This window comes from Vigna umbellata, chromosome 1 (assembly GCF_029865625.1).
Source record: "Vigna umbellata cultivar VRB3 chromosome 1, Vumbellata_1.0, whole genome shotgun sequence".
In the NCBI taxonomy this organism is placed as follows: Eukaryota; Viridiplantae; Streptophyta; class Magnoliopsida; order Fabales; family Fabaceae; genus Vigna; species Vigna umbellata.
The window spans coordinates 85,425,637-85,497,725 of NC_142165.1; the positions used below are offsets into that span (position 1 = coordinate 85,425,637).

At 34.4% G+C, this 72,089-nt stretch overlaps 4 protein-coding genes and 1 pseudogene across 13 annotated transcripts; 2 read left to right on the top strand and 3 right to left on the bottom strand.

The window, feature by feature from the left end:
* The first annotated feature begins 7,461 nt into the window (after window positions 1–7,461).
* Window positions 7,462–14,702, top strand: LOC148206664 (uncharacterized). The gene is made up of 8 exons (XM_088104543.1): window positions 7,462–7,908; window positions 7,987–8,163; window positions 8,244–8,367; window positions 8,754–8,834; window positions 9,298–9,636; window positions 11,480–11,646; window positions 11,729–12,555; window positions 12,993–14,702. Exons 1-8 carry the CDS (start codon window positions 7,556–7,558, stop codon window positions 14,477–14,479), a joined length of 3,555 nt encoding a protein of 1,184 aa, XP_087960669.1. The 5' UTR covers window positions 7,462–7,555; the 3' UTR covers window positions 14,480–14,702.
* A 3,118-nt stretch (window positions 14,703–17,820) lies between these two features.
* Window positions 17,821–34,117, bottom strand: LOC124844671 (uncharacterized). Of its 10 annotated transcripts, XR_015783688.1 has the most exons (7): window positions 33,885–34,113; window positions 33,635–33,777; window positions 32,709–32,792; window positions 32,504–32,591; window positions 24,909–25,008; window positions 20,004–20,176; window positions 17,821–18,234 (listed from the first exon to the last, which is right to left on the bottom strand). XR_015783688.1 is itself a non-coding variant. In XM_088104545.1 (4 exons), exons 1-4 carry the CDS (start codon window positions 34,100–34,102, stop codon window positions 18,226–18,228), a joined length of 276 nt encoding a protein of 91 aa, XP_087960671.1. In that variant the 5' UTR covers window positions 34,103–34,117; the 3' UTR covers window positions 17,821–18,225. The 10 variants fall into 10 exon arrangements, 3 of the variants coding, with proteins under 3 accessions (XP_087960671.1, XP_087960670.1, XP_087960672.1); XR_015783683.1 differs by lacking the exons at window positions 17,821–18,234; window positions 33,635–33,777 and adding an exon at window positions 18,313–18,992 and having other exon boundaries at window positions 34,008–34,117; XR_015783689.1 differs by lacking the exons at window positions 17,821–18,234; window positions 20,004–20,176 and adding an exon at window positions 18,313–19,004 and having other exon boundaries at window positions 33,885–34,112.
* Window positions 34,118–37,738: 3,621 nt separating this feature from the next.
* On the top strand, window positions 37,739–41,178 carry LOC124844670 (monosaccharide-sensing protein 2-like). Its single transcript, XM_088114216.1, has 4 exons — window positions 37,739–38,349; window positions 38,454–39,256; window positions 39,512–39,699; window positions 39,856–41,178. Exons 1-4 carry the CDS (start codon window positions 37,773–37,775, stop codon window positions 40,280–40,282), a joined length of 1,995 nt encoding a protein of 664 aa, XP_087970342.1. The 5' UTR covers window positions 37,739–37,772; the 3' UTR covers window positions 40,283–41,178.
* A 2,226-nt stretch (window positions 41,179–43,404) lies between these two features.
* Window positions 43,405–44,279, bottom strand: LOC124844669 (RING-H2 finger protein ATL8 pseudogene; annotated as a pseudogene).
* Window positions 44,280–62,483: 18,204 nt separating this feature from the next.
* LOC148206665 (uncharacterized) lies at window positions 62,484–63,386 on the bottom strand. Its single transcript, XM_088108433.1, has one exon. The coding sequence runs from the start codon at window positions 63,384–63,386 to the stop codon at window positions 62,484–62,486; it is 903 nt and encodes a 300-aa protein (XP_087964559.1).
* Window positions 63,387–72,089: the final 8,703 nt, after the last annotated feature.

Consider the following 72,089-nt stretch of genomic DNA (forward strand, 5'->3'; position numbering starts at 1 on the left):
TGGGAAGTAGGGATTTTGAACACATTTGGGCTGTTGGGATATCTTAGGTAAGTCATTTATGACTTGTTAGAGTCATCAAACTGATCAAAACAGGTGTAAAATGGTTGCTGTCAACTGGTATGGGGCTGGACGACTTCTGGTTCGCGCCCGGCGCCCTCCGGGTGCGCCCAGGCACGAGAGTCTCGCAAAAAGTCGTGCCCAGCGCCCTACTGTGGCTCCGGGCGCGAGGTGTTCGCAAAAAGTGGCTTTGTCTTTGTTTTTTATAGTTTTTGGGGTTTCAGATGTCCGTTTTGGATGTTCCTTATGTCGTTTTGGAGATTTTGAACCTTTCCGGAACTGTTGGTGATGGTTTCAAAGCCATTTTCTTTGTCTAAGTATGAGTTACGGGGTTTTATGTTGTTTAGTGGTTCTCTTGGAACTGTTATTGTCTAGTAATGTGTATTGGATTGATTAATGTTGTTTGCTTAACAGATTGTCATGTATGTGGGATGGTTGGAATGCATAGTATGATGGAATTTATGTGGGAAGTATATGAATGTATGATTAATGTTGTTTGCTTAACAGATTGTCATGTATGTGGAATGTTTGGAATGCATAGTATGATGTAATTGAGTATGAATTGGACATCTTAGGGAGAGATGATTGAAAGTGGTTGTGTGGAGTAATGTGGTTGTTCTGTATAACTGTATGGAGCTTTGAACTGGTATGTCTATCCCTACACTCAAAGTATTGTTCATGCTCAAATAGAGAAGAACAATGTAAGTGGTGAGAGTAGAGGGAGGTCCTCGTCTATAGTCTTTGAATTTAGACATAGACAGGTTGGGGGATTTACCTTGCTAGTGTTGGGGAGGGCCAGTTGAACTATGCAAGTGCAAAGACAACCAATAGTTCGACGGTTTACAAATCCGGATGAGTCGTGTGAGTGTGTGAGTCGTGGTTGAATGGGTATGCTTTAATTATTCTTTTATACGTAACTAAACATGATGACATGGATTAATTGTACTATATGTATAACATGCTTTTTATATCTAGCTCATCCTTGCTTCTGTGTTGTGTGTTGCTTGGGTATGTTTCTTTGGCGATGATCATTCACTTCGATGGGAGCAGATGTTGTCGAGGAGATTCCCTTGGAGCAAGAGTTGGAGGACGCTTATGCTGCAGTATAGTCTTTTAGGATTTCTAATTTAAGTTAGTGTCATTTTGAAATACTCTAAACTGGTTAAGTTTTAAGTTTTGTCCTCTATGTGGATGACTGTAATGTCAACTACGAAACTATTATTCTACTATGATTGTTCTCTTTATTGGAATGATGACGTCCTTATTATATAAGTTGTTATATAATTAGGGATGTTACATTATTGATTCATTATATTATTGCCTAACTTTAACTTTATATTCAATTTAATGTATCTCAAACTGAAATATATTTGTAAAGGATTTTAAGAAGTGTACTGAATCTACAATGATAAAACGAAATTTTAAGTTAAAGGGTTGAACCCAATGGACTAATATAATAATCAAAGTTATAGAACATTTATCTATTAGGTTTAAACTTTAGATTGATTTTCATTTTTGTTCTAAATGTTTAATTAGGTACTTTTTACTGGTTTTAATTGAATTTTTATTTTTTAAAATTTAATGTAATTTTTTTAGTATTATACTAACAACATTAAATTATGTATCACATATTATTTAAAAAAAATTTAATTATTATTTTTTAAAAAATTAAAATGTTACACATAGGTCACGTGATAAGATAATCTAACGTGACAATGATAATGTTGTGTCACTGTTATATGTTATTTGAAAAACCTCAATTTACTTCCTGTATTTGTTATTTTTCTTAATTTAATCTTAGTTTAAAAGAAAACATTTTTCTCTAAATTAAAACTAAATTTAATTTTTTATATAAATATTATAATTTTTCTATTAAAATTAATATTTATTAAAAACAATTTATTTAATATTGTATTTATCTTTGTATGTTTAATTTAATAGTTAGGATGAAGAGAAAGAAAATTATAATTATTAAGATGGAGGAAATAAAAAAAATAGATGATTGAATCCCTAGGTAAGGTTAATATATAAGGTTGAATCATATTCATAACCAAATCAATTGGTATGTAACGTTAAGTTTACCTATAAATTATAATTGGTAAGTAATATTAACATGTAATGATTAATTTATCTAAGAATGAATTTGCATTCGTAAATAATAATTTATAGATAAATCATGATTTTTTTTTGTAGTTCCACTGTAACAAAATAAAAAAAAATTAAACTAATAATAATTAAAATTTGACATAAATCTTTTATCTTTTGAATTTTAATATATGTTGGATAATGATAAAAAAGATTCATATAATCACATTAAATTATTATATTATAATAAAAAAATTATTTCCATGATAAAATTACACTTACGGTGATTAGTTAAAAAATAAAATAATTATATAAAAAATATCAAAACTTTATTTTACATTATACAAATAAAAAACAAATAAAAGTATTAGAAAAAAAGTAAAAATAATTAAATATGTGTTTTAGAAACAATTTAATAGATCGTTGATGTAAGACCCATGAAAAATATTTACCTTAATAATAACAATTTTATTACTAGTAGTAATAAAATTCTTTGTGAATGGAAAATATAATAATTAGTTTATGTAAAAATAAAACGTGTAAAGCTAAATAAGAAATTTTGATAGCTATTGGTAGAAAATTGTGGTGATTTCAAGAAGATGGGTTCAAACTTTTTTCTACCTTTTTGTTAAAAAAAATTAAAATATTGATAGTGGATAAAACACTCCATGTTTTAAGGCATTATTGAGGAATCCAATATGCAAGTGGTGATTAAAATATTAATATAATAAAATAATATTAAAATAATAAATAATATTAAAAAATTGGTGAATAGTAAAATTTTTTGGACTATAAATAGCCATGAGAGGGGAGGCTATTATGCACAAAGAGAGGAAGAATCAAGTGAGAGCTTGAGAAATAGAGAATAAAGAGTTAGGAAGAAATTTTTAGTTGCAAGAAGAGTAGAGGTTCTGGAGGATTTTCGGGGAAACAAATTCTGAGCAAGAGATTAAGTCTGGAATAGAGGTAGGGGAGCTAACCTTTCTAAGCTTTTATATTATGATTTAGTATTGTTTTATTACTATTCATGTCTTGAAATTCTGTGTGAATACTGTTAATGAAAAACATAGGTGCTTGTTATATATCTATCTATATTGAATTTTTGTGTTAATATTATATGTTGTTGTTTTGAATCTGTAAATAAGAAATTTGTTAAAATTAGTTGAGGAACACTTTGGCTAAGGAAAGACTTGGTACTTAAGTTGTCCATTGTGACTCACCTCTCTTTCCTGGAAGTCTACTCGACAAGTTTTTAACTTAAATCTTGTTGAACAGATTATGTACTGTTAAATTATATTGCAATATATCTCGTTGGAATAAAAATGTCTGATAAATTCATGTTATTGTGGTAGATATGAAATTATGAATTATAATTGTGATGGTAGGATAGAGGAATCTTAAAAATCGGAGTTGATACATCCCTGATCATAGAGCAACCCTGGTCAAATCCAGTAAGTTGTGACTAGTCATATGTACTGGCGTTTATGGTGAATTTGATTCGTCAAACATTTGATTCTTCTCCGGTGACCATTTATGGTGATATTTTAGTATTGTTAATTTATTTTGTGATATATTCATTTTGTATGATTTCTACGATGATGGGATTATATTGGATTTGAATTTATGCGTCTGAACATGATATGAGTATTATGGGGATATTTTGTAAGGGTATAATATGAGTTGAGGAATATGAGTATGGTATGAGTCTCGTGGAGAGATTCAGTAATGATATGGTATTTGTGTATATGTTGATGTTGAGGGTCCTGATGTTGTAGGTTATCCTGATACTCTAATAATCATCCAGTCTCAAGTAGAGAAGGATGAATTATGTGGTGAGAGGGGCAGGAGGTCCTGGTCTATGTGTCGATTTTGGACATAGTGTTGAGGACTAACCTTGTGGATGATATGGAGTATTTTGGAAGTGTATTTGTAAGAGGAAGTAGAAGGCATCACAAGTGCATAACCTCCTGTGACTGCTCATCAACATATCATCGGAATAAGTGTTTATTGGGTATTGTGGAATGAGTGTCTATTGGGTATTGTGGAATGAGTGTCTATTGAGTATTGTGGAACGAGTGTCTATTAAGTATTGTGGGATGAGTGTCTATTAGAAATTGTGGTATTGTGGGATGAGTATCTATGATGCGATTGCTGTATGATGGTATAAATATCTATTATGCGATTGTTGTATGATGATATGAGTATGTATGATGCAATTGTTGTATGATGGTATGAGGGTGTCTGACATAATTATTATATGAGGTTTGTTGAGTGCATCAAAGTAATTATGCATGTTTTATAAATGATTGGTTGCATATTATCTCACCCTACTTGTTTGTGTTTGGGTATGTGCGATGATCGTATAATTCGTTATACGGGAGCAGATGAAGGAATGTCGTCTGATTCAGTGCCAATGAAGGGAGAGATAGAAGAATAAAGTAGAAGAATTCGAGTTATATTTATGAATTTGTAGTTGAAATCTGAGTTTAATACATATAAATATATATCAACTATGAATTTTCAAGTGTGAGATTATGAGATGTTACCTTAAATGTAATTCTAGAATACATAAATTATGAATTATCAAGTGTGAGATTACGAGATGTTACAATTGAATGAATGAAATCACAATGGTAAATAAAATGTATAATTAAAGGTATAATAAGATGAAAAATACGTTTTAAGAAAAAATTTTAAATATCAAACCATTGAAAGATAATAAAAATTGTTTTAGCAAAATAAAAAGAGTTCTTCAAACGAAATAAAAATTAAGAATAAGATAATAAAAAAGATAAGCTTTTTTATATAACATAGGAAATGATGGGTTTATGATATTAAAAACTTAACCTGTATGTTAAAAAAGAGTAAAAATATTAAAATGTGAGACATAAAAATATTTGATTAAATACATTATTTGAACATAATTATACTTGTGATAAAAAGAAAAATATGTTAGAGATGTAAATAAATTTCATGTCAACTCAAACAATTAAAAGAGAAAAAAATGTATAAGTGAAAAAAATATAAAAATTATAAAACTAAAGACTTATATACATACATATATATATATATATATATATATATATATATATGGTTTTGCTAACGCGCGTACGCCTGTTTTTCAGTTGGTACATTTTAGCAATGTACCGGATTTTAGTAGACAAAAATATCCTTATATATCATGGATTCTAAGTTTTAAGGTTAAGGGTATTTTAATAATTTTCAATCTCAAAATTAAAAAAAAAAAAAAAAAGAAACCCCCCAAACCCTTACTGACCTCTCTCATTCCTCTCAACCCTTTCTCTTACCTGTAGCCCCAATTGAAAAAATCAGAAACACCCTACTGTAGCTCCAATTTAAAAAATCAAAAACACTTGTCGTTAAAGAATCTTACAAAAAAATGATTTTATAATGAGTTTTGATCTTATAATTTTTGTCTTATCTAGTTTTATCCAATTTTCACAAGCATAAAGGAATTGGTAATTGACCTGGAAAAAAAATCAGAAATACTTGTTGTTAAACAATTTCTTACAAAAAATGATTTTATAATGAGTTTTTATTTTATAATTTTTGTCTTATCTAATTTTATCTAATTTTCACAAGCATAATGACATCAAAGGAATTGGTAATTGGCCTGGAAAAAATCAGAAACACTCGTTGTTAAACAATTTCTTACAAAAAATGACTTTATAATGAGTTTTCATTTTATAATTTTTGTTGTATCTAATTTTCACAAGCATAATGACATCCGAAAGAATTGATAATTGACTTGGAGGGTTTTTTTAGAGATGATGATTCAACATATGCAGATGATGAAATTAGAGATATTAGTGAAGATGGTGAAATTGAAGAGATCTTAAATGAACCTTTGCCTGAAGGTGAATATGTCAATGACTCAACTCTTTACAAAGGCAAATTGTTTAAAGGCAAATGTTTCTGATTTTTTCAATTGGGGCTACAGTAGGATGACAGAGAAAAGGTTGGAGTGAGAGAGATGAAAGAGAAAGGATTGAGAGGAATGAGAGAGGTGAGTAAGGGTTTGGGGGGTTTCTTTTTTTTTTTTTTAAGTTTTGAGAATGAAAATTATTAAAATACCCTTAACCTTAAAACTTAGAATCTATGATATATAATATGATATATAAGGGTATTTTTGTCTACTAAAATCCGGTACACATTGCTAAAATGTACCAACAAAAACAGGCATACGCGCGTTAGCAAACCCCATATATATATATATATATATATATATATATATATATATATATATATATTATAGACTATAAATATTTTAATAATATAAATAGAAACGTGGATGAGACGAATATGCACATCTCCATTCCCCTACTTAGTTAAGAATTTCGAGTATTATCAATATTTATACCTAATTAAAATTTTTGCATATTATTACTCGAACCAAACAATATTAAATTTTAAGAAAAAATGATACCCAATTTTGTATAATAATTTAGAAACTAAAATTATATTTAACATTGTTTTAAAATGAAAAGAGAGTATAATATTATTTCGGGTATATGGTCAAGAAACTTCTATAAACACCTTCACATATTTTCGTCTTATCTTCGCCTTCATTCCAACCGGGGTACGTGTCGAAGATGCTCTGATGTTTAAGTCGGTAAATAATCCGTAGTCTTAAATGCACAGTAACTTATATCTTATGTTTGAGCTCTATTTAAATTTTTGATGATTATTTGAGAATAAGGAAAAGTTAATCACGACCCAACCTCGGTCCATTACACTTAATCAATACTTACCTTTGACTTTGTTCTACGAATTGATTACCAAGATAGGTCGTCCGACCCTTTCACCTCCATCTCCTCACCTCCGTCTGGTCCTTCTTAGCGAAATTTTACTTTACTTCTAGTATCTCACGTCTTTAGACTGTCTAACTACTCCCTATCGTCCAGGTCGTCTGAACTATGCTACAAATATAATTTAATATAATATTAAAAATAGATAATTATAGTTTTTCTACATTAATTCCTTACACCTGAACTACTAGAAGAATTGTTTAGTGCAACATTAAAAATATTTCAAGAGGTGACAAAATATTTACACAATCACTCCTTACATATTATTGAATTCACTCTTTCTCTTAGGTGCATGTCTACTAGTTTATTAGTAAAATAAATGAAATCTAAGTTGCAAAATGATTTTGTTTAAAAATGATTTAGAAGGTATTAGAAAAATTTAATCCATTTCTAAAGAGAACTTCATGATGTAAAAAAAAAAATCTAAAATAATTTTATGCAACAAGTTATTTTAGCCATTTTGAGAATTCCGTGTCCCTTGTTGGTCATGGTTCACATTTCATAACAGCAACAAGAGCAGTGAAACTCGCAATTCGCAAGTAAACAGTAACAGACGCAGCAGCTCTTGAAGTGGATCCGATCCGATGGAAGAGTACCCGGAAGAGGTGCGCACTCCGCCGGTGACATTGGCGTCCTTGGTGGGGTGCCCGGAGCTCCACACCCTCATCTCCACCCACTTCTTGTCAGCGCAGCCTCCCATCAACACCCTAGCCCTCCCCGACATCTCCAAAATCATCCATCTCTTCAACAACAAAACGGACCCGGATCCAACTGCCACGTCACCCTCGCCCGTCGTTCCTGGCATCCTCAAACGCGATTGGCTCCTCAAACACCGGACCAAATCCCCCTCTCTCCTCGCCGCTCTCTTCCCCTCACACCACCTCAACGGTGACCCCGCTGAGTGGCTCCAACTCTGCTCCGATCTCGATTCCATCAAGTACTCTCTCTCTCTCACTCACACACTTTCTTTATTCGTTCATAAACAGTAGCTTTATCTTTTGTTGTTCCCTTTCAGGGCTGTGATTCGCGGGAGGAGCATCAAGTTCGCGGTGGTTGTCGTGGTGAGCAACAATGCAGATGAGATCAGCGAAGATAGAATGATTGCCTTGCGGAAGCGAGCGGAGGTAGATGCCAAATATGTCATCGTTTTGAACCCTAACGACACTGCCAATCTCAAAGTCTCTCTTCACAGGCACGTGCAATGCACTTGCTCTACATTTTTCTGGGAATTGTGTCGATTTTCTCTCTTGACGCTGTCGATTTTGGGTGTAGGCTGGCGAGTACGTTTTCTGAATTGGCCGTCACGTATTATAGAGAAGAAGGGAGAAGGATTAAGCAGCGGATAGAGAAGAAGAATGCTAACTCGGTTGAGTTGATTGTTCGCTACTGCTTCAAAGTAAGAATATTCTTTTTCCTCCTCTCGTTTTTTCCTTTTTCGTTTTTGAAGTAACCAAGGTTTTAAAAATGTCTGCCAACGCATTGAGGTCAAGGTTTTTGGGTTTGTGTGATTGCATCACAATACAACAGCAATTGTGCCGACATTTGTCTGCAATTTTCTACAATATAGAAGATTGGGATGAAATTGTGACTGTAACATCAATTTAAATATTGAATATAGCGGCTTTCATGAAAAAGAAAAGGTAGAAATGGAAGCTGGAATTACATTTGTTCTTTGACTTTCTTGTGCCATTTCATTTACTGCATAACTTCTGTGAATTTGTATATTATGTGTTTTTATAAAAAAAAATGTGCATTATTTATCTAGATGCCATGAATTGCTAGGTTGCTGTATATGCAGAATTCCGAGGTGACTGGCCAGAAGCATTGAAATTTTATGAGGAGGCCTACCATACGCTGCGAGAGGTGCGTGGAGTTGTTTTAATGTGTTTTCTTTATTTAATTTGTTTTCACCATTTATGGATCATGATATTGAAAATGCTATTATTGGCGCTGTATGACTTCCTTACGTCTATTGTTTGAACTAATGAAAGAAAGCGTATCACTGTCCCCAATATTTTGCCCTCATAAGTCAGAGCCTTGTTAGTAGCAATGTTTCACATCCTCCAAGCGCATTCATTGCAACTAACTTTATAGTTTTACATATGTTTAACAGATTCAATTATACTTATTTTGTCTTTAATTTGTCTTTGACACAAAATCTTATATTTGGATTCAAGTGCATGTGTTCTATATTTTACGTGTTTGTGTGCTTACAAGATAGATATATATATATATATATATATATATATATATATATATATATATATATATATATTCACAAAGCCAAGTTTTATAACATGTGTTTTCTGTTTGTATTATACTACAGATTGTTGGGGTGACAACAAGGTTGCCGGCAGTACAACGCTTAGTTGAGATAAAATCTATATCTGAACAATTACATTTCAAAATATCAACCTTGTTACTGCACAGTGGGAAGGTTGCAGAAGCGGTGGGGTGGTTTCGCCAGCATAAGAATGCATATAAAAGGCTTGTTGGTGCACCAGAAGGAACTTTTCTTCACTGGGAGTGGATGAGTAGGCAGTTTTTGGTATTTGGTGAATTGTTGGAGACAAGTTCAAAAATAACTCAAAGCTCTTCACCTAACCTTAGTACTTTATCCAAACCTATGTCTGAATGGGAATATTATCCTGCCTATTATTACCAAGTGAGCACATCTCTTTAACTATCTTGTTGTTGAGAAAGGGAAATGACTTTACCACTTCTGTTTGCTCTATACCCTCAGAAAGAGGCATTCTTCTATCATATTTCTAATCAATGTAAGACATATTAACACACCTCTCAGGCCGAAGATTGGCTTCTAAAACATGAAATTTATAGGACTGAACATTTGAAGGTACTCCAACAATAAGACTGGAGAAAATTTGGCATCATACTACTAGAAATAGACTAGGTCCAACTCATCTCCTAAAGCTAGGAATGTTCAAATCATATGTGAAGTTTTTTGGTGTTATTCTTTGTGTGAAATATCTTAACAACTATGTCGCTCTTGTAATTGAAATATCTTCATATTTTATCCATTTTCTCATTACAGCCTTTGTTTCTTCTTCCTACATCGCAAAATCATCTTAAGTAAGCTTGTAGATCTTATTAGTACCTGCTACATCCTACTTTCTCTTGATTCATCCCCTCACCACTACAACAGTATGACCTTTGTTGCATTTATTTGTCATTTACATCTACTCTAGAGCACCGATCCTTTTTCCTCAATGTTTTGTACCTTTTAATTATGATACCTGACTCTTTACTTGGCAGTGGTTGCCTCCTAGGAAAGAAACTGTCAAGCCATATGTTGAAACATTTATCTAATTACCTTGTTTAGGAATACTGGTTTGATTTTTTGTTCACATATGAGTGCAAGCTTTGATGCAATGGTAGGTTTCTAGCTTGTGACTTTGAGGTCAGGATTCAAATATTCTCTCTTAGGGTTCAAATGTAGGAAATAACTCCTCTGTTGTGGTAAGATTTGTATGCCTACCCTCCCCAAACCCCTCTCAATGTGACCCTAATGCCCTTGGTCAGTCTTTTTAATTGTGGTGTTATATTGTTTAAAGATTTACAATGAAAATGACTATCCAAACCATCAATTTCCATGAGTACTTCAATCTAAGTTAGTTTTGATCATTGATGCTTCTGTGAGAGTCATCTTGGCTTCAGCTTCTCTCATTCTGCTTATCTTGATTCCACTTTGATTCACATGAATTTGAACCTTTATCAATCTCTCGGATTCAACAGATATTCTAGGTGGTTTTGGTGAATCAAATATATCATAGTTTTATGACATGCTTTTTGACATGTTTCTCAGTGTGACTTAGGTCTCTATTAATACTTCCATTCCATTTATTTAATTCATTTATGCTTGCTTCAAGTTTTAATGTTGGTGAAACATTATGGCTATGTTTGGTGCAAAATATGGGAAGGACAAGGAAATGTTGTCATGAAATCAGAAAATATGGGGGAAGGGAAACGATGGATCATATCATAACTAATACTCCAAAGTGTTCAATAGTTATGTTTCTGTTCCCTCCAATTTGTGGGGGATGCTGGAGGAGAAATTGTGGTATAAGTTATATCCTTTTTGGTGCTTCTAATTTTCACTGTCAATATAGAACTTTAATATATGTTTATTAAAAAGGAGAAACTAATAACATGGAGTATAGTTAATATTTTTTTAACTTTACCATTTCCATGTTTTTTTTTTCCTTTCCCTCCCTGCCCCCACTTTTCTGTTCATAATTTATATTGTTATTGCATTTGGCTCTATTCACAATTATCAACTTTCAAATCAGTGGTTTGGTGCCCTTCATAACTTGTAACTGTGCTGTGAGTGTCGTTTGCTCACATATTTATGTGTTTGCAATGTGTTTATGTATGTTGTATCAGAATCTAATGATTTATCATAATCTATTTGTGCATGCAAAGTTGTTTTGTGAATTAGGTGTATCTTTTATAGACTTCCCTGAGTAATTGTATTCATCTATTTGAAACAGTTAGCAGCTCACTACTTGAGTGAGAAGAGATCAGCGCTGGAGCTTGCAATCTCAATGTCAGAAACTAGCAGTGAGAATGATAGTGTTGTTGAGTCTGTTGTTCCTTCAGTGTATGTGGGTCAATTTGCCCGATTACTTGAACAAGGAGATAATGTTGAAATGCTACCGTAAGTCTTAGTTGAGTGGTAAATAATTTCATATTTTGATATTTAACATCTTGTAAACTATTGTTTTCATTTGGATTTACAGTCTCAGTGATGAAGAATACATCTGCTATGCTGTCTCTGAAGGAAAAAGGTTCCGAGATTCACTTGAAATTATAGCACTTCTTAAAAAAGCATATGAATCCTACGGCAGTATTAAAATTCTGAGGATGAGCTCTTTTTGTGGGTTCCAGATGGCCAGAGAATATTTTTCTGAAGGTGACATCAGTAATGCAAAACAAATTTTTGATACTATAGCAAGCCTATACAGAAAAGAGGGATGGGTAACTTTATTATGGGATGTCTTGGGTTACCTGCGAGAATGCTCCAGGAAAAGTGGTGCTATTAAAGATTTTGTGGAGTATTCCCTTGAAATGGCTGCTTTGCCAGTATCATCTGATACTGGTGTCCGGCAAGACACTGGTCCAGCTGGTCCTGCAAATTTACTGCAAAGAGAAATTGTACACAATGAGGTTTTTGAGCTTGTCAGTGGAGCTTCAGGATTGGCAACAAATGAACACCAAAGTAATTTGAAGATCTCAACAGAGGAATCACTTCAGCTTGAGGTTGATCTTGTCAGTCCTCTTAGGTTGGTGATGCTGGCATCAGTTGCTTTCCATGAACAGTCAATCAAGCCTGGGGCATCAACCTTGATTACAGTATCACTTCTTTCACACTTACCCCTTACTGTTGAGATTGATGGATTAGAAATCCAATTCAACCAATCAAATTGCAATTTCTCTGTTACAAATGGCCAAAAGTCTCAGTCAGTAGAAGTTAGTGATGGTATTCAACATCATCGAACAGAGACAGCACCGTCTCTTTCACTTGAATCAAACAAATGGCTAAGGTTGACCTATGATATCCAAAGTGGTAAGTCGGTTGCTCTTGATGAAATTTATTTTCCTATTTAGTTGTTAAGTTCAGTGCGCCTATTGTTTCTATAAGCAAATAACCTAGGCTGGTACGTTTCAAATGTTCTATAGTATATGATGTCCCCTGCCTTGGTATCTTGCCATCCATAATTTATGTTGTTTATGATGCTATCTCTGGCTAACGCTGGGACATTTATAAATCTTGCAGAAGCTGTTATATGTCTTTCAAAATTGGTATGGATTTATCAGAGTGGTCTTTCAATAAGATCTGTCCGTCATATTATCCTTGGTTCTATAGTAGTAGAGTAGTATGTGTACTGTTTTGTGTGCCTCACTTATTTCTACCTTGTCACATACATATCTTTTACCATTAGAAGTATTGCTCTGTATCTATTTTATGTTGAATGTGATTTGGGTTCATTATATGATTTCCAGATCAAAGTGGAAAACTTGAATGCCTATCTGTTATTGCAAAAATTGGATCACACTTGTCAATCTGCTGTAGAGCTGAAAGCCCTGCTTCTCTGGATAGTTTACCTCTTTGGACATTGGAGGACTGTGTACAAACTGTTCCAATAAAGGATCCTATTCTCGTGTTATCTGGTCAGAAGTACACCCAAGTTGAAGAACAAGATCCACAAGTAGATCTGCATCTTGGTGCCTCAAGTCCTGCATTGGTGGGAGAAGTTTTCTTGGTACCCGTAACATTGGTTTCTAAAGGACATGATGTCTACTCAGGTGAATTGAAGATAAATCTCGTGGATGTGAAGGGGGGTGGCTTGTTTAGTCCAAGGGACAATGAGCCATATGCTCTGGATAGTCATCATGTTCAGCTGCTTGGTATATCTGGACCGGAAGGAGAAGATGATTCTCACTTAGATTCTGACAAAATAAAGAAAATACAGCAATCATTTGGATTGATTTCCGTTCCCATTATTAAAAATGGGGATTCCTGGTCATGCAAATTAGAAATCAAGTGGCACCGACCTAAACCAATTATGCTATATGTATCTTTGGGTTATACTCCTTACCGTAATGAATTAAATACACAGACAGTCCATGTTCACAAGCATTTGCAAATTGAAGGGCACAATGCTATTGTTCTTAACCATCATTATTTGATGCCATTCAGACGAGACCCATTGCTACTCTCTAAGAGCAAGCAAGCCTCAGAGTCTAATCATTCAGAATCACTTCCTTTGAATCAAAAGAATGTGCTCATTGTTAGCGCAAAAAACTGCACTGAGTTGCCGTTAAGGTTAAAGTCCATGCGTATAGAAGTAGAGGATAATGCTGAAAGGACGTGTTCTATTCAACATGCAAGCGAGGAGCTTGCAAATCCCGCACTTCTTGTTCCTGGGGAAGTGTTCAAGAAGGTTTTCTCAGTCAGTTCCAATATGAACATTTCTAAGCTCAGTCTCGGAACTCTGTGTTTGAAATGGAGGAGAGACCTTGGGATTGACGAGAAATGTGCTTCTACTTCAACATTATCTTGGGTTGTGACTAAACAAAAGCTGCCAGATGTGAACGTGGAGTTACCACCATTGATTGTTAGTTTTGAATGCCCCCCTTATGCCGTCGTAGGAGATCCCTTTACGTATTATATTAGAATTTCCAACCAGACACAATTACTGCAAGAAATCAAATACTCACTTGGGGACGCACAGAGTTTTGTATTATCCGGATATCATAATGACACTATATATGTTCTTCCAAAATCCGAGCACATTCTCAGTTACAAACTTGTCCCACTTGTCTCAGGCATGCAACAGTTACCTAAATTTTCCATGACTTCAGTGAGATATTCAGCAGCATACCAGCCTTCAAATTCTTCAAATTCTGTTTTTATTTTCCCTTCCAAGCCTCATTTCAAGGCTGCAGTCTCAACTAACTCTCGGATGGAGTCGGTAGTTAACGAATAGATCTTGTAAACCGTTAATTATTATTCAATTTTTCCCCTTTATTGTAAGCTGTTCCCCGAGTTTGGGGGTGGGGTGAACTACATATTTTACATGAAAAAGATGTTTACATTGGTCTGTTTTAGTTTCCTTTTTACTGGTTTAGGATACATAACTTATTCATTAGCATAAAACTATAGCTGTATTCTTTTGATTGTATAATATTCTAATCGATTTTGATTAAATATTTTGGCGTTGGCTCTTTTGTAAAGCACTGCAAATATTTACCCTAAATTTCATTGTTTTACTGGTCTCCATGTATAATGTAGCAAATGATTGAAGTATGGAACATGTTATCGTGTATTTAACATTTACACTTTATGGATATTTTAAGGCAGAATATTGACACGTTTTCTTTTCACCCTGTGACATATTAACCATCTCAACGAAGATTACACATTCACCACTGTATATATCTATTTTTGGGATCCGTTGTCTCTTGTATTCGTGTTTTTAACATGTTTCGACCACATCTAAGATTACGTGTGTTGTGATGCTGGCTCAAAAAGTAATGGCTGCGTGGTGAATGAGATTCTCTTTTTAAGTGTAGCACTTTAAACGCTCCAAAATCAAGTAAGGAGTTTTCAAGTGGTGGTGGAAAAAGTGGAATGAGCTTACTTCAGTAGAAACTCCCTCTCCGTATATTTAGGCCTATCCTTTGGACGTGAAAGTCCGTTATGTATGAAGCTCCACGTGACAACGTTAGGTTTGGACGTTCTATTTGTATTGTAGTTTAACGTTAAGGGTGGGGACAAAAAATTCAAATTTTGAGATCTAATATATAATAATCCAAAATCTATATAGCTTTCATTTCACTGGTGTTTCGCATGTGAGGGCTGTGTTCGTCCAACGTCTTCACGTCTTCACTTGCTCGCGCTCCGTACGTCGGATTCTCCGTATTCGCTCCTCAATTTTCTCTTCAGTCCGCGGGTGGGAGACCTGCGAAAGATTCTCCGATGCCAAAGTCAGTTGAGAGCTATGGCGTTTTTCTTAGACAATAATAAATGTGCAGTAAATGCAACCTATCTACCACTCACCCTGGATCTGTATTTATAGTTTTCGCTATGAGCTTGGGATTAGTGAAAAGTTAATCACGGCCCAAATCAGCCCAATAGCTTTTAAACCCCTACTTACCTTAAACTAAGTTGATTAGTAACGCGGGCGGCCGTCCTCGCGGGAATTATCCTCATGACTGGCCGCCCTTGACGGGTCCCCGGCCTGGCCGGCCGATTTCGGGCGAGTTGTTTTTTCCCCAAGTGTCAAGCGGTAAGGTTGCATGGTCATGGGCATACGGGCGTCTGGCCTACCATGCCCAACCCTTCCCAACAGTAAGTAGAAGGGTAGTCTCCTGGGTCCCATACGGTGACGTGGGCGTCCGGTCCGTTTGATGGTCCAATGACGTTGATGTCTGTCCCGTACGGCGCCTGGTCCCTGCTGGTACAACTGGATTTATCCTAAATTTAAATCCATAGTTTTGGATTTTGAATCTTAAATCTTATTCACTTAATTAAATTTAGATTGGATCGTTTTCTCAATTTTGAAAATTTAAAATCAAGATGTATCTAAGTCAAGATAAAATGATTAAAGACCAGGTTGAACCAAATTAATCTGGATCCAAAATTGAATAGAGTTAACTCAGAGTGAATGTTGAACCAAATCGACTTAAAGCGAATGTTGAACTGAATCGTCTTAAGACAAAGGTCAAGTCAAATCAATTTAACTAGAGCTGAATCTACCCAAGCTGAAGATTGAGTCAAGTTGACTCAGACTGAAGAATTGAGACGAGTCGATCTCGCCTGAAGGTTGAGAGAGTTAGTTCAGGTAGAAGGTCAACCTAGTGAGCCCAACCCATATCTAATTAACAAAATGAATTCAATATAAATTTAACCTATTTTAAATTGGATTGAAAAAAATTCAAATATAATTGTCTTAGTTAAAATGAACATATATTATAGATCTAATTCAAAATATTATATCTATACTAGATTTTGAAAAATTCAATCTATACCCATACTTATTTAACATCGTATTAATTTACGTTGATGTGGAATGTTGAATCCTAAGCCGATAACGTTGTGATAATTATATCATTGCATGGTTATGTGATAGTTATACAATATTGACTATGACTATTTTAACATTTCATGGACATTTACACTCTATACATCAACTAAGAAGATTGGTCCAAGAGTGACAATATGACTAGAGTGTCTTTGCATAATGTTAAAATAAAAATTCAAAAACATCAACAACACATCACACCTTTACTTCAAGGGTGTTGCTCCCTCCACCACCCGAAGTGCTTCTGCACCTTCATACTATTTTCTTTTATTCTAAAAATACTCTACACTTTTCCACTATTTTCTTTTATTCCAAAAATACCCTACACCTCCCTACTATCCTCAACAATCTTTCTCTTTCTCTCTGCATTAATGGAGCATTCATATGGCTTAGATTTAAACTTGTGATATATTGCAAAATATAAAATTCAAAGGAAACTTCAATATTACCACTTCCATTTTATAAACTTAAAAGTTAGATGCAAATACAAAATAATAAACATAATAATATTAATAGTAAATAATATATTATTATTATTATATACTAATTTTATAATGACGAAAGAACTAAATAAATTCTAAATCTTTAACAAATAACTTTTCTTTTATATTTTAAGTATTTAATAATATTTTTATATTATTTATCTAATAAATTAAATACTTTTTTCAAGTTATTTGAGTCAAACATGTCGGTAAGTTAAAACATAATATAATGTTAAAAATTATAGATATTAAATGTAAAAAAAACACACATATATATAAACATTTTTCTAGAAATTTAGAACAAAATTTTACCATTTATTAAGTAATTTGAAGAAAAAAAAATATTGAACAGTGAAAATAAGATTGAATCAAACTTATTTAAGGGAAAGTGTAAATAAAATTTTGCAATATATCACAAGTTTAAATCTGAGCTGTGAATGCTCCATTAATGTGGAGAGAGAAAGAGAAAGATTGTTGAATATAATGGGGAGGTGTAGGGTATTTTTGGAATAAAAGAAAATAGTGGGGAGGTGTAGAGTATTTTTGGAATAAAAGAAAATAATGGGGAGGTGCATGAGCACTTGGGGTGGTGGAGGGAGCAACACCTTTACTTCAACCTTGAGCCCATTGTTTAAAAAGAATGTTATTCTTTGTTTAATCATTTTAGAGGTTCCCGTTTTTTGTTGGAAGTTTGAAATTAGTCCTTTAAATTTTTTTTTATCTCAAAGTTCCTAATTTTGAAAAATTGAAGTAATGCACCCCTTACAGTTAAATTGATTGAACGACATTAAAAAAAATAGTGATGTGGCTTAATGAACAATAATGTGGAATCAAATCACTCAAATCAATGAACAATAGAAACTAGAAACCTTAGCCACATCATCATCTTCAACCTCAAATCAGAAACCCTAGCCACACCAAACTACCATGACACTACCATCAAACCATGTTGTCAACCACCAGAAACAACATCACAAAACCCTACACCACAACGACGACTATCGTGAAGCACCACCACCTATTGACGCAAAGACCATCACGAGCAATTGCACCTCCTCCATCGCACAACCCAGTCACGACACCACCACATAGCCACAAGGAACTTGCAAGAACGAGCAACTAATAAACACTCCATTGCACCACTCTGAATCCTAATTTGAAGGTCCACTACACAACCTTGCTCCACCATTGCAAAACAAAAACATAAAGAAATAAGATTAATCATCAATTCATCCAATAACAAGCACAAACTACTTTACAAACAAATTGAATGAAAGCATAAATACATATTCAAGAAGTAGAAGTATAGAGAATTAGAATTGATTACATCCATCCTAAATACGAGAGAGTTCAACTACTCATAAAATATTACAATATAGTTCCAGCAACATCTAGACATAAGATTTACAATGAAAGCATCTCTCTCGGGCCTCACAAACTCATTCCTACTCTATTACTACATATTTGATCCTTCACTCAATGCCTAAAATTAGGACATGAGGTTTGTATTTATAAATTGTCTATGGCGGTGCTAAGCTCCAACTTTGGCCTTTGAGTTGCAGAGGCTTTATTCTAAATATTTCCAAACTGCCTTTCTTAGGGCTTAAGTTGTACATTTTGGGCTCAAGTTGTAAAAGATGCATTCCAGATCTTTCCAAAGGTGGGTGCTTAAGGTTTCCTCCTCATGAGAGTTTGCTTATTATAGCCAAAGCCTTATGTTCTGGTGCTCTAGCCTTCAAGATAATTTCTTTGAGAAAGAGTTTTCATAGCTTAGCCTTAGGTGTAGTGTTTGAGGTTTTCCTTTGTAATGAGTTTTCTTGTGTGGCTCAAGCATCAACTCTATAGCTCAGCTACACCTGTGTCAGTTTGTCTGGATTACTTGAATTTCATTCATTTTCTTTATTTTTCCACTTTGACTTTGTTGATATCAAGAACTGCAAAAGAAACTAATATGGGTGAATTAAGCAGAATCTAAACAAGATCAAAACAAGATAACTGCAAAAATTATTTTAAAATTCACTTAAATTGGGCACTAATAAACCTGTCATAAAAGTGGATTATAACAAAGGCCATGGATCCACTTGGCCTAACTAAATCAATCAAATCCCTCTAGACGGGATATGTTACTTATGTCATCGCCAGACAAGTAGTATCATCCCTAATCCCTCCATAAGAGTCTCCTTCAACTCTCACCACCTAGACTATGACACTTTATATGAGTTTGTAAATCTAGTAGAGTATATGATGACTTCTACCCAACACGTATCCCGAGTCAATGAATGACACTAAACTAATAAGGATTAATACTTCTCCCTTAGAAGCACAAACCTATACAAACATACAATTCAATAATTTCCATCTTTCCATTCCATTGCTACACTTTCATACTCATAACAATATCACAATTTCATAAAACATATCTCTTAGAACCAATTATTCCGATCCATACATTCCTTTACATCATCATATAAACTAAATTCATATTAATTAATTATCAATTTACATTACCAAATGGGTAAAAATCGTCACAAGAAATAGTCAAAGAACAACCTATCACACATAACTCATTCATCACACCACATCATACATATCACACATTGTCATATAATCTTAAATCATTACACCATGTCATACTGATGCATTTTACCTCAATCCAAACTCATCTCATAACATAATTCACATATTATTTATTTCAAATTACATGTTAATAATTCATAATTCATTTTCTATTATATTAGCTTAACATTCAATTCCATTAATTACATCAAAACTGCGAGATGCATTATTTTACCCACAGACCTTTAATAAAAGATTCTAAAATTCAAAGTGAAGAACCATGTGTTTAGGACCAACTGTTAAAATTTTAGCCCAACCCAATGACTAATGAAACAAGAATACAACCTTTTTCGAGATGACTCAGAATAGGAAAACAGGGTAGTGCCTACCGTTAGGTAAGTGGTGCTTGGAGTTACTCCCCCTCTCCCTACCCTCCTTCCCCCTTGGAAAACACTGGTTTCAAAGTGTCTGGCGGTCTAGAAGTGGCGCCCAGCACAATTCCAACAAGTCAGGGAGCTCATTGACTTTGTTACGCCCAACAACACTATAGGGGTGTCTATCACTGCATTAGAAGTTGAAACTTTCTCTAAGTTTTAATTGATCAAAATGACTCTTTGTGAGTTATTCGAAGATCTAATATACTTTATAAGATTATATAATATAACTATGTTTTAACTCAAGAAGCACCAATTTCATCAATCAAATGTCTCTTATAGAATCTTTATCAACAAACATAACCAATAATTTTAAAGTAAAAAATACACCCTCTAGTTCCAATTGAAACAGACTAACTCATATTTAAAGAAATCATACCACCTTAAATAGATTACATATTTCATGCATACATGCTCATCATTGGAATTCAAACACCATATCACTCATCATAACAAATCAATTCATAGTTCAGATTCAATCAATCAAATTCACATTCTCAACCAACCAAGTCATACATAACATCAAATCCAATTTAACCTAAATCACTCTTTCACCACAATTTTATACTAAGACACCATCGAATTTTAATAACTAACTTCCCTTACCTGTTTAAGAGCATAACACAATATCATTTGGCTCTTAACACCCTATCCATAAAGAAGGTGATATATGCAAAAGGAAAGCTCATATCAAATGATCTGATCCTACATCATACATTTTAATTGAACAAAGATTCATTAGAGTTTCTAGACCAGACATACAACCCCTAACCCTAAACGACTGTAAGAAAGAGCAAAAAGGAAACTTACCTTATTAGACAAACTAATTAGATATAAAGATGAATTTTACATCGAGGAATTCTATGACATACTTCAATCTTCAAACAGATGAAGGATGAAGCCAAAAATATAGAAAGAAGGTAGAAGAGAGGTTTAGAAAAAAGTTCAGAGATAATAGATTTTATAAAATAAATTTATGTTAAAATAAAACCTATGCATAGTTTTAACTTTTATTATTAAAATATTTTAGTGTCATAATTTTAAAATCACCATTACTCTTGGACATTTTTTAAGATTCTCGCCTATATTATGTAATATTTGATTTCTATGTTATGTTATTTTGTTTGAATTTTTTATTTTTTTATTTTTATTTTATTTTCTTTTCCGTCCATAAAAATAAATTATTATTTTAATATAGTAGATGTAAAAAAAATGTATGGAGGGAAATAGAAAATATAAATAATAGTGTTACAAGTTTGGAAAGACATATTAATTTTATGTGTAGTATGTTGGTTGTCAACACATATTGATGTTTAAGTGATGAATTTCATAAAGTATTTTTTTATCATAAATATGCAAAGAATCTTGCATCCAGGAAAATTGTCCACATCAAGAGGTATTTGGTGAATCTAAATTACACTTATATCCACACCTAACATATTAGGGCTTGAATCAATTTGTCTATTAAAATTATACTTGTTGCGAATATTTGACTAAGGTATTTTACTCCAATTTGAAAGTGGTTAATTTGATCATACGTGTACTGAAGTTTACAGAATACAAATTAGAATTAAACCTCAAGATTGGTTGAATGTGGCCAATCTAATATTAAGGTTAAAAGCTTTCCATTTAAGACATAAAAGGAACTTAACTACGGTCAAAATTTGACTTTAAGTGTCAAAGGCAATGTTAAAAACATTAGTATTCGGTTCAGAGAATAATTCATTTATTTGAAGAATTTGTAAATTTTTTAAATTAAAATTATTTGTTTTGACTAGAAAATTAAAAAAAAAAGTTGATAAATTTTAAGAAGTATTTTAAATAATTAAAATAATAAAATTTGAAATTAACTAAAAAAAGAAAAAAATTGAAATTTTATAAGTTGTGGAATTTCTCATTTAATCAGGATGAAAAAAGTCCACAAGTATAAAAAATCTACTCATATCGACTTTTGACTCGAACCAAATCGTCTTGACATTCGAGTTGAATTAATTGGACCTTCAATCAAAGTTAGCTTGTCTCGATCTTCTGTCTGGCTGACCCAACTTGACCTTCTGCCTAAGTTGATTAAGCTACACCTTCCGTCCAAGCTTGATCTTTAACCCAGACCTACTGAGTTTGACTTTTGGTCTATGACAGTTTTACTCGACCTTCATCCTATTCCAAATCATCTAGATAGTCAACTTGTCTTGATCTTTAGCGAAGGCCCAGTCTACTCAGTCAAGGTTGACTTTTCTTGATCTTTGACTAAGGTTGACTAGTTTCAACCTATGTATATGGTCGATTAGTCTCAACCTTTGACCAGGATCGACTAGTCTTAACCTATGACCATAACAAATTTAACTAGATTTTTTGTTATGAACTGACTCAACTCAACTTTATGCCCTTATCGACTTAGCTCAACCTTTTGACTCAAACTGACTTAACTCAACTTTCAGTATTGAAGGTTGAGTCGATTTGGTTTAAGATGAAAAATGAGCAGAGTCAACCATGTTTGAGCATCTAGTCGAGTTGACTTGAACCAAAAGTGAAGACAAGCCGACTCAAATCGAAGATGAAACTATATTAATTTGATCCAAAGATTAAGCCAAATATTTTTAAAATAGATAATTGTCTTGAGAAATTAGTCTACTTTATCTAAAAAAAATTAAAATTCAAAATATTTTAATTACTCTATCCAAACAAACTATTTAAAGAATAAAAAAATTAATTATAAATAATTTAAATATCATGAAATTATTAAAATTCTTTATCGAAATAGAGTAGTTTCATGGTTGAGGGTAGACTTTTACATTATGCATATATTAATGTTTTCTGTCCGAAGATAACAATTATATTTAGTTGTTTCAAAAAAATATTTTTACACCTTGGACCTTGGGAAGTAACATTCAAATTAACAGACAACATATAGTGTAACACACGGAAAAGTGCAAGATTAACGAGATCAATTCCATACACTACTTTAATTACTTGTATTTTGGAACATCGTGATAATGCAACACATGTCCAATTGGTTAAATAAAATATATATTGAAAAAATGTGAATGAAATAATATTAGCAATTTTTTAGTAACATGATAGAGATAAGTAAGATTTAATTTAAAAAACTCTAAGGCTCTGTTCGTTTAAAAATATTTCCTATTCAAAGTGATAGAGAAAGACAAATTTGTAAAGAAATACGGTGCTTGTTTGTAAAGATTTGATATTGAATTAAAATATGGATTTACAAATCAGTTCCCTCCATCTGGCGGATGAGAGGATATTTGTGGGAGGTAAAAGTATCCCTATTTAATAATTTCCAACGTGTAAATGGGGAATAAGAATATTAATTATTTAATAATTTTCAATGCGCAACTGTGAAATAAGAATATTAATTATTTAATAATTTCTAATTTACAATTACTTATTTATTTAATAATAATAATAGTTCTAAATAGATATTTTTTTAATTATTTAATAAGGCAAATAAATTCTATAATGTTTCAGTTTAACCTATTTAAAACCTAATCTTCTTTGTGTCAAATCCTGATCAATACATTTTTCATTAAGTAAAGTAACCAGATCAGTCATGACTCGAGTTTGAGTGACAATTTCTTGGATCACCTCTCCATTTCATTTCTATAGAGATTTATCTAAATATACTTTTACAAATAGCCTATTAATAAAAGATATCTAAGATAAAGAATTAAATATATCTTTTTTTCGAAAATCATATAAAACATTTCTATATAAGAAACATAGTTTCATATAAAGTATAATATATCCATAACATTTGTTGAAAATAATATTTTACGATATTTTAATAAAATATAAAATAAAATATTTTGTAATTTAGTTTAAAAATTAAATATAATTTCTTTATAATAGTTTGAGGAAAAAAACATCCAAGCCATAAATAAAATTAGTTAACAGCATAGAACCAGGAAGAAAAGTGCATGTGACAGAATCTTTACGACTATGCTTTCACACAACCATCACAGAAATGCGATGTTTGCGAATATAGAGTCAGAATATCACAGAAAATAATCTCGTATTCTACTAAAAATATTAACCAATTAAAATATTTAATTTTTTTTCATTCAAACATAACAAAGAATACTTAAATATTTATAAATATATTTTATTGTTCTATACTATTATAATTAAAATAATAAATTTTAGATTATTTTATTATGTATTTTATGTTAAAATTAAAAAAAATATATTATTATCCATGTCAATCAATTTCATAACAACTTTTTAAACTTTTTTTTTTCATTTCTTACAATTTTTCTATTAATCCAAATAACCTAATATTAATTAGTTTCCTCCTCAAAATCGACTCGTTTCCACCTCTACAACCCTAACATATTACAATTACTGGATAAAACCCTAAAGCTTGGTTGCGCCTACTACTCACTTTAAAACTACTAGATATATACAAAAATGATTATATATACCAATCCATATCTTTTTACCATGCTCTACTGTGACGAATTATTTCAGAGAACGGTTATAATTCTGACTTCTTTTTTTTCCTTTGAAGTAACTCCCTTATTGAATTGGACTCAACTCCAAAATTGTAAAATAACCCAAAATACCAACTCTACTGTGATGGCCATTTTTTATGAGGTGAGGGTTGAAATCAAGATATTCAACAGTGACCATCATATCATCATAAATCTTCTGTATTCATGCCAACAAAATCATCATGTGATACTTCACTACCAATGTCACTTACTTCGTCAATGTCATCATCGTATGTAGTTCTTCTGACTTTGGACCAGCCAACAAAATGTGGTCTTATGTAGCATAAGCATAATAATTAACTAGAGAAACTGTTAAGATCAAATCAGATAAATTCAGGTGAATAAAACCAACCTTCCACTTTTCTTCAATAAACATGGATCAAACGGAAAGAACATGTTAGAGTCTATCCATCCTGCCATAAGCCTTGGAAAGATCAGACTCCAGCACGTCACTGAAAACAAATGATTCCGATGCCATGAAAAGTTGAGAAATTCAACTACTACAGTAGGCAAACACACCTACTAGATAAATTCATATCAATCTTCAAAGTTTTATTTAAGACAGGAAGCACGATGTATATCAACTAGGGCTGGACATAATTCAACAAATTGTATTAAACTATAGTTATCCGTACTATATTATATAAGGCCTTATAAAATATAACCAAAAAGTGTGTATACGTGGCAGCATAGGATAGGTTGAGCAAAATTAGTAAAGTAAAAAGACTTAATCTCCTTAAAAAAAAAAGAAACCACATCTAAATTGTGCTTCAGAATAACGATCTCCCTTTTCTTTCAAGCACTCTCTCTTTTCTTCCTTGCCACTCTCTCTATTCCAACTCCAAAATCTAACCATTTGTTTCCCGAATTGAAGCTACCTAGACCTTCAGGACTCCAAGAGCTACCGATTGATTTTCCGTTTTCTCCAACCGGTAAGAAAACCCCCTTTCTCGTGTGCCCTAGGGTTGTAAGCATGCGATTGAACTTGTTGCATGCAACCCATTTCGTTTTCTTCCATAATGTAGCTTCTATTTGGTTCTAAGATTCGTTTTCCATCATCAATTGATGATTTATAGGTGATTCTAACATTTTGAGAGTGCAAGCAAGTGGTCTATGGTTCCTACTTGAGCTTGGTTGGCTACATTAGACGTTAGGGAAGCTGGGGTTTTTGTGTTGTTCAGTGAAATTCTTGAATTTGCATGCACTCTATCACTATATCTACTAAATCTAACTCATGCAAATTCAAGAATTTCACAGAACAGCACAAAAACCCCAGCTTCCCTTACCTCTAGCGTAGATAACCAAGCTCAAGTAGGAACCCTAGACCACTTGCTTGCACTCCCAAAATGTTAGAATCACCTATAAATCATCAATTGATGATGGAAAACGAATCTTAGAACCAAATAGAAGCTAGATTATGGAAGAAAACGAAATGGGTTGCATGCAACAAGTTCAATCGCATGCTTACAACCCTAGGGCACACGAGAAAGGGGGTTTTCTTACCGGTTGGAGAAAACGGAAAATCAATCGGTAGAAACGTAGCTCTTAGAGTCCTGAAAGTCTAGGTAGCTTCAATTCGGGAAACAAATGGTTAGATTTTGGAGTTGGAATAAAGAGAGTGGCAAAAAGGAAGGAAGAAAAGAGAGAGTGCTTGAAAGAAAAGAAGTAACGTTCTTCTGAAGCACAATTTAGATGTGGTTTCTTTTCTTTTAAGGAGATTAAGTCTTTTTACTTTACTAATTTTGCTCAACCTATCCTATGCTGCCACGGGTACACACTTTTTGGTTATATTTTATAAGGCCTTACATTCATGTAATGTATGAGTTGTTTTTATGACATGGTTGATGTTGTATGATGGTGTATGGGTTTGATATGCGACAATATAATAAGAATGCACTTGAATGACTATGAAAGTTTATGTTTGATGAATCAAAGTGGTTTATGAGGTACATTATTGTGTAATTTATTAACAACCGAGACTAGGAGTGGACAAAATTAACTAAATTGAATTGTTAAAACTTGTACTGAATCAATAAATAGTTCGTCTATTTCTTGTTTTCCCAAATCCTATTGAACTGCACCAATTTTAAATTGAACTATGATAATAATAATTCAGACCAACCTGAAATTTCTCACTACATTCTTCTAACTTTCCTTTTATTTTTTATTTTTTAATTTTTAACAACAATAATTTTAACTTTTATCTTAAATTATTGAATTCCAACAAAAACATGTTAATGAGAATATAATTCTTGAATATAATATTACAAAGTAAAACTTAAAATATTTTATCATTTTTGAAAGCTTAAAATATATAAATTCACCTTGCTCAAATTTATCTTATTTGGGATCCTCATAAAAAAATATAGAGAAAGGTGTTCCTTTCAAACAATCTTGTGTACAAATAAGGGCTAACCACCCTTCCTCTTGCATTGAATCATAGTTTACTTTCCACAAATGTAAAGTATCAAGCTCAAACAACTTTGAATAAAATTCAGGATCATCTCTCAAATATTAATCAAGCTCTGATATATAATCAAATATATGTCCTATAGTTCTTAGGTAGAAACTCATTGCATGAGAATCATCATCTAGTTGGGATTCTTATGGGCTATTTTGAGAACTCTTCTCAAACACCTTGATATAAAGTGTTTTTAAAGATAATAATAATTTTGATTTCAATTCACTGAAAATACTAGATTCAAATATATATTCAATGAAGTAATTAACAAAATCCAACTTACTCAGGATTAAAGTCAACAACAATTAATAATAAGATATTATATTAATTCCATTAGGATTTCACCAATATTTTTCATACTTACCCTTCGTCTTCATTGCCATTAATCTTATGCTCACATCACTATTCTCATAATATTGTCAAATCTTTCTACCAATTCCAAACACTTCATTCATATACATATGACATAAGAAGAACTAAAAATGCATATAGTAGAGTCATAAAACATTTTAGAAAATGATAGAACAACCCTCGCATATTCAAATTCTCTTCTAATGGAAGACTACCATTACTTTTGTCCATTTCATACCAAATTTCTTATCTTGCATATCTAGCAAGACAAAGACATCTTTGTACTTCAAGCTTGTCTTTAACATTAAATAAGTTGAATTCCAACTAGTTTCAATATTAAGACAAACAATACCTTTATAAGAAATTTTTTCTTGCTCAATACATACCTTGAATCTAGCAAATTTGTTGGAGAAGATTTCACATATTTAATTGCACTCCTAATTTTTGAAATTGAATCTTTGATCTCTTTTAAGCTCTCTTCACAGTCAAACTTAATATAAGACAACAACAATGCATATGGACACATTCTCCCTTTAAGACAAGACAGTTACACGATAACATCCTTCTTTTGAGGTACTAGATCCTAATATCATTTGTTGTAGCATTATCCACAGTGATACTAAGGACTCGCTTCAACTCCCAATTATTCAAAAACAAGGCTCAATATGCTTAGCAATGAGCTCTTCTGAATGTCCTATTGTTTGAGAAAAATTCAAAATACTTGAAGAACTTATGTGTCTTAGGTCTTCAAATATTTTAAATTTTTATTTTATTTCAAAATACTGTTTTTATTTTATTTCTAAGTTCTTCAAGTATTTTGAATTTTTCTCAAACAAAAAAACATTCAAGGCAACTCATTGATAAACATGTTGAGATTGAATAATTAGAAGTTGAAGAGAGTCCTTAGTATCACCGTGGATAATGCTACAGCAAATGATGTTGGGGTGTAGTACCTCAAAAAAATAATGTTATCGTGGAACTGTCTTGTCTTAAAGGAAGAATATGTCTATATGTGTTATTGTGCTCATACATTAAGTTTGATTGTGAATGAAGGCTTAAAAGAAATCAAAGATTTAATTTCAAAATTAGAAGTGCAGTTAAATATGTGAAATCTTCTCCAACTAGATTTGCTAGATTCAAGACATGTATTTAACAAAAGAAAATTTCTATAAGATGTTGTTTGTTTTGATATTGAAACTACGTGAAATTCTACTTACCTAATGTTAGAGGCAAACTTGAAGTACAAAGATGCATTTGTCTTCTAGATATGAATGATAAGAAATTTGGTGTTGAAATAACCAAAAGTAATGGTGGTGTTCCATTAGAAGAAGATTGAGAATATGTGAGGTCTATTCTACCATTTTTAAAGATGTTTTATGACTATCATACGCATTTTTTGTTCCTATGTCACCAATCATATGTATATGTGTATATGAAGGATGTGTTTGGAATTGGTAAAAAGATTCGACAATATTCTTAGAGTAATGATGTGAGCATAAGATTGATAACAATGAGAATGAAGGATAAGTATGAAAAATATCAAGAAAATCCTAATGCAATTAATATCTTATTATTGATTGTTGTTGTATTTGACTATAAGAGTAAGTTAGATTTTGTTAATTACTTCATTGACTATACATTTCAATCTAGTATGACCAGTGAATTGAAATAAAAATTATTGTCATATTTAAAAACACTTTATGAACAATAACAAAGTGTTAAGGAGGTTCTTAAAGTAGCCAACAAGAATCTTAACTAGAAGATGAAAATGATCATCCTCATGGCATGAGTTCTACCAAAGAGGTATAGGGTGTATATTTGATTATATATGTAGAGTTTGATAAATATTTAAGAAAGGATCCTGAACCTTATAATAGATTTCCTATCCTTGCAAATACGTTCGAGAGGTGTTAGTCATTTTCATATCTATTGTAACATGTGCATTCAGTATGGGAGGAAAGTTAGTTAGTCCTTACCATAGTTGTCTAATGCCTAAAATAGTGGAAGTAGTTATTTGCATACAAGATTAGTTGAAAAAAACACCTTTATCTACTTTTTGATAAGGACCGATAAATTTGAACAAGATGAATTTATATAACAAATTTATATTTTTCTAAGTATATTTTAAATTTTCAAAAATGATGAAATATTTTATTTTATTTTTGTAGAGATAACCTCTCAAGATGAAGTGGGACCTTCAAGTGCCATTAATTTGAATGATTGAAGATCATTTTGGTTAGGCCTATCAACAAAGATGTAAGGGTGCTTGTTTGCTAGAGTGGACTGAGACATTCACAATTTTTGTTGTCCCTGTATTGTTCTTTGGATTTTAACTTTAAGACAAATGAACTCGCTGAACTGTTTCCTTATTTTAAATGTGTGCTTGGTTTAGTTCATTTAGTTTAAATGTGATCAATCTTAGTCTTATCAGATACATTGAGCGTTAGTTTGAAATTTCTTTTATGACATGTCATTGGCAAAAATTTTGTTCATTATCGAAATCTTAATATTGAATTTTTTTATAGTATAAATATTTACTGATTGATTTGAAAGGGGTAAAGGGCAGGTGTGTCTAGCATAATTTTATCATTAAACTGTCATGTAAGTGTTTTAATTTTCCTCAGCCATCTTGGATGTTTTGATGCAAACTTGGTTGAGATCCCAGTTGAAGTTGAGATCCTTGTCATTATTACTACCATGTGAGAAGTTATTAAATCTTTTAGTGCCATATGTACTTTTTAGTATCTTTTTTTGCCGTGGTGGACTATTGAATATTTTTCTTACTGATGGTTGTGTTAAAATGTGCAGTTTGTTTTTTTCACTTCTAGAAAAATAACAACACTTGAGGAGCTTACATGGGTGACCAAGTTTGTTAGTGTAATATAAACATCTTCCATTCTTTGTATTTCATATTAATTGCCCTTTTTTAACTAGGAAGCATGGTCGCAGTGACTATCAAAGTCGAGATAATTTGATTTATTCATTGTAGAAATTATTTGGTAGTTGTTTTTGGCTATTAAATTAACTGTGTAGTTGGCAATCCATTGAGAATGGTTGTAACTTGTACTGACTTGTCTTCTTATCTTCTGGAGTTCACTTCATGCAAAATCATATGCCCAACCTATAATGATAATTGTAAAATATAGAGCCCGTCTTCTGTTTTGGTCTGGGGTTCTATTGGATAGTTGCCATTCTTCTTTTCAACCTATCTGTATCCGATTGGGGTCATTTAATACGGAACCATAGTAGTTCTAAAAATCTCGGGCTAGTTTTGTTCCCTAATATGATTTTGTAGTCTTAAGAATTATATCCTCTGTAATACCTAAGAATGATATTTCTATTAACATGTTTTGTTAGAATTCAATAATTTCAGATAAAAGCTAAAATTATATTTGTTAAAAATTAAAAAATAAAGGGAAAACTAAAAGAATGCAGCAGAAAATTTAAGGTTGGTATGAATTCTTGTTATATAAACTAGTTCACATCAAATTTAGTGTAATTTGATGGAACAAAAAATAGTTCAGTTCATCTTCAGGTAATTTTGTTCACCCCTAATATCAACCATATTAGATTAGTCATTTCATTATTTTCTTCTTGATGGCAACCTCCTTGAGCTAGGTTGGACCAAAGCTTTGGAGGAAGCAAGGAGATGGTCCCTATGATAGAAATGGTTGCGGAAATGGATGGGAAAAGGCTGATATGATGTGAAAATGATGGTTGTGTGGTGACAGACTCACGGATTTTAGTGATAGGATGATGATGGTGTGTAGTTTGAAGGTTCAAGGAGAGTATTTTCAAGAGGGAGGGGATGATGGAATACCCCTAGTCATGGCCCAAGCATTTTTAAGAAAAAGCTAGAATCATCTATGCAAGGTGAAGCAAACTCTTTCTCATAGGTCATCATGAAGAGTAATGTAGGTTTATTTAGGCCTTGTATTTGACCATGTAGTTTGATTAAGGCCTAAGTAGCATAGGATTTTCCTAAGTTAGATATCCAAACCAAGTGGAAAGTGTGTGTCATGCTTCCATTGGAGAGGATTTGCTTTTTAAAAGGTAGTTGCCACATGACATCCTAGAAGTGGAGAGAATTTCTTTTTGGTAGTGGCCACATGACACTCTAAGAATGGAGAAGATTGTGTTTTGTGAGTGGCCACATGTCCTCCCATAATTGGAGAGGTTAGAAGGCCTCATTTTTTGCCAATGAGAGCAAAGGTGGAAATCATGCTTTTAGGAATAGAAGGAGACACCCTTAGCCTATAAATAAAGTTGTCTCCACCTTGTATTTCATCTTGGAAATTAGTAATGTAATGCTGCCAAATGGTAGCTCATTCTTCCTTGATCAATACTAGAATGAGGCTACAATTTGGCAACATAACATTACTAATTTCCAAGATGAAATACAAGGATGGAGACACCTCTATATATAGGCCAAGGGTGTCTCCAAGATTTGCTCTCAATGGCCAAAAATCAGGCCTTCTACTCTCTCCAATGATGAGAGGACATGTGGTCACTCACAAAACAATCCTCTCCATCCTTAGAGTGTCATGTGGCCACTACTAAAAGTAAATTCTCTCCAATAGTGGAAGGACATGTGGCCACTACCAAAAAGAAATCATCTCCACTCCTAGGGTGCCATGTGGCTAACTTTTAAAAAGCAAATCCTCTCCAATGGAAAATGACACACTTTATACTTGGTTTAGATATCTAACTTAGGGAAAATCCTATCCTACTTAGGCCTTAATACAAGCCTTATCATTTTATACACAAAACCATCTACCCGACATTTATCATTAAAAACCCTGACCATGAAAACTAACAAGTCCCTCACATTTAATGGACTCAATTTATGTTTCCAGATTTTATCCATGGGTATATTATGTAGTTGCAATTTAAGCCTAGGAATGTCCATTGAAGATCTAAAGCGCTCCATGGGTATATTAAGTTGCAATTTAAGCCTAGGAATGTCCATTGAAGATCTAAAGCGAAAACACAGAATATACATAATGGCCTGCTACACCAAAAAAGACATAATGAGCAAGTTAAGAATACTTGGAAGAAAATGATAGTGGCTATAACATGAAAAGGCATCACCTTTACAGCCCTCCCAACAAAAGGTCAAATGTGATAAGACTCACCTGGCACCCTGAATAAAAAACTTGATGTGCTCGTGGGTTCATATCAAAATCACGTAATTTGCAATAAGCATAGCACCAATCAACCAAGCTGAAATCCCAACAAAAGCCCATAAAATCAATTTATAACATATTGTTTATTTTACTACAAAAGAAAATAAACTTTATAGTCATAAATGAACAGTGGATACTAAGGATGTTTCCAAACCTGTGAATGATCGTAGTGACCAATGCAGCGGGAAGGAACTTAGCACGACACAGATAACTAGCAAGATAAGCAACAGAACTCATCCTTCAACCAAAAAAGACAAAACCATTTAAAAGGTGAGTCTCCAATCCTTAAACCAGATGTATGATCACACCAATTACAAAGTCGAAACTATAATACAATAAAAAAAAACGTACAATTACTTGTTCAATAATATAAAATTATTTATGACAAATATATCGACCATTTCAAATTAAACATCATCATTTATCTTTTTTTTTATGTATGTGCAATGTTACCGCTCATCACTTGTACAGATCCTATTCGTTAAAAAATGATGAGCCACAAATCACAAATCAACAACTCAGTCAAATAAGAACATCATAAAAAACTTACACATACCATGTTTATTGTAAAAAAACTGAAAATGAGATTCCAAACAACAATTACTCACCACTTCACTCTGTTTCAAACTTTGTTCAACTACAAAGTATGAAAATAAACATATCCACCAATCATTCACCAATTACCTGATATTTAACCCTAACTATAACAAAAAAATATGGATTATAAGTATCCTACGACAAAACAATGAAACAAAGAAATCAATGTAAGGAAGGAAATGGAAGACAAAATCAAGGAAATGGAAGCCATTGCACCAATGCCAGTTTGAAATTTTCGTAGCCACGGTGGAGAAAAAAAACTCCCTCATCAACAACCAAAAAATAATTAGAAATTAATTTTAAAAAAGTCACATAGAGTTAAAATATCATTTCTGTGTGAATTAACTAAATATTTTCTAGGGAGTATGTAGAAGAAACTTGGCCTCTTCCATTTGTCAATGATGCATAATTACGCACGGGTAATACAAAATAACACAGTCATTTTAAATTGTTCTTCGTATGTATGTGAGTTACCAAGCTTACCTTTGTGACTGCAACAACTACACCTTTGAAGTGACTAACAAACTGTGAATCACTGTAACCACCTTTCTCCACTACGGAAAATTCTTTCGTGTTACTCACCCGAACCCTCACCATGCTCTTCCAAAACCCAAACCCTAACAGACCTACCACAAAAACAAAAAATGGTAATCCCAAAATGCATAAACACACGACACGTAGAATAAATTGAAAACCACAAAACGCAAATATAAATCAAACGGGGAACGCTTACAGAAGCGCGTTGGCAACGCTGAGAAAAAAAAATCGAAGCTGTGTTAACTATAGATATGGTAGCAAAACGACGGCGTTGCGAAAAAAGAAGGAAGCGCGGGGACGCAGTGTGGGCTGCTGTTACCTCTTCCTGGTGGTGAAGAGTTTGACAATTGCAGCTAGGAAGAGGGAACGGCAACAGAGCTTGGAGAGAAGAGAAGCTCGCATTTGCACACGCATCCCTCGTTGGTTTTTGTTTTCTTCTATTACTTTTCGAGCCAATTGGGCTTTCGTGAATACTATTGGGCCGTTGTACAAAACATGCAGAGAAAATGTTTGGGTGTTGCTCCCTCCACCCCCACACATCTCTTCCTCTACCTCCCCTTTACTATTTTGCCCCTTCCTCCACCTTTCCTTTACTATTTTGTCCCTCAGTAAAATTTTATTTTTAAAATTGTTGTTTTTTAATTTTATTCATTTATAACATATTTCACTGATAACCTACGTAGTTTCTTGTATGAGTAAAATATTTTTCTACAAAGCTTGGTGATCGTGAAAAGAATTATCAAACAATCTTCTTCTTGTTCTCGGTGCAGTACGTGGTGCAGTGCGTTTATGGTGTAGTGTCCTTGTCGTGGTTCCTCTCCAGGTACGTAGTCATAATCCTTCCAATAATCCTAAACCCTAAATCCTTCCCATACTTCCAATAATCCTTTTAATATCCAAGCCTATAATCCTTGCATGAGCCGCAAAACGTAGTAAAATAAAAACGAAACGTAAAAGGAACACTGCCTATGGACGGATGACATCCTTCAACGGATGTCGACATCCGTTTAAGGAAAAACGGATGTCGACATCCGTTTAAGGCAAAACGGATGTCGACATCCGTTTTGCCTTCAACGGATGTTGACATCCGTTGAAGAATGGCAGTTTCGTTTTTATTTTATTTGTTTATTTTATTTACAGTAATTTATATTTAAATTTATAATTTTAAATGTTATATATGGTTAGTTTTTAAACGTAATAATTTTGTTAAAATATGAATTTGTTAAAATATGAATTTGTTATAGGTGGAGAAGAAGCTTAACGGAAGAGAGAAAGGTAAACGAAAATGGAAGAGAGGAAGAGGTGCAGAGGGAAGTAAATCAGAAGTTTTAAATAAATTAAAATATTAAAATAATAAAAATAAAAAATTTTAACTTTTGAGGATATAATTGTCATTTTAGAAGGATATAATTGGCATTTTAGAAAATTGGGGAGGTGGAGGAAGAGACGTGTGGGGGTGGACGGAGTAACACCCGTTTTTGTTTTTATTTGTTTACTTTTATGTTTTAATTAACTAATTTATGCTAAATAAATGTATAGTTTATACCGTTAAAGTTTATCCATATTAAAGTTTAATTTATGCATTAATGAAATAAATGGAATTTCTCTTTTTTAATGTTTACATTTTCTCTTTTAAATAAAAGTTGTTTAAATTGATCTCAACCCGTAGACTAGATGATATAGAACCTTTTAACTCTGAATTCAACCATCTTAAGGCAAGACTTAATTAAACAACACACCTATATTACATTAATTATGCTAAAAAAATTGTTTGATGGATTAATGGTAACATGCTATGTTTTCAGGGTTTTTTTTCGTTTATAGGCAAATTTTTTTGTCTTACTAGAGAAGTAGGCAAAAAATTTTAAACTTATGTTTGTAGATAAATTGTGCAACTCTAACGCAACTTTAAATAAAAAAGTTGTGCACGGTCACAACTTTAGAACAATTTTTAAAGGTAAAGTCATGTACTTTCTCACATTTTTTTTATATATGTAATTATAATACATTATTTAATGTTGAAATGGCTATGAGTGAGTTTAGTATAATCGATTATATATTTATTATAATTTATAAACAGTGTATGTAGTTCGGATTATCTAATATTGTAATCAATTACAACAAAAGAAAAATTGGATAAATTAAGATATAATTAATTATAATTTAAGTTTTAATTATAATTAATTATGATTAAGATATAATTAACTATAATTAATTATATCTTATAATATTATAGTTTATAATTCGATTATAAAGTAAAATTATTTTTAAGTATATAACTTTTTTTATGATGAGAATATAATAAAAACATTTATGATATAATATTTAAATCTTAATATATATATATATATATATATATATATATATATATATATTAATCCTGACCATTAAATCACGTTTTATCCAAATCTGTTTTCTGTTCTGTTTGATTATCTCCATAATTTTAAAAATTGATAAATCTTAAAATATTTCTGGAAAATTAAACCGTTTTTTCCCAACTTTCATCTTATTTGACTAATGATCAAAAAAATCTGTAAAGTATGACAAAATGTGAAGAGTATTTTCTATTGGTCGAATTATTTTCTGGTTAGAGTATTTTTTTATCTTTGAAATTATTTTTCAAACATTTTCTAATTCAACAAATGTTGATTTTTTGTTGACATTATTAGAGTAATTGACTGGTTAATATAAATTTGAACTATTTTTCTTAACATTTTTCAGATTTTTTGTGATAATGAAATTATTTTTTGTAATAATTATTTTTCACCAATGTCTACAAAATTATTTTTATCTTTGCATTCAATATTTCTATATTTGGTAGTGATTGTAATATTATTTCAAAACAAATAAAATTTAATAAATTTGAATTGTCTTCCTTAAATAAAATTTTTGGATAAGTATTTGCTTATTTATTTGTTATAATTACTTGCATGTATTACAGTAATAAATTAAGATATTATAAATTAATCAATTATATCTTAATTATAATAAATTATAATTAAAATTTAAATCATAATCCTTTATAATCAATTATATAGTAATAAGAGAAAATGAATAAATACTTGTAATAATAATCAATTATATCTTATCTTAAGTATATCTTAATATTGTAATCAATTACAATGTATTGTAATTCAAATTACATAAATGGTGCATTTCCTAACTATTTTTGCATTACATAAGCAATTGCAACTTTATCTTTTAAAATGTTTAGAACTAAAGTGATGCACGCTCTTCATAACTTCATTTAAAATCATGGAATTATAAGACTTGTCTATGAAACGTAATTTTAATTTTTTTTTTATCTAATTCGATAATAATAATTAAAAAAAAAAACATGTTTTGATCCTATTATAGTGCTAATCACTAACACCCTGGTGTTTCCAAAATAGTAAACTATAATCATGGCGCTCCCCCACAAAAATTTGCAGAGGTTTCGTTTTCAATAACATGTCACGAACATGAAAGACTCATTCCTCCAAGAAATTTGGTGTTGTCACTGGTCCTTTGACTTTCAACCAATTAACCCAACACAATCCCACTTCAACAGTTTCATTTCCAGACCATAGATAATGCAGACATTTGAGGGCACCTTAAAAACTTTGGACACATTAACGAAAACCGTAAACGTATGAAACAAATTAACTAAAACTAAAAAATGCAAACACTTTAGAACATGCTCAGAGTTTGGTATTGTTGCCACAGCTCTACTATCTGAATTATGACTTTTTTCATTGCAGATACGCATCTCTGACGAATAACACTCCAAGTTTTTTATTTGAATATATATACATGCATGCCACCCACATTGTGATCCGCATTTGGAGTATTTTGTTAATTACGTTCTCATCAGCCAACAAAAACAATGAGGGAGGTTGTGATTGTTGCCATTGCTGCAACAGTTGGGAATGTTCTGGTTGGATGGGATAGTTCAACCATTGCAGGTACTCCTATTTTATCAAAGATCTTTCTTATTGTATATTTTATTTTGTTATTCAATCATCACATATTCTGTAGGCATTTTTACATACAATGAAATTTGCATTATATCTGATTACGAAATTCAACAAAGAAACATGCATGCATGCATGCAGGGGGAATGACCTACATAAAACAAGAGTTCAAGCTGGAGACTAACCCCACACTAGAGGGTCTGATTATGTCCACATCATTTCTCACTGGCACTGTTGTTACAATATTCTCTGGGACAGTCTCTGACATGCTCGGAAGGCGTCCGATGCTGATAGCATCATCGATCATGTTTTTCTTTAGCGGTTTGGTGATGCTATGGGCCCCCAATGTTACTGTGGTTCTGTTGTCGAGGCTATTGGATGGAATAGCCCTTGCACTCTCCATAACACTCACTCCTCTCTACATATCAGAGATAGCACCACCTGACATCAGAGGCACTCTCAACACTCTCCCACAGTTTTCCTGCTCTGGGGGAATGTTTCTGGCCTACATCATGGTCTTCTCATTGTCCTTGGTCGATTCTCCAAGTTGGAGAGCAATGCTCGCTGTTGTGTCTATTCCTTCTGTTGCTTATTTTCTTCTAGCTGTGTTTTATCTCCCTGAATCTCCTCCTTGGCTTGTTAGTAAAGGGAGAGTCACCGAGGCTAAGAAAGTTCTGCAAAGACTTCGCAACAGTGAAGATGTTTCAGGTGATATTGTCCCATCTGCATCTTAATCTCTTAAAACATGTTCAACACCAATATTCATAACATGGCAATACGGATATTGATTTGGAGTTTGGTTTGATGTATAGGGGAACTGGCTTTGCTTGCTGAGGGAATGAGTCCAGCGGGTGAAAGCGCCACCATAGAAGAGTACATAGTAACACCTGCCAGTGACCTCATGGCCAACAAGGAAGCAGGGAGAGATTGCATAAAGCTCTATGGACCTAACCAAGGAGGAGTTTCAATGGTTGCCCAACAGGTGAGTGGACAAGGTAGCATGATATCTCGGAGCATGTTAACCTTGTCTCGCCATGGAAGCATTGTTGCTCAGGCTGAAAATCTCAAAGACCCTCTAGTCAATCTCTTCGGGATCGTCCATGATGTCAATCCCCCGCCCCTTGATTCGGGTGGTTCAAGAGCCATGCTAATGGGAGACACGTTTCAGAGCACTGACAATTTGAATGCTCCATTGCTTTCAGCACAAGGCAGTGCTTTTGAGAAGGACAAGGCTTTTGGATCCAAGGATGCATTAGGAACAGGGAATAATGATGCCAACCAACTACCCAAGAGCACTAGCATTGGTGGAGGTTGGAAATTGGTTTATAAATCAGCCGATGGTGGAAGAAACGAAAAGGGGCTCCAAAGGGTTTACCTGCGTGCAGATCCTAATGCTGGATCGGCTCAAGGTTCATTTTATGATGGCTATGACTTGAATGCAGATGGAACTGAGACTTTTCAAGCATCTGCACTTGTCAGCCACTCAGTTCTCTGTCCTAAGAATATAAGCATGAAACCAGAAAATGCTGCCAAACGTACAGGTTTTGGTGGTTTGTCTGATATAGGAGTTAGGCGTGCATTAGGTGTTGGAGTTGGCCTACAACTTCTTCAGCAGGTAAACCAAATTGAGATCCTTCGTTACTGGAAAAACTTCTTGATAAACACTTACCCCGAAAGAAAAGATAACAAGTTAAAGTTACACTTCCTTCCTATGTTGACAACAACTTATACCTTACAAAATTGGTTTGCTTAATTTTATTTATTTATTTTCTTCTCTATAAGTTGGCAATACAGGGCCAAATTACTAATTGGTATGACCATACCCTACAAGCTTCTAGTTAAAATATGACCTTAAAAAATTGTGTTGCAGGCTGCTGGCATAAATGGATTTCTATACTATGCTCCCCAGATTCTTGACCAGGCAGGTGTTGGAGCTCTGCTGTCAAATCTCGGTATTAGTTCAACATCTGCTTCTTTACTCGTAAATATCGTTACAACATTAGCAATGCTTCCTTGTATTGCCCTTTCCATGAGGCTCATGGATGTTGCCGGCAGGAGGTAAGCTTGAATTTCGTTGTTGTCTTTTCACAATTTCTTTTTTTTTTTTTTATAAAAAGTAAAATGTAGTAAAAATGAGACAATGTCTTGGCTCCATCTTATCAGTGCAAGAAAAACAAAAATGTAACAATGGCATTGTATATTTTGTGATGACAGGGCAATAATGTTATACACAATACCCATTCTGATAGTGTCTCTGATGGTACTAATACTCCGGAACTTATTTCACATGAGTGCTACCGCGAATGCAATAGTGACTGCATTGAGTGTGATGGTATACGAAAGCTGCTTCGTCATGGGATTGGGTGCGATTCCCAACATCGTGTGTTCAGAAATCTTCCCAACAAGTGTTCGTGGGATATGCATTTCTATTTGCTCCCTTACGTTCTGGATCAGCATCTTAATAGTGACTTCTTCATTTCCCTTCTTGCTCCAAATCCTTGGCCTTTCCGGGGTCATTGGATTGTTCGTAATTGGGTGCATCGGTGCATGGATATTTGTCTACTTGAAAGTTCCTGAAACAAAGGGCATGCCTTTAGAAGTCATCATTGATTTCTTTGCTATTGGTGCAAGGCCTGAATGAAACGCACTGATGGCAACCAGAGCCTGAGTTCCTCATGGAAAGATTTTTTTTATTGAAATAGTTGTTATTCATTCGCTTCAGACAATTCCTTAACTGTTTCATGAGAACATGTTATACTTTGTAGCTCATACGATTCAAATTTTCTTTTAAAAATTTTAATAATTGGTACCAAAGCTTTGGTTAATGCATATATAGTTGATCCTTTAGTAATATTATAGAAATTAATCGAATCCGAATTTCTTATACTTCAAGAATACAAAACAATATAACCCTTTTCTTTGAAATGCAGAAATCTTATTATTTTGAGCAGGAATCATGAAACTGAGTCAGAGCTTTTATCTCTCAGTTTCATTACTCGTTGAAAAACAACGTTGTAAAAAAAAGCAGAACTTCAAACCGAAGTCTAGGACTCGTTTTTGTCCCTGTTCGAATTCTGTCAACAATTCATAAAATTCAGCTGGGACTTCACTTAGAAGATACAGGACAACGTAATTTCTAATATTTCATTCATCAATTTCTGAGAACTGAATGTGTTGGTTTTCTCTAAAAGTCGATTATTATACTTTTGGTTTTAGGGTTTTGTAATGCTAATTTAATGCACCTGTAACTGCTGAAAATTGTTGCAAAATCTCTTCTAAAATTAGAATCTTTTTTCATGCCACACTGCAGAACATGGAACCCATTTTTGAAACTCATTTTTCCCCACGCAATATGAAAACCACGCAATATGATTTACTTTCTGCTGGTCAGCATAGAAATAGAAGTGAGAGTATTATCTGTTAAGTTGAATAAAAACAGAGTATTGAATGGGTACTTTCTTTATATAAAAACAGAGTGTTAAAGAATATCAGCATAATAATAAATAAACAATAAAGAGACATTTGACTATCCGTACTTTTGGGGAGTGAGAAGAGAAAACGTACGTAGCGTATGATGAGAGGAAACGAGTTGCTGCATATATGTTGGATTGTGTGAGTGAAAAAGTAGGAAAAGGTATACCCAAGTGAAATTAAACAATGTTGAACGTTGAAGTTACACGGTGAATGATGTGTTCACACTAAAGCCGAACATGAGGGGAGAATATAAAAAAGATAACCTAGGAAGGTTATAATGGTGTGTGGGACCTGAGAAGAAAAGTGTTTGAAGATGCCACATTAATGCTGTGGAACTCCCGTAGTCCCTCCATTAACAAATATCTTAATGAATGGGAATTAGGATAGATGCAAGCAAGAAAGGAAGAGCATCTATATATGCTTTAATTTTTGTTCATCTTTTTCTTAACTCCATCAAAATAATAACCATTTCCACTTCCTTTATGTCCCTTCTTTGTCTTGTCTTCCCTTTTAACCTTCATGCACCGTTCTTTTTGGGCACTCCCTTTTTCTCACCGTTTGTTTAATGAAGATGCACTGGAGTTCCACACGTAGTGGAAATTAAGCTTCTTGCACAATGCTTCATAAACTAATGGTCGTGGTTACCTCCGCATGCTCCCAATGCATCTTTCATCATTAATTCAAATGTTCCTTTGACTCATTTCATTCACCTTATTCTCCTTCACGCACCCAATTGCTACATATGGTATTCTAGTAGTTCCAGCTATTGGTTGAAGAATTTCTACACCTTAAAATTAAGGTCAAAGACTACTTCAACCTAGACGATAAAAAACTAAATAAGAACATGACTTAAAGTCCATACCAAATCTTAAAATGATATTTGTGTTGGAAGTGGATGTTAAATTTAATTCAATCACTCAATTATAAAATGACATTTGTATTTTATTATATATTATAATCTTATCTTTATTTTTAGTCGTATAAGAACTAATAATCTAATAGTAAATAATATCATAGATAACAAATTTTAGTAAGATAAATTTTCATTATAATTTTAACATTATATTAAAAAAAAAATTTAAGTGAAACTCAATCTTACAATACTAAAATTAATTTTATTTTTTTCATTTTTATATTATAAGGCGTCTTATCTTTTCATATATGATGTCTAACAATACCAAAAAGTGTATTATTTGTTTTTTATAAATGAATCATAAGCTTAAATCCAAATTTTCATAATTATTGTTGAGATTTATGGAATTTAAAAGCCAATATATAAGTGTCACAAAATACCCATTAATTTCTGGTTAGACTTTGAACTTGGCCTATTCACGGAAGAATTTGCAGTGATATGTTTTTAGTTAAACTAAACTGGGTTTTATGGTCTGAGATGTATATGCAGAAGAAAACAAAAAGCAGGATATATGCAGAGACGAGTCGTCACACACAGAAATTTTGAAAACCACTGCACTGGTTTGTTGTTTGCACAAATGCATTGTGTATATTTTGTTGGCTGGTTTTGTTGGATCACATGCATGGCATGCTCTGTATCTATCTTTTCTACACCTGTCTGTCCACCTGCTTCACCAATTTATTTAGATGTTGATTGCTTTGATGTCCACCATACTAATACTCTCCTTAAACGACATTTTTATTTTGTTTTTAGAGTTAAATACCATTTGTACTTTTATTTTAAATATCCAATAAATTTAATGTGAATTTTCCTTTTCACGTATCTTAATAAATTATTTGTTAAATTAATTCACAATAGAAAATACATTATTAAGAGACTAAAAACATATAAGTTAATATATATATATATATATATATAAATTAAATTTAGAAACTTAAATAAAAATATTAATTTAGTAGACACTAATTTAGAAGAAAAATGTAACAAGTACAAAAAAATTAATCAAACTTATTAAAACATTTTTTTCTTAAAATAATTGACAAAAGCCATCTTCCATTCTAAAATCATTTTTCTCTCATTCTTTCCAAATAAGCCCCCCCTTTGTTAATCGATTTTACATTATTATGAGTAAAAAATATTGATAACTCATTTTTAGTAATAATTTTCAATTTTATTCTAAATATATATACCAATTATCATTTAAATTTAATTAAAACACGACAGTATAATAATTTTGTTACCATATTAATAATTATTAAATCGTTATGAGTGATTACTTTATTAACTTATGTAATAATTTATTTAAAATCAATACTTGAGCAATTTCAAATTAAACTAGACGATCCAAATCCTTAATCCTTCCCTGAAACTAATCCTTAAACAGAAAAAAGGTAGTACTCTTACTCATCCCGCAAAAAACCAGACTCTTTATAAATTACAAAAGGAAGATGCTACTCCTAAATTTCAACTAATGATAATAATAACAACAGTAATAAGCATTAAGCTGGGCCAGAGCGACGTCGTGTTTTATCTATAACATGAACGGATTTCATGGCAAGAAACCGTAATTACTAAACCCGTGGTTAACAATTACATTACGATTATCATCGGCATTGCAGCCGCCACCGGGTTTCGTCTCCGGTTCGCTGGATTCGGCTGCGACCGCCGGGAAGTGGCCGCACTTCTGGCATCGGGCGACTACGAAAGGCGCGCGGCACGAGGGGCACGACGAGTGCGAAGAGAGCCACGTGTCCACGCACGCCACGTGGAACCCGTGCCCGCACTGCGGCAGCACACGGACCTCGTCACCGCCGGAAAATTCATTAAGGCAGATCGGGCACTCCGACCACTTGCAGCGATCACCTTCGCCGGCGTACGTAAACTTCGGCAATGAATTCACCACTCTCTTCTTAAGTCCCTTGTTCGCCGGCGCCGGCGGAGATCCACCGCCGACGACGGAAGATGTTGCCCGACGGAGCCAGGCGCAGCGCGCGATGGCGACGAGGCCCACCACGCAAATGAGGGCGCAGAGGAGCGCCGCCAGGATGACGACGAAGTCGGACTCGACGGCGGCAGCCTCAGGAGGTGGCGCCGCTTGGGACTGGAGGAGTCTGAGGGCGCGTGTCATGTGGAAGCGAAGGGAAAGGATTGGGAAGGTAGAGGTTGATGAGAATGGTGTTTTACAGAGAGAGAAGAGGAGTGCTTGGTTGGAGTGTCACGTTTTGGAAAGTAAAATAATTGTGGTGGGTACTTATAGTCGAGAGGAGGGGTTTAGTTTGGTGGTTTTGTGTTGTGCGTTTTAGGATAAGAGTGAGTGGTGAAGACTTTGACTTGATAATAAATTAACAGAGTGAAATATCGAAAGCTTGCTATAGTACTTCAAACGTTGAATTCCTCTTTTAGGTTTCTGTTTGTTCTACTTGTGAGGTGGGTAATGGCAACGTAGGGAGGGGCCTAGATTTAGGATCATAAATGATTAAGATGAAATAAAACCCTTCTTCCAACCTATCTAACCTTATCTCCTTAAACCTAAATTTTAAGATCCACAACAAAAATTCTAATCATGACATGACGGCTAATTGCTTATCTACTATGACACCTGTTTTTCTTTATATTTATGTTTTTGTTGGTTGTACTTATTAATTCGTATCATGTTTGGTCGAGAAGAATGAAAATTTTGGAAATATCTTCAACTCTTTTGATTTATTTTTAGAAAGCTTAACTTTTGTTTCTGGTGATAGATTAGGAATCTTAATCAAAATACTCTTTTACAATTTTTCTAATTCTTTTAATATCGTTTGGATCTTAGTTATAAAATTATTTTCAGTCTCCAAACTGTGTATAAAGATATATTTGTAAAAGTATGTTTCGTTTACAAGTGATACTTCCATACTCAAGTCACTATTAAACTTAAACTTAAGTTACTTTCTCACTTTATATTTATATTTATAAATTTTGAAATTGACTTATAATTAGTATAATCATGCTTGAATAATCAGTAGTCATACTTATCCGTAAACTTAATTATGAATAATACTCAAAGTGTTTAAATTTTATAACCATTCGGTTATTCTTGGATTTGGTCGGTCAGTTGCTTGATTCAAGTCTTTGCGTGGTGTTGTTGTAAATAATTCGGTTAATAGCTGACCAAGAGTGCGCGGTCATCCCGTACAACTTTGTTTTTATTTTCATATAAAGAAGAAAAACAGAGTTATAATATGGGAGGAAAAGTAAGAAATCATTGCAGCCAAGATGGCAAGGACACGGACTTATCTCTTTTTCTAGTTTCTTGAATGCAATGATGATTGAACTGAGAATAACTAACAGGTATTAATTAAACTACGTACAGTACAAGTTAATTCATAGTTGGAAGTCAAGAGCATAGTACTATGTGTATATTGAAATCACACGCATGTTTTGAAAGTGAATCTAATCTAAAATTTGCAGCGTTGAAAGGAATTAATTCGCGAGAGAGATCAAGTTGAACCAACCGTATCAGTAAGTCTAAAGTTTCGTCTTTGTTGCGTATCTTAGGAGCTGTCAACTTTTTTGAACCTACTCTGTGGATGGCATAAATATAACCATGAATTGCAATTTTCAAGGGACCCTCTTCTAATTTCTGTTCTAGGAAGAGAACAAAAGCAATTGAGCTCTTCCATGTCAATTCTCACTCGGAAATGTTTGTAATGACATTTTTACGACGGATGTTGTACGTACAAAGCAAAAGCTGTCATTCTCAGTTTTTTACGAGTTAGATAGAGATGGTATATGCATACGTTGTCCATTTATTGAAATGGTGTTGTTGAAAGAAAACTTTTTGAGTTTTTCAAAATGATTTTGTCATTTTTGTGGTGGTCAGTCTCGCAAACAAACACATGCTAAACGAGTTCACACGAGTTTAATTTATTTTAACTAATAATTTTAAGTTTAAGTGTTATAATGCAATTGTGATCGAAAGAAGTTGTCTCCTTATAGTCTTGTCCTAACCAAACTGATCAGAGTGCGCCAAACTGAAATTAATTATTGAGAACATATTTGATGTTGGAAAGCAATGTGTTACTCGAAATGGGTTTTCTTTTTGAATTGTTTCTATTTAAATTAAAACGGGATTTTGGTGTTTTGTCAAACAGAGAATCATAAGGAGTTTTAGTTGAGTTTAAAAAGTATCGTTCTTTATATAAAGTGGATGCACCAACCTCATCTTAAACTATAGTGTTATGTTTTAACCACTATATGTCACGTCTCAAAACCAGTTTTGCTAATTTATCTGCCATATTCCATCTTCCATCCAAGTTTTCTGTTTTCCCTTTTTCATGAAAAGAATACAAACTTATTATGATGCTTGGAGTTTAATTAAAGGCCAGTCTTAGCGCAATATATAATGTTCCCCCCTTTCTTTTTATCAAGTAATTTACATTCAGGTTATGTTTAAATAGATAAAGACAAAATAACTTCAGATATCTTATTTATTTTTGAATTAAAAGAAAAACACACACACAATAGATATACACAACTTTCAAAAAGTATGAGAAATATTAAAAAGGTAGGTTTAAGTTTTAAACATTACCTAAATATCTATGAATGCTTCAATGTTATACGAAAGATTTAGCAAATCTTAATAGAATAAGTTCTAGTACTATATTATAAAACTAATTTATTTCAAAAATACAATTCATAAAAAAAGAATAGTATTATTTGATTTTTACACTTGATATTTTGATAACCTTTTTTCCAAACTATCTGCAAACAGAAGTTCTGCACTAATATCAGTAGAGTGGCCGCAATAACCATGGAAACCAAATAAACAAATACTATTTGCAAAACAGTGACAAGATACGGATATGGAGATATAAGATATTTGTTTAATTTATCCATTGCTTAATATTTAAAATAATAATTATAAAAGTTCACCATGATATTTCTGATTTATAAAACTAAAAAAATAAATACATAAAAAATTATAAATAGAAATTATATAAAGCAAATAAAGTAAAAATAATAGCAACAATATTGTTGGATGACAATTTACCAGATCTACTACTACTAAATTATTTTTTCTTGAATAATATTCATGATTATTCTCGTTTTCTTCTCTGTATATATTATTGAAATTGATTGTTATTACTAACCATCAATCCCTTAATGATTATATTTTATCTTCTTTGAATTGATCTACTACTCTATTAATTAGCTCGGGTTTAATAAAGAAACACAACCAAATATAAATGTAATACATATAATCTTTTTTCTTTAGTTTCTGAAGATAATGAACCCAACTTACTTGGCACACCCTTCACAATACATGACCTTCTCTGACATGGTGAAAATCGGTAATGGCTCATGTTTCTCAATTAAACATATTGATTTGTCATTTTTTCTTTACCACATACAGCAACAAGATTTTCTCTTGATAAATTTTTACATGTTCCAAGCATTACTAAAGATTTAATTAGTGTATGCAAATTTCCTCAAGATAATATCAATTTTTTTGAATTCTATATATCCTAACCATTGTTACGCTAAAAATCAAGAAATCAAGGAGAAACTTAAAAATCGCTTATTAAAAGTTTCAGGTTGTGCTTGGTACCCTTTATTAAGACCTATATAACAAACATAAATTTGATTTTAGATTTTCTATATGTTCATTTCTTGTATATAGTTCAAAACATAAAGGTTATCCCTATTTTTCAACTTTTGCACATCTTTACATCTTTAAGCATGTTATTTTCAATGAAAGTCTACTATCTTATTTTATATCTTCTAATCCTTTTTTACATTCAACTACTACATCTAATAGATAATTTTTATCTTCACCTTATACTATTATTCAACCTATATTTTGTTGATACTCATTTTACATCTATTAATAATCAATTTAATGGTCCTACTTTACATTATCTAATGGTCCTATTAATAAACATAAATACTTCTTGTTCTTTCCTATGCCTATTGTACAACCTATTGTTTCTATTTCAACACCTAACGTGACTCGATTATATACTCACATTTTTTTTTATTTCAGAATCTGAAATATAACATTTATTTTTATATTCAAAGTTTTCTAATATCCTTGAATGAGCAAATAACCAAATGAGACAGTTTAGAGATTTAAAATTCAAGATCGCACACTAAGCATCATCGTTCACTTAGATATCTGTGGAGGTATACTCGTCTAATGAACACTTTGCTCGCTCAATGACCAATCCTCTTTAGATTTTAATTAAGTGTATTTTGCACATAGAGGGAATTAACTCGCCCAATGAAGAAGTATTGAGAGTGCATACAAAAAATCTCTAGATAATTTTTTCTTAGCGAGTGATTTATTTGTCAAACTAGTCAATCATTCAGGAACTTTTTGCAAAGGCTCGCCTAGTAAGTAAAACAAACTAAGCTCTCTGAATTTTCAAAAATCGAATTTCGATCAACAAATGAATAGCTCGTCCAACAAGTTTGCATAATTTTATTAACTTAACAAATATATCATATCAATCAATTGGCCTATCTAAACAATTTTATTCCTTTCTTATGTTAAAAGTGTTGTGTTTAGTTTGAAAATGACTTTAAACAAAATAATTGATTCTTAAAATGTATATCTTAAATGATCATTACTGGAAGAGACATACAACATTACATGTATCATATTAATAGAAATCTCAATCATAATTCAATTATACAAATTCATTCACATATCACTAAATTTCTCAAATAAATTAAAATGACAATGTTACATTTACTACCAAATCATTTAATTAAGATACTACTAGAAAGTCTTGTTAGAGATCTAAAAACCTCCTCTCATACATGATGTAATACTTCTACATATAAAATTCAAATAAATGATTTAAACATACTATAAGACAAACAAATATTCATTTGAAATCCTTTTGAATCACATGCAACCCCTCTATCATACATGCATCCAAAATTTTTAAAACTTACTCAAAAGATAATAAATGATGAACCGATAAAAATTATGATATGACTGATATGACTGAATTATTCACTTTATGTCAGAACTTTTATGATGGATTACTATTTTCAAATAGAGAGTAGGTTGATTAAAAACTTAGAGTAAATATAGAAAAATGAAAAAAAGGAAATTTAGAAAAATAATATTCTTTATAAAATGAAATTTGACTAACTAAATTTTCTATTTATAAATTTTGTATTTTAATAATAAAATATTCAAACATCACTTTCTAAAAAGAAACTATTACGTTTAGCTATTTTTTAAGTATTTAAGTTATATATTATCATAACCAAACAATAACATTTACATTAATTGTTTTTGAGAATCCAATAATAGCATATTGTCAATTACTTAAAATAAAAAATAAATTGGAAACAAGTCAATACCTAACCACATTTTCATTCAATTTGTAAAAACATCTTAAACTGATAAAGAATGTAAGTTTTCGTAAAACTAAGTTTTAAACTTAATTTCCCACTTAAGAGAAAATAGAGTAGGCTAATAAAAATAATTATAAACAATGAGATTCAATCACAAAACAAATTACATACGATGAGTTTATTGTTTTTGTATTAACTATTTTAAAAATACACTAATGGTGATTTTTAATTGATGATAACAAAATGTACACTATTAAACTCTGAAAGTAAACACATAGGATTCCCTAATTTATAAAAGCAAATACTAAAAAGTTCTCAAGTGAAAAAAATAAAAAATATATATCCACCTTTAATTTACATAATATGTTACCATCTAAATTGAGACATGTATCATTGCTTTTTGATACTTCTCTAGTTCTAAAGAGACAAAAAAGTTTTGTTCCTTATGAAATAAATTAGTAAGACCTTAGGTTATTATAGAGTGCATCTTGTGAAAGCTATAGGCTTTAATTTCCCACTTTGATGGGTGGGTCACTTATCTTCTTTCAACATGCTTGAAAGCTTTATACGATTTTCCCACTTAATGTCGAAACCAATAACCCTCATTCAACCTATGCCGCTGTCTCCCACTTTAGGCTTCAAAATCTTTTTTTAAGTTCTCAACATTATTCTCCAAATTAAATGATTCAAAGAGGTAAATTGAGAGGTAGGAAAGTGATACTTGACAAAAGATATGATCCATGGCTTCCAAGACTCAGAAATAAACCAGCTTTTTTACTGTATAACAATATTATATTAAATATGTCACATTAATTTAGGTTTTACATTCTTAGTAATGTTTGTACTAATTAAAAAAATAAAACTCTTGATTATGAAAAAGAAAGAACCAATCAAATTGTCCGTCCAGAGAATATTTATTATTAATGAAAGCTTCTTTATAATCTTATTAATTATATAATAATAAGAAAATTATAAATAACAAATTAGTTATTATTTCATAATGTATAATTTATACCAATTTAATATACCGTAATTTTTTTTATATATGACGGCTCAAAAGTTTATATAATAATATCTGTATCTGTATATCTTCTTTTATTTATAATAATATCTGTATCCATATTTATTTTCCAAATCTATCTTTCAGATAAAAGCTTTTTAAATTAAAATAATTATTTTATCAATTTTATTATTTCTTTAAATTTAACTGTTTTTTTAATTTAACTTTTTCTTAAACTTAATCATTTTTTATTATAAAACTTTCTATAGAATAAATAAAAACTAGTTATAAAAAAAGTTATAAAAATATTTATATTTAATTTCATAATTACAATAATAATAATAATAATAATTTTATTCTAATAAACAAAAATATATATATAAGGCATGTGTTGTCACCCCTGTTTACTAAAAGATAATTAAGAAAGTGTATAATATCATTACTCATACTGCTTTTATATATATATATATATATATATATATATATATATATATATATATATATATATTATTCATTGATATCTCATTGACTTTAATTTCAGAAAATTTGCTCAAATGTTTCACCTTTTGAATTATTTGTTTAGAGATACTTTAATTATTTTCTTAAGAACACTATTTATTTGTTTTCGTATTAAAGTAATGTTTTCCAAAAAGCAGATATTTTTAATATTTTTATAACAAAATTTATATCTTAATGATAATATATACTTTTACGATATTTTTAATATATAACTAAATTATTTAATTTTTGTTTATAGTTTTTGTTCTTATTATATTATTCTTTTTGAATAGGTGACAAGATCTAAATGGATTAAAGAACTTTTATATATATTCATGATAGCTAGAACATAGGTAAAAATATATCTACAAAAAACTTTCCAACACTTTTTGATAAATATTAACAAATTTAATGACTTATCATGTATAATAATTAATAAAATAACAATGATAATATGATATTTTACATGATTCACCAAACATACTATAAATACATTATATTAAGAAATATTATCACATAATTAAACTATTGAGATTTAACCACATAACAATATATAAATATTTATACCAGTAAATATATTTCAAAATATTTCTTAATCACTTTAAATTAGCAAACCTGAATAAATCTTATTAACCTATATATAACTTAACATATTTATCATACAAGTACCTACATTTCTTTTATAATATAGTAGACTAACCTTTGTATATTTAATTTGGCGAAGAAACGTTGAAAAAGTTAATGTTTACGTACTAAGCAAAGTATAACAAAAATATGTGATGAGTGAAAAGGCTTTCGACCCATGATAAAAGGATTGACGTAAGAAAAAGATAAGTCACAAGCTTCTGAGGTCTTTTCAAAACGCATGGATAAATAGAAAACTTCTCGTGCAAGCCAAATTTACGTTCACTCATCATAGTTTATTTTTGGGTTTAAACCCTCCTTTGGTCATCATGGTCATCAGTATGTCAATCTTAAGTGGATCATTGTTTTTTTTCGGTCTTAATCAGGTCCATAAACTTATAAAAGTAAGTCAATTAAGTCCTCACCGTTAAATTATTACTGACGCCGTCTAACTTTGCTTACATGTTATATTACGTGAAATTTGTTATTTAACTTATTATTATGTTTTGTATAGGTGTTATATGACGTGGTCTTTATGTTATATTATTTAATTAGTATCTGGGATTTGCAAAGAATGGAATCCTAACTATTTTCGCCGGCTGGGAGGAATCGACAATGAAGAATCTTGAACCCTTGTTTTCAGTGATCAGGAATGTGAACTACATGGGAAGGAGTGGGAAAGTAATGAAGGAAATGGTACAAACAGAGAGGGTGTTGAGAGTTGAGTTGGGGAGAAAAGTGCGGCGGAAGAGGGAAGGGGAGAGACTGGGTGGTTTCAGTTTGGGAAGTGACAATGTGGTGGCCATGGAAACGGGCATAGAGGTGGACATCCTACGACTTCAACAAAGAGAGAAAGACTTCACATTTTTGTATGGACAAGAAGAAATAGTGTTGAATGTGTGGGATGAGATGAGAGTGTACAACCATCAAACTTTCATCCTCTTCAAACTGAAAAACTCATAATTTACTGTTTAGATCAAAATCAACCTAAGCAATTAAACACTTGTTTGCAAAATCAAATCAAATAAACCAACTCCTACAAAAAACAAAGATTAATTTATAAAAAGAAACTTTCTTGCAGCAAAAACCTTATGCCTGGACGTCTCCAGATACTTCAAAATACTCATTTGAGGATAGACAAAGTGTATATTATATGTAGTACCCTGGCCATTAATCACAAGGGGAAAAAAAATACCATAAAGAGTGCACATTCTGCTAGAAAATCAAACATCCACATAAATTTCATAAATAGCAGTTAATATAAAATATAAAAAAATACCAACATAATGAATCACTAAAGGCAACCAAGAAACATCTAAGTCATTAAAATTTCATGGCTTATTTCCAGTGTGGTTGATGGCATCGCGGACGTGTTGCAACAGTGACGGTGGCAACCAAGAGGAAAAACGGCACGGTGGTTTCTAAATCCCTAATTCCTTTTTTAATTTCTTTTATTTAAATAAAAACTCCACGTAATAAAACAATGGACGTCATCATAAACACGTCATCACAATTAGACGCTGTTAATGAAAACTTAACGGTGATGGCTTGGCTCATTTTTACAAGTTTATGGAACCGATTAAGATCGGAAAAAAAACGATAACCCACTTGAGATTAACACACAAATATGAGGACCAAATGAGGGTTTAAACCTTTATTTTTGTAATCGTCAACATCTACTTATCCGCACCAAATGAGTTTTTATGCAAAACTAAATTGTTAATATAATTAATAAGATTACTAACTGCATCATATGTCGGTTTAGCCGAATTCCTTTAGTCGAGTTCTTTCAGTTGAATTTCTTGAGGCCGAGTTCCTTTGGTTTAATTCTTTCAAGTCGAATTTCTACGGGTTGAATTCTTCTAGGCCAATTTAGTCTGGACTAGCTCCTCCAAGTTGAGCTTTTACAGGTTGAGGTCCTTAAGGCCGATTTCCTCTAATTGAGTTTTAAGATCTAACTCTTCGAAATCGAGCTCTTCAACACCAAGCTCTTCAAGACTACATCTCTCGGACAGAGTTCCTTTGACTATCCACTCTAGACCGACCGACTACAACATGATTGACCAATCACAGCATGGTTAGAGCATAACCGATCGGTCACAACATAATCAAATTAATAATGATAATAACGAATCAACTTCTTAATGCAGATTAAAGTATGATTGAGCTGTGATTAGGTCAACAAAAAGGTAAATATCAATCACAACTACTATATATAAAGGTCTCAGGTACCATCCGAGTGGACTGTGGACAATGTTGGAAAGACACTGGAAACCTAGCTGTTGACGACTCAAAACCCGCTTAGTGTCCAGTCTGCGACAACCACAAGTCTGGCCAAGGACCTCTTAAAACATTTTGGCGTCTACCGTGGGGTCAAGCAAGCGTCTCTCAGCACTCTAACTACAAGGAACCAAATGAACGGTATAGTGGAAGATGTCACCCATTCGTTCGACCCCAACATCTTAACTTTGTTTAGGCCCAACCTTTTGGCCTCGATCAATTCCTTCGTTCACGTCAAGTTGTATTTTTAGTGCTTGATCAAGTGGTTGATAATTCTTCCTTCTTCGTTGTTCGTATGCCTGAAGCGACACAACAAACTCTTCAACTGAGAGTGCTAACAGGTCCTTTGACTCCTCAATGACACAAAATATATTTTCAAAATTATCTGTTAATGATCTTGAAATTTTATCCACAACCTGACTGCTGACATTGGTTCTCCATTCCTATCGAGTTGGTTGACCACCTTTTCTATCTGAGTTATATACTTGGTAACCCTTTCCTTGTTCTCCATCTTAAATTTTCAAACTCCTCTCTAAGAGTTTGAAGCCACACATTTAACAAAGTTGTCCTTCTATATGACTTCTCTAGAATCTCTCACGCTTCTTTTGAAGATGTAGCTTTTGCTATCTTCTCAAAGATTGCTTCATCCACTTCTATATACGATAGGTATAAAGTCAATTTGTCTTTTACTCGTGCCTTTTTTAACGCAACAATCTAGACCACCGTCTACTCTTGATCCTCTGTGGATTCTTAGTATCCATTCTCCGTCATATCCCATATGTATTAAGGATCTTAAAAGAGCCTTCATCTATAAACTTCAATTATCATAATTAGTTTTCTTAGACAATTACTAGTAAAAAAATAGGTTTTTAACGCTCTATATACGTCTCGGTTTTACTACAACCGAAGCGTATAAAAGCGCGATGGCATTATCGTAGTTTTAATGAAAGTATATGCCTCAGTTGTCTGGGAACCGGTGCCTAAAGGGGGATACTGCCTCGGTTTTGAAAACAACCAAGTCAGAAAACTCTGATTCCACCTACAAAAAGGACTTTTCACCTGACAACTTTTCTGATATAAAGGTTCTACCTCAGTTATCTGACCAACCGAGACAATAGAGGAGGTGAGAGAGGGCAAATATGATATTAGCTTTTCACCTCCACATTTTCTCTCGACCCAACCACCTCCCTCCTCTCCAACTCACTCTCATCAACCACTGCCAACCCCTCGTCCCTCCTCCACTCCTCCTCCATGGCCCCCCTCCTTTTCTTCACCATCGCCTCTGTCTCGTCCTCCATCGCCCCCCTCATTTTCTTCACCGCGCCCCTTCTCCTCCCTTCCCAACCCCAACACCACTGCCTCCCTCTACGACCTCTTCTACCCCGTCTTCAAAAACGTCGTGGACAAGCTCAACCCACACATCGCCCTGGTCCTCTCCCGCCTCGCCCATGGCCTCTCCGCCAAAACCCTCACTGCCCGCCATCAACACACCACTAGAATCGCGCCATGGAACCCTAAATCAGAAAATCCCAATTGGTCGTTGTCGCAACCGGAATCGCGACGGGACGACGATCCAAAAAAAAGAAACGGGTTTTGAAAAGAGATTTGGAGTCGCCACCATAGTTTATTCTGGAAAACTACAGAAAAACCATAAAATGATAAGACACGGTCAACGAAAACCAGATTATGGGTTCGGGAGTCGGTTACGCGTAGGGAAGGTATTAACACCCTACAGCGCCTGCCCGAAGGCAGTACCCTTAACTAAATACGCGAATGTGATGTGGTTTCCAAAATGTTTAACTATCCCCTAAAATAAAATTCTAAAGAAACAAAATATATTTTTTAGTTTTTTGGGCCCGACAAGGATTGACCTTGCTCCTACGTATTCTCATTCAGAATGAGAAATCAGGGTTACGTAGTTCTTTTGAATCTGTTTGAGAAATTTGTTTGGAAATTGTTTGAAAATTTGTTTTGAAAATGATTTTGGATTTTTGGGAAGTGAACCTGACAAAGACTAGCCTTGCTCCTACGTATCTCCACTTTTGATGGAGAATCAAGGATCACGTAGTTCTGGCTAGAAATTGTCTGTTGCTTTGAAATTGTTGATGTTTTTAGTTTTTGAAAATTTTATATTTTTTGATATTTTTATAAAATAAACGGAAAAGGTATTTAGCACAAGGACGATGCGTGCGATCACACGTGTGCTCAACCTTTAAAATATTTTTTGTAATTTTATTTAAGAAAGAAGAAAAGGTTTTAGCACAAGGACGACGCGAGCGGTCACACGTGTGCTTAACCTTTAAAACGTATTTTTTGTAATTTTATAAGGAAGAAGAAAAGGTTATTAGCACAAGGACGACGCGAGCGATCACACGTGTGCTTAAACCTTTAAACGTATTTTTTGTAATTTTTATAAGAAAGAAGAAAAGGTTTTTAGCACAAGGACGACGCGAGCGGTCACACGTGTGCTTTAACCCTTAGACGTATTTTTGTAATTTTTTAGAAGAGAAGAAGAAAAGGTTCTAACACAAGGACGATGCGTGCGATCACACATGTGCTTAACCTTTAAAACGTATTTTTTGTAATTTTATAAGGAAGAAGAAAAGGTTATTAGCGCAAGGACGACGCGAGCGGTCACACGTGTGCTTAAACCTTTAAACGTATTTCTATTATTATTTTTTAGAAGAGAAGTAAGAAAAGGTTCTAACACAAGGACGATGCGTGCGATCACACATGTGTTTAAACCTTTAAAATATCTTTATTATTATTTATAAAAGTGCATTAAAAAATAGATGAATATTTAAAATGGGAACAAAAGAGAGTGAAAAAATAAAATAAAATAAAATAAAATAAAAAATAAAATAAAATAAAATAAAATAAAAGGATAACTAAATAAATAATGAAAATAAAGTATAAAGTAAAAGGATAAAATTAAGGTAAAATACTAAGTAAATGAAATAAACTAAAATAAAAAAATAAAAAAAAAAAGGTGTGGAGGTGCCAAATAAGAAAAAGGAGTGTTTAAACAAAAAGCAAAATTTGGGCCAAAGCCCAGGCGGGGAGGGGTGCGAAAATGAGAATAAGGGGGCGCAGGAGAAAATTTGTTTTCTTTTTATTTTTTAGGAACAGAATGGGCCTGAGCCCAGACCAAGGGAATGGATAGGGGTGTGCCGGCCTAAGGTCGAATGGTGCACCAGGAATAACTAAGCCCACTACGAATGGGGATGTTTGGAGAAGAAGATCCAAAGCCTAAACTCTTTTATTAGAGTTTTCAGAAACGCAAATGGGCTTGAGGCCCGATCAGAAAAAAAATGAAAGGGTGTGTGAATGGAATCAGGGTTTCAAACAGAAATGAGCAAAGCTGCCCAAGAGCCAGGCCCAAAGTCTTCTTCATTCACTAGCCTAGCACATTAGGGGTTCTGCCTCCACCACTTCATTTGCTCTCATCCTTCCCCAGAGCAGAGAAGAATGGCGCTCGCCGCACACCCACACCACAGCCTTTGCCGAATCAACCACGCCGGCCACCATAAACCGAGAAGCACGGCGGCGCCGATCGCCGTCAAAGTCACCTCTGGCGACCGCTCCGATCTCTCTCTCTTCTTCGCGTGCGAGAGAGAAACTCTCACGCTTCTTCGTCAGTCGCCGCTGGAACGATCACGGCCGCCTTGAACCAGAACACCACCAGTGTCACAGGTCACGACCAAGGTCGCCGCCGGTCCTCGCGTTGACGTCCTCCACCGCCATGACCAAATCCAGTCGCCACCGGTGCCTTCGCGGTACGACCCTTCTCGCACCGGAACTGCTGCGATTCCCAGCCACCTTCACCGGCGCGTGACTCCTTTCTCTCCCTTTCTCTATTGTTGCCGCCGTTGCCAAATAGGCTGGAGCCGCCGCCACTGAGACCACCACCAGCGTGGTTCCACCGTTGAGCTATCAGAGAGGACAGTCACAGAGGCTTGCCGAGACAATGTTTGGGGGTTTGGAAATGAACTGAGACATAGAGGTTTAAATTGCTGGTTTGTTTTGGCTTGTGATTGCTGTAATCAAGGGGTGGTTGGGGTTAGATTATTGTTCTAGCAGAGGAATGGAATTGGGATGGCGTGATTCATGCTGACTGAATGGGATGGGTCTCAAGAGCAGAGAGACTGAGATCAGTGATGGCTGGGGAGGATGACAGTGATATGAGAGGCACATTATGAGAAGGTTTTATCTCATACTCTTTCTTTTGGTGATTGGATTGAGGAATGTAAATGAAAGAAAAATTGAATCTCCTTTGGCATTCTTTGTTGCTAGAGTAATGAATGGGTATCGATGAGTCTGCCTTGGTGTTCTATTTTTCTGGTGATGATCAATGTTTATGGGATCATAGATATTCTATTTTTTTTGTGGATTGTTGAGAATGGATGAACGACAAGGGAGGGAACAAAAGCAAACCAGAAGTAACAGATAATATATATCCCAGTATAATTACATCTTTAGTCCAAATATGAGCAAGCAAACCATGCCAAGCGTTATCAAATCAAATGGAAGCAGATATCAACCCAACGCAAGCAGACATAGCATATGAGCAATTTAAGAGTGAAGACTTACCTTTCGCGTTCTAGCTTTTCCTTGCTTCGTAAGTGCCTGCGAGCTACCACCAGGAAGATGCTAAGAGAGTGGATAGATGAAGATGCCCCCCCTGTGGATAGTGAGGGTACCGTTATGTGAATGGGGAGGAATCAATTTTCCCTTTTTTTTGTGAAAAACGTGTCTCGGCCTCTTTTCCTGCTTCCTGTCTGTTCTCTTTTCCTTTGCACCAGGTTGGGTCACTGCCACCCTGCCATTCAACCGCTCTATTTCCTTTTTCTGCTCTCCATAGTCAGGCAAGACATTTCCATGTCTAGTAATCAGGCCAAGGTAGTGTTGGGTTGTGCATGGCTTACCAAAAGATTCCCATCCTAATATGGGAGATAACGTGAAGGAAAAGGAAAACTGGAAACCTGGAAGGCTGATAGTGAATCAGTTTTGACTTTTGCCAGGATCATGTTCTACCTTTATGTTTTGTTTCTTTCCATTTTTTTTTTAACATTTTGACAAATGAATTAAAATAAAAGAACATAAAGATAAAAATAGAATAAAATAGAACAGCCTAAAATAAAATAACCCTAAATGAAAAATCAGAATAACCAAGAAATAAAATAAAACACAATATAATAGAATAAAATACAATAACTCAAAATAACAAAATAAGATAAGATAAATTCAGAATAAAAAAAAAAATAAATAAGATAAATAAATTCCATTATTATTTATTTATTCACCCGGACGAAATTAGGTGTTGACAGCTGCCCCTCTTTACTTAGATATTACCGGATAATATGAAAATTTGATATTTTCGTATTATCTGAGTAAAAGCTAAGTAAAGATTGAAACACTAATTTCGTCTGGATTTCAAATGAGAAAAAGCAAGAGTAAGAACTGATCCAAATACGATAATTGAAATCAATGAAGAGTGTCATGACGCGACAAAGAAAGTTCGATCTTTGCCTATCAGAACAATTGAACTTAGGATGCCAAAGAAAACTGGGCTTTGAGGGCTAGGCGAGCTGGGCTTTGGAGGCCAGTATGGAAACTGGGCTTTGCGGGCCAGTGTAGAAACTGGGCTTTGAGGGCCCGTGTGGAAACTGGGCTTTGGGGGCCAGTGTGGAAACTGGGCTTGGGGCCAGTGTAGAAACTGGGCTTTGGGGCCAGTGTGGAAACTGGGCTTTGGGGGCCAGTGTAGAAACTGGGCTTTGGGGCCAGTGTAGAAACTGGGCTTTGGGGGCCAGTGTGAAAACTGGGCTTTTGGGCCAGGCAAGCTGGGCTTTGGGGGCCAGTGTGGAAACTGGGCTTTGGGGCCAATGTTAAAATTGGGCTTTTGGGCCAGTGTGTAAACTGGGCTTGGGGGCCAGTGTGGAAACTGGGCTTGGGGCCAGTGTAGAAACTGGGCTTTGGGGCCAGTGTGGAAACTGGGCTTTGGGGGCCAGTGTAGAAACTGGGCTTGGTGGGCCAGTGTGGAAACTGGGCTTTGTGGGCCAGTGTGAAAACTGGGCTTGGGGGGGCCAGTGTGGACTGGGCTTTGTGGGGCCAGGCGAGCTGGGCTTTGTGGCCAGTGTAGAAACTGGGCTTTGGGGGCCAGTGTGGAAACTGGGCTTTGGGGGCCAGTGTGAAAACTGGGCTTTTGGGCCAGGCAAGCTGGGCTTTGGGGGCCAGTGTGGAAACTGGGCTTTGGGGGCCAGGCGAGCTGGGCTTGGTGGGCCAATGTGAAAATTGGGCTTTTGGGCCAGTGTGGAAACTGGGCTTTGGGGGCCAGGCGAGCTGGGCTTGGTGGGCCAATGTGAAAATTGGGCTTTTGGGCCAGTGTGTAAACTGGGCTTTGGGGGCCAGTGTGGAAACTGGGCTTTGGGGGCCAGGCGAGCTGGGCTTGGTGGGCCAATGTGAAAATTGAGCTTTTGGGGCCAGTGTGTAAACTGGGCTTTGGGGGCCAGTGTGGAAACTGGGCTTTGGGGGCTAGGCGAGCTGGGCTTGGTGGGCCAATGTGAAAATTGGGCTTTTGAGCCAGTATGGAAACTGGGCTTTCAAATTTCGAAATTCATGAGATTTGTAATTTGTGAATTGTTTTGTAATTTTGACAGGAAATTGATTTTTGAAAAGACATCAAGGTGTTGAAACCTTTCATTACAAAGTATTAAAATCTTGATGCAAGATCAGGATGTCAAGACCTTATAATGAGAGAAAAACGTGATCGAAATGAAACAATATGGCTTGAAAGAGAAAATCTGAATGTTATTCTTTTCGTTTTCTGTTTTTTTTTTTTTTTTTTTTTTTTGCGTGAGTCAATTTTCTTACTTGCAATAATCAAACTGGTCATTATTTCCAATGGTTCGAAAAGCGAGGAATGTCATACATCCGAGATCTAATTTTGAGACGATTACATTTTGACTTTTTCTTCCGAGACTTTAGTGCACACATGTTTGAAATTACTGGCAAGTGAAGGATGAGAGTTGTTTAGAATGGTTTGGAAGAGAATGGGATAGCCATGTGGGCATGTCACCTCATATGCTCCTTAAAGGAGGTGAGGGCCGAAGCGAACACGAGGTACTTAAAAGTTGCCCCGGTTTGGTGTGATGAGTATGGTGACGAATCCATGATAATTCAGGTGGAAAATTCAAGTAAGATCTGCAAAGCTGCCCCAATCTTGAGATTACGGGCTAATGAATTTCAAGGAAAAGGCGTGCGGTGAGATCCACCAAGCTGCCCCAGTTTTTGTTGTTGTTTTTTTTTTGTTTTTGGCATGGGGTTCGTTTGGGAGAGGTAGTGGGCATGAAAGGATCAGCTAAAAGGATGGCGCAAATTGGTTTGATTTTCTTTTGTACGCTTCTAACCAGTTGGTAGGGAGATCCCCTCTTCTTGAGACATTAGTTTTTTTCTCTTTTTTTTTTTTTTTTTTCATTCATTTTCAACTTCTGTTGTTTTCTTTTACGACACATCGAAAGTCATTTCGTCTTATCGCAAAATTAAGCTTTATGAAAATTTGAGCAAACATTATCCAATCTGTGTGGACTTTATTAGGCTTATAACGTGGCTAAGGGCTAAAAGGTATTCAAAGAAAGGATATAAAGGCCCAAATGAATGTTTGTTGGTTATTATTTTTGAAACAAGGGTTATCATCTAAACATTGCATAAGCCATTGACTTTTTGAGCACTTTGCTTTTTCTTGAACCTCGTTTTTTCATTCTTTTCATTTATCAGCACTTTGTGATTTTGTTTGTTCTTTTTGTTTTTTCTTTGTTCACTCTTCTTGATGAAATTTCTTCGTTTGATCATTGAGTGCTCTTCATATGCATAATGAGTTGACTCCTTCCTGATGGCAACCCCTACTTGGGGATAACTTTGAAAAAGAGTTTATTTTTGGCTCAAACGGGTGACAATGGATATATTTTTTGCTTTTTAGATAAAGAAAGAAGGCCACACATCATTTTGAACTCTGATTGCTTTATTTTCAAAAGATTAATTCTACAACTAGATGACCTCAACATGAGTTTTTTTCTTTCTAGACTGCCCTTTCAGGTTTTCAATCTAGTGGGCTTATTTTCTTTTTGGAAGCTCTTTTGTTTGTCTCAATGGATTCAGGGATCACCCAACTAGCACAAGCGAGAGTAATTTTGGTCAGACCAATCTGCCCCAGTGTAAAGGTTCACTTTGTTAGTGAGGGCAGTGATAGTGTTTGTTGGGGAAAATCCTTTATTTTGGAAAAGGTAAATGGTGAAGGTTTTCAAGCAACATGCGCACAAACGTCTCGACAAAAAACATCAAATTGTTATTTTTGATTCAACATCTGACCTCGGAATAATCTGACACTGCAACTTTTGTTTTCGATTATCATTTTTTATTCCTTTTTTGCTATTTTTTTGAAAAAACAAGAGTTTGATGATTTACAAGAAAGACAAGTGACTCAAGATTGCCTTCATCATTTTTGTTTTTTTCAATTTGTTCTTTGCGGCTTTCGTTCTCCACGACACCCTATTAGGACATGATTTCCAGTAAACCTTGGAGATACCTCGTAATGAAAGTTCACATTAAAAGTCATGGATGGAAACATGATATCAACGGGCATTGCCCTCATAGCAAGACAATTCAAAACACGAGCAAAACAACATCAATTTCGCCTTTTACAATAACCTATGCTTTCCCACATAGTCCTAGAGTCCTCTTCACTTGTTCATGGCATTTGTAAAGGCGAACTCGCCTTGCCACAGTGCTGGATTGACTTTCTTCAAACTTTAAACATCCTGAATCGATCAAAGATTGCACTTTATGCTTTAGAGCCTTGCATGCCTCTGTTGAATGTCCATGCGCTCCTTCATGATAATCACACCTGGCATTTATGTCATAATTCTTTGGGTAAGGAGGTCGTACAGGCCTGGTGGGACAAACCTCTATGAGGTTGTTGCGGAGAAGATCTGGCAGTAGCTCTGTATAGGTCATGGGGATTGGAGTAAAGTTGGCGACCTTTTCATCACGATTGTAATTTCTTCGCTGAATGGCTCGATTGGACCCATAGGAATGTGACATTTGAGGATAGGCAGTAAAATGTGAATTAGCTCTTCGTTCTTCATGTCTAGGACCATACTCATTCAAATTCGCTACCAAATTTGGACCTAGTGCAATCTTTCCATTTCTCATGCCGCTCTCAACTCTTTCTCCAATTACTACTATATCAGCAAAACTCGAGGAGACACTGCTTATCATGAGTTCATAAAATGGTGGTTGTAGAGTATTTAGAAATATGGTAGTCATCTCCTTGCCATTCAGAGGAGGTTCTACTTGAGCAGCAATTTCTCTCCACCTTTGGGCATATTCTCTGAATGATTCAGACTCTTCCTTCACCATATTCTGCAGTTGTACCCTGTCAGGTGTTAGATCTTTACTATATTCATATTGCCTTAGGAATGCATCAACCAGATCTTTCCATGAGTAGATGTGGGTTGTTTCTAAGCGCATGTACCAAGTTAGAGCCACACCAGTTAAACTTTCTTGGAAGCAGTGAATTAAAAGTTTTCCATCATGGGCATAAGCTGCCATTTTTCTGCAGTACATGGTTATGTGGCTCTTTGGACAAGTATTTCCCGATATTTCTCAAACTCTGGCAACTTGAACTTTGGAGGTATCACCACATCAGGAACTAAACATAGTTTTCTAGCATCTCCAAATTCAAAACTCCCTTCGCCCTCTATGGCTTTCAACCTCTTCTCGAGCATTTCTAATTTACCCTTGTCGTCCTTAAAATCTGCTGGTGTAACGACATAAGATGTTGATTTCATCTCGGGTTGTTTTTTCATTATCATGCTCTCAATACCTGGTTGGATCGTCTTCTCCGGAATTGTGAAAGTGGTTTCCCCAGGCTCGTCTTGTACTTCAACTGCATTATCTTCGGCCTTTTGAGCGTCAAGATGTTCCAAGTCCACTACTGAGGGTGGAGTGTAATTCGGGGGAAGACCATAGGAAGGGAAAGTTTGTGCCTCTGGAACTCTTTGTCGTGGTCGTTGTGCGCACGAATCTCCAGGGCTTTGTAAGGCATTCAGAGCCTCTAAGATTTGACTCATTTGTCCCTTCAGCTCTTGGATATCGGCTTTCATCCCCTCTTGAACTTCTCCTTGGTTCTCCATGATTTTTCCACTGGTTCGTGTCCCTTAGGGTGTTTTGGAGACTTAGTCGTATTATTATTTTTAAATCTGAATTTCATTAGATGAAATAAATTAAGAAAAAGAAAATAAAACGAAAAGAAAAAGAGAAAAGACAAAGTAACGCAATTACTATAGTAAGAAATTATAAAGATGTGAAAACATTGCCAAATGTATAATCTGGAAATTAACATGAAACAAAGCCAATAGGATGGCTCATCATTCAGAAGTTCCAAAAAGTGAGTCATAGGAAGTCTTGGTCAACTGACTCGGGCCTCATCCATCCGATTCTTGCAACAACTGAGGAAATTTTCAATCCCCTTGGGCGGGTTAGAGATCGGTATTGCAGACTCAGCATCAGCTAATAACTTTAGAAGACCTTCAATGGCTTTATTGGCGAGGGAAGCTTAGTTATGAGAGACTTTTCTTTCAATTCCCCCTTGCTCAACAATATGCTTCTTCATCTGAATTATCAATTCTTTATGTTTCTTCTCTGATCCAACCCGATGCCAACGTTCCTTCTTCAGTTTTGTCACTACTGCTTTTATCCACTGCTCGTCATTTTGAAATTGTTTTTCACAATTTGGGTAGGTGAAATTAACGTGAATTACAACTTGATTGTCTTAACCCTTTCTATGTTCCCTTTCCTAAGGAAAACTTTCATTAATAATCCATAATCTTGAGCCTCCCTCCGACCATTGCCCCAAGTGTCTCTAACCTGATGAAGCAATTCAGCAAAGGTTCCTTCCTCTTAAGATCTGCGATATGGCCAGAGATGCAGGCGTAGGCGCTACCCAGATCGCTTTTGTGCTAACACAGTATTGTGATTAGTACAACATCGAATACCCATGAGGGGTACATTAGGGTACTTCCCGCAATGATATATGATGTGTGGTCCTTGCAGCCCAGAAAACACGTCATTTAAACCTTTCCTCCTCTAAGCCCGCACAGAGTTGCGCTCATTCATTTGCCTCTTTCATCTTTGGTTTACACTGCAACAACTCCTCCACGTGATATGTGGCATTCAAAATGGCCTTACTCATGCGAGAGATCTTCTTTCTACATGGATCATAGTCGTGACTAAGGGTCTTGGAAACTTCAGTTAAGACAATAGTGAGTGGATTCTTTAGAGAAAACTTTGTATCCCACAAAATGCGTTCATGGTGACATAGCCGATAAAATCCGAGATACTAGCAAAGAGCGTGACACCATAGAGGACAAGAGCTAGCACATTCGTAATTGTTTCCCACTCTTCCCCCTTATCCGAACGATACAGGTGCCACTCTAGGTAACCCTGAGGAAGGTTCCTCGCTTTACCCTTAAGCATGAATCCTCTTTCCAACTTCATTGGATGCACTCTTATGATTCTCACTTGCTGCAAGATAGGGGTATACTGCCCCAGGTAGTTGTAGGAAATTTTTCCCTTGAGAGGTATATCTAAAATTTGCTCGAATTCTTCTACCATAGGCACCAATTGGATATCCCAGAAAGTGAAACATCTCAGTGGTGATTCATAGTACTGGGCTAAAACAGTAATGGCCGTGTTTGAACTTTCACCTTTAACAGGCTCAACAGATTCCCATACTCCTTCCTGAATGCATCCTTTTGGGGTTGTCTTCATTTTCTTCAGCAGTTCTCTCAGGCCGTCCATATTACCCTCCTTTACTTCAATGGCTAAACATTTCCTTTAAAATGTCTGAACTTGAACCTCCCTTGACTTCAGATCTCATGTTAATTTCCATTTTATCTTAAAGGCTTAGTCACAAATTTATAATTTCTCGACTATAATCCACAAAGTGTGACAAGACCATAAAAAGCATGAGAAAAAGAAAGAAAAGAAATAAAAAAAACAAATGTATCAAAAGATATGGTGATATGTACAAGGTGTTTAATTTTATTAAGCAAAAATAACGATTACAAGACAACACACATCTCCCTTTGTGCCCTAGGAGGGTTCAACGGTCAAGATTCAAGGTTAGGTACATGCAATCTCACAAGGATGGTTCCCTAAGCCTAAATATCAATGGTCACTAGAGCTATGGCCCCCTTCACAGCATCTCCACAACAGTCGAGTAATCAACTAGATGTGAAAACACAAATGAAGAAAACAGACTCTAGCTGGGGTTCTCACGATAGCCAAACAGGAAGTATGTCCCAAATGGCACCGCTACACAACCCCTCTATTTCTAAGTTACACTCAGGCCCGGGTATAGGGTCCCACTCATGATATGCATAAAGTGTGTGTGTGTGAAGGGAGAATGCAATGCATACCCAAACCCCCACCTGCAAAACAACCAGAAAATTCCCAGGCAGATATAACACATTTTCTACCCTAGGGTTCAATATCCAACAAGCAAATTTATTCACATGCGATTATTCAAATATCAAAGATAGATAAAGAAAAAGGGAAGAAAAACATAAAGAAAAACCACATTGAATTCGCGCATATAGTTAAATGGCTTGACTCTCTAAAAAAGGTCCCCAGCGGAGTCGCCATCTGTCGCAACCGGAATCGCGACGGGACGACGATCCGAAAAAAAGAAACGGGTTTTGAAAAGAGATTTGGAGTCGCCACCATAGTTTATTCTGGAAAACTACAGAAAAACCATAAAATGATAAGACACGGTCAACGAAAACCAGATTATGGGTTCGGGAGTCGGTTACGCGTAGGGAAGGTATTAACACCCTACAGCGCCTGCCCGAAGGCAGTACCCTTAACTAAATACGCGAATGTGATGTGGTTTCCAAAATGTTTAACTATCCCCTAAAATAAAATTCTAAAGAAACAAAATATATTTTTTAGTTTTTTGGGCCCGACAAGGATTGACCTTGCTCCTACGTATTCTCATTCAGAATGAGAAATCAGGGTTACGTAGTTCTTTTGAATCTGTTTGAGAAATTTGTTTGGAAATTGTTTGAAAATTTGTTTTGAAAATGATTTTGGATTTTTGGGAAGTGAACCTGACAAAGACTAGCCTTGCTCCTACGTATCTCCACTTTTGATGGAGAATCAAGGATCACGTAGTTCTGGCTAGAAATTGTCTGTTGCTTTGAAATTGTTGATGTTTTTAGTTTTTGAAAATTTTATATTTTTTGATATTTTTATAAAATAAACGGAAAAGGTATTTAGCACAAGGACGATGCGTGCGATCACACGTGTGCTCAACCTTTAAAATATTTTTTGTAATTTTATTTAAGAAAGAAGAAAAGGTTTTAGCACAAGGACGACGCGAGCGGTCACACGTGTGCTTAACCTTTAAAACGTATTTTTTGTAATTTTATAAGGAAGAAGAAAAGGTTATTAGCACAAGGACGACGCGAGCGATCACACGTGTGCTTAAACCTTTAAACGTATTTTTTGTAATTTTTATAAGAAAGAAGAAAAGGTTTTTAGCACAAGGACGACGCGAGCGGTCACACGTGTGCTTTAACCCTTAGACGTATTTTTGTAATTTTTTAGAAGAGAAGAAGAAAAGGTTCTAACACAAGGACGATGCGTGCGATCACACATGTGCTTAACCTTTAAAACGTATTTTTTGTAATTTTATAAGGAAGAAGAAAAGGTTATTAGCGCAAGGACGACGCGAGCGGTCACACGTGTGCTTAAACCTTTAAACGTATTTCTATTATTATTTTTTAGAAGAGAAGTAAGAAAAGGTTCTAACACAAGGACGATGCGTGCGATCACACATGTGTTTAAACCTTTAAAATATCTTTATTATTATTTATAAAAGTGCATTAAAAAATAGATGAATATTTAAAATGGGAACAAAAGAGAGTGAAAAAATAAAATAAAATAAAATAAAATAAAAAATAAAATAAAATAAAATAAAATAAAAGGATAACTAAATAAATAATGAAAATAAAGTATAAAGTAAAAGGATAAAATTAAGGTAAAATACTAAGTAAATGAAATAAACTAAAATAAAAAAATAAAAAAAAAAAGGTGTGGAGGTGCCAAATAAGAAAAAGGAGTGTTTAAACAAAAAGCAAAATTTGGGCCAAAGCCCAGGCGGGGAGGGGTGCGAAAATGAGAATAAGGGGGCGCAGGAGAAAATTTGTTTTCTTTTTATTTTTTAGGAACAGAATGGGCCTGAGCCCAGACCAAGGGAATGGATAGGGGTGTGCCGGCCTAAGGTCGAATGGTGCACCAGGAATAACTAAGCCCACTACGAATGGGGATGTTTGGAGAAGAAGATCCAAAGCCTAAACTCTTTTATTAGAGTTTTCAGAAACGCAAATGGGCTTGAGGCCCGATCAGAAAAAAAATGAAAGGGTGTGTGAATGGAATCAGGGTTTCAAACAGAAATGAGCAAAGCTGCCCAAGAGCCAGGCCCAAAGTCTTCTTCATTCACTAGCCTAGCACATTAGGGGTTCTGCCTCCACCACTTCATTTGCTCTCATCCTTCCCCAGAGCAGAGAAGAATGGCGCTCGCCGCACACCCACACCACAGCCTTTGCCGAATCAACCACGCCGGCCACCATAAACCGAGAAGCACGGCGGCGCCGATCGCCGTCAAAGTCACCTCTGGCGACCGCTCCGATCTCTCTCTCTTCTTCGCGTGCGAGAGAGAAACTCTCACGCTTCTTCGTCAGTCGCCGCTGGAACGATCACGGCCGCCTTGAACCAGAACACCACCAGTGTCACAGGTCACGACCAAGGTCGCCGCCGGTCCTCGCGTTGACGTCCTCCACTGCCATGACCAAATCCAGTCGCCACCGGTGCCTTCGCGGTACGACCCTTCTCGCACCGGAACTGCTGCGATTCCCAGCCACCTTCACCGGCGCGTGACTCCTTTCTCTCCCTTTCTCTATTGTTGCCGCCGTTGCCAAAGAGGCTGGAGCCGCCGCCACTGAGACCACCACCAGCGTGGTTCCACCGTTGAGCTATCAGAGAGGACAGTCACAGAGGCTTGCCGAGACAATGTTTGGGGGTTTGGAAATGAACTGAGACATAGAGGTTTAAATTGCTGGTTTGTTTTGGCTTGTGATTGCTGTAATCAAGGGGTGGTTGGGGTTAGATTATTGTTCTAGCAGAGGAATGGAATTGGGATGGCGTGATTCATGCTGACTGAATGGGATGGGTCTCAAGAGCAGAGAGACTGAGATCAGTGATGGCTGGGGAGGATGACAGTGATATGAGAGGCACATTATGAGAAGGTTTTATCTCATACTCTTTCTTTTGGTGATTGGATTAAGGAATGTAAATGAAAGAAAAATTGAATCTGCTTTGGCATTCTTTGTTGCTAGAGTAATGAATGGGTATCGATGAGTCTGCCTTGGTGTTCTATTTTTCTGGTGATGATCAGTGTTTATGGGATCATAGATATTCTATTTTTTTTGTGGATTGTTGAGAATGGATGAACGACAAGGGAGGGAACAAAAGCAAACCAGAAGTAACAGATAATATATATCCCAGTATAATTACATCTTTAGTCCAAATATGAGCAAGCAAACCATGCCAAGCGTTATCAAATCAAATGGAAGCAGATATCAACCCAACGCAAGCAGACATAGCATATGAGCAATTTAAGAGTGAAGACTTACCTTTCGCGGTCTAGCTTTTCCTTGCTTCGTAAGTGCCTGCGAGCTACCACCAGGAAGATGCTAACGAGAGTGGATAGATGAAGATGCCCCCCCTGTGGATAGTGAGGGTACCGTTATGTGAATGGGGAGGAATCAATTTTCCCTTTTTTTTGTGAAAAACGTGTCTCGGCCTCTTTTCCTGCTTCCTGTCTGTTCTCTTTTCCTTTGCACCAGGTTGGGTCACTGCCACCCTGCCATTCAACCGCTCTATTTCCTTTTTCTGCTCTCCATAGTCAGGCAAGACATTTCCATGTCTAGTAATCAGGCCAAGGTAGTGTTGGGTTGTGCATGGCTTACCAAAAGATTCCCATCCTAATATGGGAGATAACGTGAAGGAAAAGGAAAACTGGAAACCTGGAAGGCTGATAGTGAATCAGTTTTGACTTTTGCCAGGATCATGTTCTACCTTTATGTTTTGTTTCTTTCCATTTTTTTTTTAACATTTTGACAAATGAATTAAAATAAAAGAACATAAAGATAAAAATAGAATAAAATAGAACAGCCTAAAATAAAATAACCCTAAATGAAAAATCAGAATAACCAAGAAATAAAATAAAACACAATATAATAGAATAAAATACAATAACTCAAAATAACAAAATAAGATAAGATAAATTCAGAATAAAAAAAAAATAAATAAGATAAATAAATTCCATTATTATTTATTTATTCACCCGGACGAAATTAGGTGTTGACAGTCGTTGTTCAACCTCGCGAGTTTGTCTCCTTGCAATGGTACCTGCAACAATCAAATTAGATGCACGAGCCTCGCGCCACTTTGAACCCTACATTGCATCTATTGAAACAGAGCTTGGTCGGTTGTGACATCGTGAGCCTCGTCTCCAACGACAACAAGTTCAACTCCATCGTCTACATCAATGCCAGATTTGTGGGTCGCCTCCGCCTTGGCCACCATCGCGCCTTTCTCCCCCAACGGCTAGTGGATCGCCTCCGCCGATGCCTCCGGTACCATCAGGAAATGAGGCACGCGAAACGACTTCGTTTTGAAGGAGTTCGGAGTCCTCTCCGCGAAACGACCTTTAGTGGTCCCCCGACGCCTCCGAAGCTTCTATTTTGTTGATGATGTCTTTTGTTGATGATGTTGTATACTATGCAATGAAGGTGCGATGAAGCTTCTCTGTGTGTTGTGTATTGCTTTGTGGTGTATGTAGGAATTTATATGTTGTTGTTCTTACTATGCTATGAACCCCAAAAATGAAGCTTGAGTTTTGACCTCCAGTCTTGAAACATGCTTATTGGTTGGTTGACCGTGAACAGATGATGCCTAAGCCAAAGAAGGAGCAAGAAGTGAGGAAAGTGGTGATTAGGAAGGAAATCTTGAAGGTAGCAGTGATCAACAAGCAATGTCAAGGAGATGAGGATGGCTGAGGATGGTTGTTTACCAGCTCTGGGAACATCAGCAAGATCATTCCATAATGAATCAACATCCTAAAGGTTGAAAAAATTAAAAAAAAAACATGTTACTGCCTCGGTTACCTAAAAACCGAGGCATAATCCTATTTTTTTTTACTCAGTTCATAACCGAGACATAAAACCTACCATTTTTTACCTCGTTTGTATATGACTCGGTTGTAGAACTGGTGCCTATAAGTAAAAGTAACCGGTGTCATTTCCTCTTACTAGTGTATTGTAACAAGAACATACTATTCACAAGATTTGTCATTTCACTCGTCTCTTTCTTACAAACACTCAAACACACGGTTTCACTTTCTATTTTTTTCTCTCTCGTTGAGACACTCAGGACATAAAGCTTTGATACCAACTTATAAAATAGAAAACAACACACAGATTATATAATTGAGCTTTGTAATTCTATGTATTTTATAGATAAATATAATAGATCTTAAATAGTCACAAGAATCGAAATAAATAAAATAACCGTAATGTTTTAAAGAACATCAAATCAATAATAAGGATAAAATCAAATCATGATGACACAATCAATCAAGACAAATTAGATAATAATTAAAATTGGTAACATGGTAATCATGTAACAAATAAACTTGGACTCAATTGAAATTACTAATAAACTTACTTGTATTTAAATTTATCCAACATTATTGATATCTAGCTGATGGAGAGGCCATTTCAAGGAAACAACGTAGGAGAGAATCACACGGATTGTTGATGTTTTGACGATGGGGCTAAAAGTTTCGGTGTAATCTAAACCATGGGTTTGTTGAAACCCTTTGGCGACCAAGCGAGCCTTCTGCGTTGAAAACTTCCATCAGCGTTGAACTTTTTCTTAAAAATCCATTTGCACACTATAAGAGACGCACCAAGAGGGAGAGGAGTAAGGTTTCATGTGTGGTTAGCGAGGAGAGCACTATATTCGTGTTTCATTGCTTTGAGGCATCTGGGGTGTGTCATTGCAGTTTTGTAGGATGTTGGCCCATGAGAAAGAAATTTGCGAGGTTTGAATATAACACTTGGGCCTTGTCACCATAGGGTGTTGATTTGTGATTGGAGCATCACCTGAGTTGTTGTTTGTGGGAGA

Bases quoted from the DNA above. Each gene is read 5' to 3' on its own strand.
- LOC148206664 (XM_088104543.1), top strand. From the start codon at position 7,556: ATGGAAGAGTACCCGGAAGAGGTGCGCACTCCGCCGGTGACATTGGCG. The intron at 8,835-9,297 runs GTGCGTGGAGTT...ATTATACTACAG, and splicing joins CCTACCATACGCTGCGAGAG to ATTGTTGGGGTGACAACAAG. The intron at 12,556-12,992 runs GTAAGTCGGTTG...TATGATTTCCAG, and splicing joins GACCTATGATATCCAAAGTG to ATCAAAGTGGAAAACTTGAA.
- LOC124844671 (XM_088104544.1), bottom strand. From the start codon at position 34,102: ATGCGTGTGCAAATGCGAGCTTCTCTTCTCTCCAAGCTCTGTTGCCGT. The intron at 32,793-34,007 runs GTAACAGCAGCC...TTTTGGTTGAAG, and splicing joins CTCTTCACCACCAGGAAGAG to GATGAGTTCTGTTGCTTATC. The intron at 18,993-32,503 runs GTGAGTCTTATC...TTTCTTTTGCAG, and splicing joins TTTTTTATTCAGGGTGCCAG to TTCTTGATATCAACAAAGTC.
- LOC124844670 (XM_088114216.1), top strand. From the start codon at position 37,773: ATGCATGCAGGGGGAATGACCTACATAAAACAAGAGTTCAAGCTGGAG. The intron at 38,350-38,453 runs GTGATATTGTCC...TTTGATGTATAG, and splicing joins CAACAGTGAAGATGTTTCAG to GGGAACTGGCTTTGCTTGCT. The intron at 39,700-39,855 runs GTAAGCTTGAAT...TTGTGATGACAG, and splicing joins ATGGATGTTGCCGGCAGGAG to GGCAATAATGTTATACACAA.
- LOC148206665 (XM_088108433.1), bottom strand. From the start codon at position 63,386: ATGGCAGCTTATGCCCATGATGGAAAACTTTTAATTCACTGCTTCCAA.